Source organism: Leptodactylus fuscus, chromosome 6 (assembly GCF_031893055.1).
Source record: "Leptodactylus fuscus isolate aLepFus1 chromosome 6, aLepFus1.hap2, whole genome shotgun sequence".
Classification (NCBI taxonomy): Eukaryota; Metazoa; Chordata; class Amphibia; order Anura; family Leptodactylidae; genus Leptodactylus; species Leptodactylus fuscus.
Window position 1 is genome coordinate 113,168,984 of NC_134270.1, and position 60,948 is coordinate 113,229,931.

Here is a 60,948-nt window from a genome sequence, read left to right on the forward strand (position 1 = left end):
CATTATAATGTCCTACTCCAGTTACATCCACATTATAATATCCCCCTCCAGTTACATCCACATTATAATATTCCCCTCCAGTTACATCCACATTATAATGTCCCTCTCCAGTTACATCCACATTATAATGTCCCCCTCCAGTTACATCCACATTATAATGTCCCCCTCCAGTTACATCCACATTATAATGTCCCCCTCCAGTTACATCCACATTATAATGTCCCCCTCCAGTTACATCCACATTATAATGTCCCCCTCCAGTTACATCCACATTATAATATCCCCCTCCAGTTACATCCACATTATAATGTCCCCCTCCAGTTACATCCACAGTATAATGTCCCTCTCCAGTTACATCCACATTATAATGTCCTCCTCCAGTTACATCCACAGTATAATGTCCCCCTCCAGTTACATCCACATTATAATGTCCTCCTCCAGTTACATCCACATTATAATGTCTCCCTCCAGTTACATCCACATTATAATGTCCCCCTCCAGTTACATCCACATTATAATATCCCCCTCCAGCTACATCCACATTATAATGTCCTCCTCCAGTTACATCCACATTATAATGTCCCCCTCCAGTTACATCCACATTATAATGTCCTCCTCCAGTTACATCCACAGTATAATGTCCCCCTCCAGTTACATCCACAGTATAATGTCCCCCTCCACAACTTGATGTCCACTTCTTCAGTATATAGCCCTTCTCCAGTTGCCCCCACAGCATAAAGTCCCTTTCTTCTGGTGCCCCCAAAATATATAAAAATAAAAAGGAGACGATTTTTACTCGCTTCTGATCTCCCCTCCCCTGGGCTACAGACCTCCCTTCCTCGCTAAGTGGGAGGCAGATCTGAATCTATCTCTCTCGGATGCACAATGCTCTAGAGCAGGGGTGCTCACACTTTTTCAGCGTGTGAGCTACTTTATTAGCTGACCAAGGCAAAAGATCTACTAGGGCGGGGCCGGGACGGGCTTGTGGGCGGGGCTAGGGTGGGCTTGTGGGTGATGTGGGTGTGTCTGTGGGCGGGGCCGGGCGTGTGGGGGGGCCAGGTGGATCGTGACAGCAGGAGACAGCGGCGTTCTGTGGCTGCCCAGGGATCCCTGCTGTCTGCTTCTTCACAGCGCAGGCTGAGAGTTATCTCTGGACACTGGCAGGCTGGGGCTGCGGCAGCCCCACCTGCCAGTGTCCGGACATGACTCTCAGCCTGCACTGTGAACAAGCAGACACTGGGGATCCCTGCATCCCGCGATCGACCCATACGTCCTTTGCGATCTACCAGTAGATCGCGATCGACATATTAGGCACCCCTGCACTAGAGTCCTTGAGTTTACCCACTCAGTAGCCACTAAGTATCAGGAGGCGGGCTATAAATTATTGACCTGATGGTACCTCGTCCCCTCGAGGCTGCATAAAATTTATCCCGCCTCTTCTCCTGCTTGTTGGCACTGTGGCTCTGGGGAGGGGACCCTCTTACATGTGTTTTGGGATTGTCCTGCTCTCACTGATTTCTGGACTGGAGTTCACAGGGTTCTCTGTCAAGTTTTCCACTCTTCTCTTCCCTTCACCCCGGCCTTCTTTTTGCTCCATTTGTCAGATCTTCCTCTTCGCTCATATCGCAAATCCTCTATGCGCCATATGCTTAATGCAGCTAGGGCGTGTATTCCGGCCCTCTGGAAATTTACTAATCCCCCCTCCCTCCGCCATTGGGTTCATAAAGTGGAAGATATCAGGACCATGGAGGACCTCACTGCTTCTCTCCGTGACATACATGCGGCCTATATGGATGCCTGGATGCCCTGGTTTCTTTTCCAGGGCACTCAATCCTACAGAGATATTGTTGGTTGAGACCCTTGGCGAACAGTTGGTGAGATTTTGATCCCGGAGACCTGGGTCTCTCTCTCTTCTCTTTCTGCTTCCCCCCCCCCCTTTTTTTTTTCTCTCTTTCTCTTCCCCTTCCTCACTGGTTCTCCATACTGTGATTGTAAATTAATTACTGTGTTTTGTCTTGTTCTGATTTTCCCCTTGCTGCTTCCCTAGTTATTCACGTTCATACTGGCCGTGCTTTTTTCTGTTTCAAGTCTGGCTGGGTTGGTCTTTCGGCTTTGCCCTGCCTTTTGTTGTATTTGTTTTGGTTTATATTTAAATAAAGAATTTATAAAATAAATAAATAAATAAATAAAACGGAGACAGTATATATACATACAGTATTGTCCCCTCCTGGTGCCCACAGTATAAAACCATACCTTTGCTCCACCCCCCTCCATTTGCATCCATTTTAATGTCCTTCTTCATCTGCCCCCACAGTTTAATGCCTCCTCTATCTGCCCCCAAAGTTTAATGTCCCCCTTTATCTGTCCCCAAAGATTAAAGTCACCCTCATATACCCCCCAGTTTATTGCCTCCTCTCCATTTGCCCCCACAGTTTAATGTCTATCTTCATCTGCCAAAATTTAACATAAAAAACACTGATACTCACCTTTCCTCACTCCCCTGCTGCGCAGTCTCAGGTCTCTTGTCCTGGAGTGTTCAGAGAGCTGCAGGCACAACAGTGAGTGATGTCATCACATTGCGCCTACAGCTCCCGGAACCGGAGCACTCAGGAGCACAGCGGTGCACATCTACATGTGGATCTCCATTGTTCTGGCCCCAGACCGTGGACAATATAGACTATACTAGGTCCGTCATTTTTATACTGAAACCGGTGGAGAAAAAAGTGCCCCATGCGGTTTCTGGGACACAATGGTGAACCTGGCCTTATTCATTACAACTCATCAAGGGTTTTGTTTTTTTTATTACAAATTTTTACTCCAAAGCATGATGTGCTGCCAAGGCCAATAGAGCAGGGGTACTCAAATACCTTATAGTAAAATTCCATTGATGGGATTCCGCCATAAAGTAAGGGCTCGTTCATACGTGGGCAAAAGGGCGGATTTTGACAGCGGATTTCGCTTCATAATCCGCCCCTTTACAATGGTGGTCTATGCAGACCGCCGGGCTTCTTTTTCTGTTAGCGGCGGGCTGCTGCTAGTGGAGAAAAGAAGCGACATGTCCTATCTTCAGGCGGAAACTGCGGCACGCTGGGCCGCGGCTTCCACCTAGTGACAGCACCCTCCTATGTCGGCTCATTCATTTGAACCAACATAGGAGGGGAAAGCAGCGACCGCAATGCGGCTTGGGAGGTATGCTATGGGCTGTGCTACCATTATCTCTATAGAGCACAGAATGGAAGATTATGTAGATAATCTGTTTTCCCTTAGCCCAAACAGCAGCACAAGATGGGGTATTCCTGCCCCTGTGTACTGTTAGGACAGGTGGAACTTTTAATAAACTAACTAGTTACCCTCCCATAAAAGGTCCAGGAGACCTCCCCCTCCCTGTGTTAGTCTCCAAGTACCATACCGACTATAATAATTTATCCTTTAACAAGAAAGGGAGGGAGCTTTGTGCTGCTGTTTGGGCTAAGGGAAAACAGATTATCTACATAATCTTCCATTCCCCCTACGCCCAAACAGCAGCACAAGATGGGGATTTAACAAGTAATACCCCTTCTAGAGAGGGCGATCCTGACAAGCAGAGGTCAGGATAGAATAACCAAAAGATTTTGCCTTGGAAACATGCCAGTCTAACCTATAGTGTCTGGCGAACGTCAAGTGGGAAGACCAAGATGCAGCCGCACAGATTTGGTCTACTGAGAGGGACTGCCTCTCTGCCCATGATGCAGCCACCGACCTGGTAGCGTGGGCTCGCAAAAATTCCGGAACCTGCAGCCCTTGTGTCTGCAAGGCCACTGAGATGGCTTCTCTGATCCACCTTGACAGAGTAGGTTTGGACGCCTTAACCCCTCTGTTGTGACCAAAAAAATTGATGAGCAGGTTTTCTGACTTACGGAATGGGCCTGTTCGGTCCAGGTATATTTGCAATGTTCGCACAAGATCCAGACTGTGCATCTTCTCCTCCCACTCCGAGGAAGGAGAGGGGAAAAAGGTGGGCAAGGTTATAGTCTGGTTTATATTTTCCACTGACGGAACCTTGGGCAGAAAACCTTGAACAAACCTAAGCTGGACTCTGTCTGGAAAAAAGACTGTGTATGGCTCTGATGCCGCCAAGGCCTGGAGCTCACCCACTCGCTTGGCAGATGTGATTGCCAGCAAAAAGGTCACCTTCCAAGAGAGGTACTTGAAGTCCACTTCAGCTAAAGGTTCAAATGGAGGGCCACATAGCCCTTGCAGGACCGCAGCTAAGTCCCATTGGGGAGCCGGGGGCCGAACCGGGGGTCGGAGCCTGGAGGCCCCTTTCTGGAATTGCCTTATAAGAGGATTCTGAGACAGTCTAGTCCCCAATAGAGCGGATAACGCCGAGACATGTACTCTCAAGGTGGCTGGGGACAATCCCTTGTCCAACCCTTCTTGTAAAAACTCCAGGACTGATTCGATGGATGTTGTATCGCACTGCCTCCTGGCTCCCCAATCGTTAAATACTTGGGCGATCCTCTGGTAACTACGATTGGTTGAGTCCGCTCTAGAGTGGGCCAGTGTTCTTAAAACGGCCTGGGACAATCCTCTGTCTCCGCGTACGGTGCGGTCAACCTCCAGGCAGTGAGGTTGAACCTGTCCAGATCCTGGCAGAGCTGACTGTTTAGAGTTACCAGGTTTTGGACACACGGAAGCCTCCAGTAGGTCCCTCGACTCATTAACATGAGGTGGGTAAACCATGCCCTTTTCGGCCAGAACGGCATGATGACAATGGCCGATGTCTGGTCCTGCCTGAGTTTTGCCAACACCCTGGGAATCATTGGAATGGGAGGAAAAACGTATACTAGTTTGAAGCTCCAGGGTATTGACAGGGCATCGATCGCCAAGGGATTGCCGTCCCGGTACAGGGAGCAAAACCGTCCCACCTTGGCGTTGTGTTGGGTGGCCATCAGATCCACCTCGGGGAGACCCCATATCCTGGTAAGCTGTTGGAAAATTTCCGGGGACAGGGACCATTCGGCTGTTGTCACTAGTCCCCTGCTTAGTTGATCTGCCAGGACGTTGAGGTGGCCTTTGATATGTACCGCTGACAGCCGGGACAAATTCTTCTCCGCCCATGAAAATATCAGGTCGGTCACCCGCATCAAGGAGGGGGACCTGGTGCCCCCTTGTTTGTTGATATATTGGACGGCTGTAGAATTGTCTGTTCTTACTCTGACAGCCTTCCTTTGGAGATGGGGAGTCAGAGTCCGTAGTGCCAGAAAAACTGCCGTAAGTTCTCGCCAATTGGAGGAGCGAGTTCTCTCCTGCGGGATCCATGTTCCCCGTATTAGGGTCTCCCCCAGATGCGCTCCCCAGCCTGTTAGGGAGGCATCTGTGGTCAACAGGGTCCAGGAGGTCTGGACCGTGGACCTCCCGTCTTTGAGTTGGGACCACCATTGTAGTGATCGACGGGCACTGATGGAAAGCTGGATAGGCTTCTGAAGTCCCATGGGACTGTGGTTCCATACTCTCAGGATCTCGAGTTGTAACGGGCGCATATGCCATAGAGCCCAGGGAACTGCCTCGATGGTCGCGGACATGAGACCTAGGACCTTCATCGCTGTCCTGATTGTAACCTTCCTGGTTCGGGATAGGTAGTGAACCGCTCGACCAATCTTCTCCTTTCGAGGAGAGGGCAGGGAGATCATCATACTGAGAGAATCCAGGTTGAACCCTAGGAATTGAATCCGGGTAGATGGAACCACTACTGACTTTTGCCAGTTTACTAGCCAGCCCAGTTCGCTTATAAATGCCACTGTGATGCTCAACTGCGTGGCGAGGAGCTCCCTTGACTGAGCTTTTATTAGCCAATCGTCTAGATATGGGACAATAAATATCCCCTGGAGGTGCAGGGCGGCTATGACCGGGGCCACTACCTTTGTAAAGGTGTGGGGGGCTGAAGTTATACCGAACGGGAGAGCTGTAAACTGGAAGTGATGTAATCTTCCATTTAGATATGTGGCAATCCGTAAATATTTTCTGTGTGGAGGATAGATAGGAATATGGAGGTATGCGTCCCTCAAATCCAAGGTGACGAATAGATCTCCTGGCTGCAGGAAAGGGAGAACCGACCTTATGGTCTCCATCCGGAACCGGACCTTGCGGATAAATTGATTTACATACCTTAGGTCGATAATCATGCGCCACCCTCCGGTCGATTTTGGCACTAGAAACACGGGTGAGTAAACGCCTTGCCCTTGTTCGTTTAGAGGGACGGGTTCCAATGCAGCCTTGTCGATATACTCCAACACAGATCTTTGCAGATGAAGTTGTCTGGTGCCCTGAAGAGGGCGGGTCCTCCTGCATCTGTCTGGAGGAAGGGAAAGGAAGCTTATCTTGTAGCCTTCCCGTATAAGTTGGAGAACCCAAGAATCCTGGATATGATGGTGCCAGGCGGTTAAATGTAAGGAGAGACGACCCCCCAACTTGGCCCTGCAGGCAAGGGGATCGTGACAGTCAGAAGGTGGATCTCTTCTCACCACCACGGGAGGAACCTCGACCGCCTCTTGGGCCCGAGGGGCGCCTACGGAACTGGCCTCTAGACATGTCTCTGGAGGGGGCGTAGCCCCGAAAGGATCGTTGCCTGGATCCTGTGGACTGGGGCAGGTTCTTACCCTTTGAATCGGCCAGACCCTCCATTATCCGGTCGAGTTTGCTGCCAAATAGCCTGCCGGGCTCGAATGGTAAGGCGCATAGATTAAACTTGGAGGCATTATCTGCCCTCCAGGGCTTAAGCCAAAGGGGGCGCCTTGCGGCGGTGGACAATGCCATGGATCTTGCGGCCAGCTTGACCTGGTAGAAGGCCGCCTCCGAGAGATAGTCAGACATGAGGGAAATATTTGTCATGGCCGACAGCAAGTCGTCCCGATGGACCCCGGAGTCAATATCTCTCTCCAGCTTAGAGATGTCTGACCGCAGTTTAGCGACTACCTCGCTAGCCGCAATGCCCACTGAGGCCTGTGCCGAGGAAGAGGCGTATATACGCCTCAGGGACCCCTCCGCCCTGCGATCCATCACATCTTGGAGGTTAGAGCCATCCTCCGCTGGTACTACCGTGCGCTTTGACAGTTTGGAGACGGCTATGTCAACCTTGGGCGGAGGGCCCCAGGAGCTGGATTGTGCCTCGGATAGGGGAAAAAGAGACCTAAAGCGTCTAGACGCAATGAATGGGCGTTCAGGGAACCGCCATTCAGCCTCCAGCCTTCTTACCAAGTCTGGGTCCGCCCTGAAGGCTCTGAGAGAGGTAGATGGAGCCTCCTCAGCCGCCTCCTCCAACTCCTTAGCTCGAACCACTCTTAGCAGTTTGGGCATCCTATCCACCGAGAATACCGGCTTAGATGGGTCCAGGTTGTCCTCTTCCGAGGATACCTCGTCCAAGATCTGGAGACCCTCCATCGGTGGGAGAGAAGGAGGCGAATCCAGGCGTGGTCTCTTGGACAATTGAGAGATTGAGAGTTTCATCTCTTTCATCGACTCCTCGACGAATTCCCTTACCCAACCGACCACGTCACGGACCGAAGTGTCTTCTGAGGGGGGACCCCGACACCCGCGACAACATTGATAAGCGTAGCCATCAGGTAAGGGGACTTCGCATTTGGCGCAGGCAAGGTGGCGATGCTTACTGGAAGCCTTCCTTTTAGGGTTATCCGCCACTGAAGAGGAGGATGACATCTAAGGAAAAACATATTACTCATTATTTTCCTTACCTTTGCAGCCTCTACCCTCAGGGCCCACCAGGGGGCATACATCACCTTTGAAGGAATTCAGAGCACCTGTAGTGTCAGGAAAATTTCTTCTACCTTCTGGTTGCCCAGGGAGAGTAGGAACCTGCAAGCTAAGCAGACATGCAACCTACTCTGGGCAGACCAGGATTAAATAGGGAAAAAACGGGGGCGGGGCGGACCTTAGCTCCGCCCCTTCCATCCCCTCGGCCAGAGCCAGGATAGGGGGCACCATTCTACTCCTAGCCTAAGCTGGCTAGGAGGAAGGAGAGAAGGGGGAACACTATCCCCTTAAATTTAGCCCAAAAGCGTGTGGGAACGCTGCTCAAGCGCTCCCAAAGTCCGGCCGAGCGGGGAGGACGGTCCGCGCATGCGCGAACCGGATTCCCGCGCATGCGCGGGAAGAGCGGAAGTCCGCGGAGCACCGCTAGTAGTGCCCGCGGCGAAACAAGGAACTGCACATACAGTTCCTCCCCCGGCCGCCGGAAAAAACCTCCTCAGGCAGCGGGGAAGCCGGGAGCGTGTGGCGCCGCAGCGCCGAGAACAGAGATGCTGCCTCTCACCACCTCCCCCCCCCCCCCCGGGGGCCGCGCTGTCTGGAAAACAAAGAAAGCCCCAAACCCCAGGTAAGACCCGACAGCAGCAGCACAAGATGGGGGGAGGGGGGGGCTAGAAAAGGGAGATTTCCTCCACAAAAAAGAAAGGAATGTGTGGGAGAGGAGGAGACCTCTCCCTCCACCTGTCCTGGTAACAGGACAGAAAAAAACACAGGGAGGGGGAGGTCTCCTGGACCTTTTATGGGAGGGTAACTAGTTAGTTTATTAAAAGTTCCACCTGTCCTAACAGTACACAGGGGCAGGAATACCCCATCTTGTGCTGCTGTTTGGGCGTAGGGGGAACTGTAATACAAGGCACCCCTTCTTGTGACATTGTACCTACCCGGACCAACTCCATTCTAGACACAACCCTGCGGCTAGATACAAGGTATCAGGGCTTGGGCAGAGTGGGTGAACGTACGTAAGGTTACAGAGGACTTTGCACGGAGGACATTTTTCTCTGCTGGTTGAAGAATAAATACATTGGATACCCGGTGGACCCCATTATAGTCTATGGGGTCCACTGGTAACTGCTGTTCAAACTGTTCAACTACTCACAGACTCACGGCGTAGCTTTCATTATCCAGGAAGGGAATACAAAATGAAAGCCTCACCGATTGGTTGCTATGGATAACTATGCCATGCTTACTTTTAGATTATTTCAATAAGTCTTGTATTAATCAGACTGCATTAAAATAAGTGAAATATATAATGTTTGAGAAAAGTCTCATTATATATATATATATATATATATATATATATATATATATATATATATATATATACTCACCGGCCACTTTATTAGGTACACCATGCTAGTAACGGGTTGGACCCCCTTTTGCCTTCAGAACTGCCTCAATTCTTCGTGGCATAGATTCAACAAGGTGCTGGAGGCATTCCTCAGAGATTTTGGTCCATATTGACATGATGGCATCACACAGTTGCCGCAGATTTGTCGGCTGCACATCCATGATGCGAATCTCCCGTTTCACCACATCCCAAAGATGCTCTATTGGATTGAGATCTGGTGACTGTGGAGCCATTGGAGTACAGTGAACTCATTGTCATGTTCAAGAAACCAGTCTGAGATGATTCCAGCTTTATGACATGGCATTGCATTATCCTGCTGAAAGTAGCCATCAGATGTTGGGTACATTGTGGTCATAAAGGGATGGACACGGTCAGCAACAATACTCAGGTAGGCTTTGGCGTTGCAACGATGCTCAATTGGTACCAAGGGGCCCAAAGAGTGCCAAGAAAATATTCCCCACACCATGACACCACCACCACCAGCCTGAACCGTTGATACAAGGCAGGATGGATCCATGCTTTCATGTTGTTGACGCCAAATTCTGACCCTACCATCCGAATGTCGCAGCAGAAATCGAGACTCATCAGACCAGGCAACGTTTTTCCAATCTTCAATTGTCCAATTTCGATGAGCTTGTGCAAATTGTAGCCTCAGTTTCCTGTTCTTAGCTGAAAGGAGTGGCACCCGGTGTGGTCTTCTGCTGCTGTAGCCCATCTGCCTCAAAGTTCGACGTACTGTGCGTTCAGAGATGCTCTTCTGGCTACCTTGGTTGTAACGGGTGGCTATTTGAGTCACTGTTGCCCTTCTATCAGCTCGAACCAGTCTGGCCATTCTCCTCTGACCTCTGGCATCAACAACGCATTTCCGCCCACAGAACTGCCGCTCACTGGATGTTTTTTCTTTTTCGGACCATTCTCTGTAAACCCTAGAGATGGTTGTGCGTGAAAATCCCAGTAGATCAGCAGTTTCTGAAATACTCAGACCAGCCCTTCTGGCACCAACAACCATGCCACGTTCAAAGGCACTCAAATCACCTTTCTTCCCCATACTGATGCTCGGTTTGAACTGCAGGAGATTGTCTTGACCATGTCTACATGCCTAAATGCACTGAGTTGCCGCCATGTGAATGGCTGATTAGAAATTAAGTGTTAACGAGCAGTTGGACAGGTGTACCTAATAAAGTGGCCGGTGAGTGTGTGTATATATATATATATATATATATATATATATATATATATATATATATATAGTATAAACAGAGAAAAAAGAGACCTGGAAGTGGAATGTTTGTGAGGATCCTAAAAAGAGATTGGAGCTCCTGGAGTCCTGGAAGAGTAGGCATATCTCCTGGGCCCGGACAGGCATAAAAAAAAGGGCACCAACAAAATTTTGGTGAGTAGGGATTATAAATTTGAGTGGCATTAGGATATGTTTACATGGGGGAATTTGGCCCTGATTTTTGATTTGTCCGTCCCATGGGTAGCAGAGACTGAACCAAGATGCTTAAAAAATAAGCATCCTTTTCAATCAAAATCCTCTAGGTCAATTCAATTCACAAATAAATGGCTAAAAATGAATCAATATAAAACCTCAATATGTGACTGTTAAGAATTCACAATGCAAAGAATGTGGAATATATGCTCAATATAGCAAAAATTTCACACATAACAGTCACAAGGTGGTCAAAAAAACATTTAAATTCCTGCACATTTACAGTCCTATGAAAAAGTTTGGGCACCCCTATTAATCTTAATCATTTTTTGTTCTAAATATTTTGGTGTTTGCAACAGCCATTTCAGTTTGATATATCTAATAACTGATGGACACAGTAATATTTCAGGATTGAAATGAGGTTTATTGTACTAACAGAAAATGTGCAATATGCATTAAACCAAAATTTGACCGGTGCAAAAGTATGGGCACCCTTATCATTTTATTGATTTGAATTCCCCTAACTACTTTTTACTGACTTACTGAAGCACAAAATTGGTTTTGTAACCTCAGTGAGCTTTGAACTTCATAGCCAGATGTATCCAATCATAAGAAAAGGTATTTAAGGTGGCCAATTGCAAGTTGTTCTACTATTTGAATCTCCTCTGAAGAGTGGCATCATGGGCTACTCAAAACAACTCTCAAATGATCTGAAAACAAAGATTGTTCAACATAGTTGTTCAGGGGAAGGATACAAAAAGTTGTCTCAGAGATTTAACCTGTCAGTTTCCACTGTGAGGAACATAGTAAGGAAATGGAAGACCACAGGGACAGTTCTTGTTAAGCCCAGAAGTGGCAGGCCAAGAAAAATATCAGAAAGGCAGAGAAGAAGAATGGTGAGAACAGTCAAGGACAATCCACAGACCACCTCCAAAGAGCTGCAGCATCATCTTGCTGCAGATGGTGTCACTGTGCATCGGTCAACTATACAGCGCACTTTGCACAAATAGAAGCTGTATGGGAGAGTGATGAGAAAGAAGCCGTTTCTGCACGTACGCCACAAATAGAGTTGCCTGAGGTATGAAAAAGCACATTTGGACAAGGCAGCTTCATTTTGGAAACAAAAATTGAGTTGTTTGGTTATAAAAAAAAGGCGTTATGCATGGCGTCCAAAAAGAAACAGCATTCCAAGAAAAACACATGCTACCCACTGTAAAATTTGGTGGAGGTTCCATCATGCTTTGGGGCTGTGTGACCAATGCCGGCATCGGGAATCTTGTTAAAGTTGAGAGTCGCATGGATTCCACTCAGTATCAGCAGATTCTTGAGAATAATGTTCAAGAATCAGTGACGAAGTTGAAGTTACGCCGGGGATGGATATTTCAGCAAGACAATGATCCAAAACACCGCTCCAAATCCTCAGGCATTCATGCAGAGGAACAATTACAATGTTCTGGAATGGCCATCCCAGTCCCCAGACCTGAATATCATTGAACATCTGTGGGATGATTTGAAGCGGGCTGTCCATGCTCGGCGACCATCTAACTTAACTGAACTTGAATTGTTTGTCCAAAATACCTTTATCCAGGATCCAGGAACTGATTAAAAGCTACAGGAAGCGACTAGAGGCTGTTATCTTTGCAAAAGGAGGATCTACTAAATATTAATGTCACTTTTCTGTTGAGGTGCCCATACTTTTGCACCGGTCAAATTTTGGTTTAATGCATATTGCACATTTTCTGTTAGTACAATAAACCTCAATTCAATCCTGAAATATTACTGTGTCCATCAGTTATTAGATATATCAAACTGAAATGGCTGTTGCAAACACCAAAATATTTAGAACAAAAAATGATTAAGATTAATAGGGGTGCCCAAACTTTTTCATAGGACTGTACCTCTAAGGGTCTGTTCACACAGAGTTTTTTGGCAGCAGATTTTGACGTGGAATCCGCCTCAAAATCCGCTGCCAAAAACGGCTCCCATTGAAGTTAATTAACTAGTAGCGGAAAAAAGAAGCAAGATGACCCTTCTTATCATGGATTCTGCGGCTGACTCAGCTGCAGCGTTCGCGGCGCGAGTCTCCCTCCCAATTAGGCACTAGCATTGCGTCGCGGCTAGCTGCGCAGTATGTTCACACGAGGAAGCCATTTTCCACCGTATGAACATACCCTAAAACCACATGGCCATGGATAGGCAATATGAACAGTCAACGAGAATGTACAAAATTTCTCTTTTACAAGCTATTATTCAGCTTCATATATTTTTTATTTGTCTGATACAGACTTTAAAAGGACTTTTGGATTAAAAATACAAAAGATAACAATAAAAAGACCTATCCTGTAGATAGTAGTACCCTAAAATCAGATCTGTGGGGGTCTGACACCCACTACCTTCATCAATTAGCTGCTTTCAATAGCTAATACCCAGAGAATGAAGCAGGCAGCATTGCTTCCTGTGCAGCGACAGAATTGAAGTACTGCAACTGATCTGCAGTACCTGGTCTGGCCACTACACAGAGAACAGAGCTGTCTGCTTCCTGCTCTATTGTTTGTGTATCAGCGGCTGAGAACAGCTATTTGATGGGATGGCGCGTGTTAGACTCCCACAGATCTGATATTAGTGAATTATCTTTATGATAGGCCATCAAAATTTTTAGGTCAGAAAATCCCCTTTTAGTTATGGGATGTTTTTTTTTTGTCACAATGATTCACGGCTCGATGCTCCAGTAAAAATGTATATACGTGAAACTGGTTATGCACGGATATAGCCTACTGGGTTTAGGCAAAAGACATAATGCATGAGAAAAAAAATATATCCAGCACAACGATAGATCCAGATAAAACTTAGCATTTAATGAATAGGAACATTTGGTCCCATAAAAAACCCAACACAGACATCGAACAAAAAACAAATTCAGCGTTATTCAAAAAAATTCATGTAGACATACCGGACTAACAATGACGATGCGACATACTGAACCGCTTACGCGTTTCAGAGCCTGAGCTCCTTGCTCCTTACTCGCTATGAGTAAGGAGCTCAGGCTCTGAAACGCGTAAGCGGTTCAGTATGTCGCATCGTCATTGTTAGTCCGGTATGTCTACATGAATTTTTTTGAATAACGCTGAATTTGTTTTTTGTTCGATGTCTGTGTTGGGTTTTTTATGGGACCAAATGTTTCATTAAATTTTATTCATTAAAAGCTAAGTTTTATCTGGATCTATTGTTGTGCTGGATATATCTTTTTTCTCATGCATTATGGGTTTTTTTTGCTGATTACCTCTTCCCTAAGAGTAGTATATTGTGGTATGAAAGGGGTCACCTACGCAGGTTACGTTCACCCAAGAAGTAATAAATCCAGAAAAATCTGCAGCTAATTCACAATAAAACCCACATAAATATATTTGCCATACTTGTTACTATACAAAGAACTGACATGCAATATTATCCACTATTCCACTGCTATAATATGCGGCAGATATTTTGGCTGTAAATCTAGACAGAAAATTCACAGGATTTCTGCTAAATGTGAATATACTGCTTAGCTATTAGTCAGTGGCGTAACTAGGAATAGCGGGGCCCCGTGGCAAATTTTTGGCATGGGCCCCCCCCCCGACCGACACCAAAGACCTCGACCAATCGACCCCCCCCCCGCATTTCTGCGCACACTATTATGCCCCATAGTGGCCCCTGCACACACTATTCTTCGCTATAGTGGCCCCTGCACACAGTATTATGTCCCATAGTGGCCCTTCACACAGTATTATGCCCCATAGTGGCCCCTGCACACAGTATTATGTCCCTTAGTGGCCCCTGCACACAGTATTATGCCCCATAGTGGCCCCTGCACACAATATTATACCCCATAGTGACCACTGCACACACTATTCTGCGCTATAGTGGCCCCTGCACACAGTATTACGCTCCATTGTGGACACCCATAAACAATTATTATACTCTGGGATCTTTTCAGACCCCAGAATATAATTATCTGAGACCCAGGGGGGATAAAAACATTAAAAAAACACTGTTACTTACCTATTCTTGCGCTCCCCTGCACTCTTCGCAGCTGTCGGCCATCTTCAATGACGTCCGGGACGTCATGTGACCAGGGGGCCTGCGTTGCGACGCATATGGATGCAGGTCCCGGTCATGTGACATCAGGGACGTCACGCAAGTAGGCCCAAGGCCTGCCCAGAGAGGTAACTAACACTGTTTGTTATGTTCCGTTACCTCTCTTGGGCCAATGATCATTATACTCATGGGCACGCGGCGTCACTTACCAATGCCGACCCCATATTAATAAAAAACCAAAAACACAGCGGTAGCGGCTGTCGCCAGGCCCCCTGATGTCCCGGGCCCTGTGGCAGCCGCTACCGCAGCTACCCCAGTAGTTACACCCCTGCTATTAGTTCATGTGACTGGCAACATGGTGAAGCTAAACTGCTCTAGGTTATGGGTAACCAGCAGAACATTGAGAGTAGCTTTTAGGCCAGGGCCCCACGGAAAAAATAGCAGCGTTTTATAGTCAGAGCAAAGTGGATGGGACTCTAGAGAATCCCATGCACACTTTGCGGTAAAAACCATGCTGCGGACCTGAGGCGATTTCCAAAACCGGAGCAGTTTTGGAAATTGCAGCTTGTCAATTATATCTGCAAAATCCCCAGCGGTTTCCCCGTAGGTATAATTTCAACATCTATGAACGTTCTCTCTAAAGTTCTGCGAGAAGAACTGCAATACATTGCCGCCTTGTTTTTTTTTAGTCTTATACTAAATCCTTGCAATACGGTACTTAAATTACTCAATGACACCAAGCTTTATGAAAATTACATTTTTCACATGTAAAAACTGAACAGAAAATATATTGGTTTAAAGTTTATGATTACAATATAAAAGGGAATCGGTAAAAACATTGCTGTTTGATTTACATGGCAAATGACCAAGGGAAGATGAGGAAATAATGTGAATAAATAGCACCTGACAAATAGGAGGTTTTATTATGGGAGATATGGCAGTAGCTGATAAGATGGAGGAGCTGTGCACCTGCAGGTCACTTCTACCATCCAATGTGCCATATAACCATATAGTCTACAATCAGACTATTGTACAGAACAATAGCTCATACACAAGGAGATCAGCACATGTAATAGCTGGGCAATGATCTATTCTTCCATACGAGGAACAAGTAAAGACCAGTGGGCAATAAAGAGATCATTTTTTGCATTCTCGCAACTGAAATATGTACTGGAATAAGGTGACCATTTTGTGGCCATTGTTCATGAGGAAAGCACTACAAAATAGATGCCAGTAGGTCCATGTCTCCTTTTTTTTTTTTTATGTAGATTGTGAGCCCCACATAGAGCTCACAATGTACATTTTTCCCTATCAGTATGTCTTTGGAATATGGGATGGAAATACCATGCAAACATGGGGAGAACATACAAACTCCTTGCAGATGGTTTTATGCCCTTGGTGGGATTTGAACACCAGGACTCCAGTGCTGCAAGGCTGCAGTGCTAACCACTGAGCCACCGTGTGGCCCCTATGTCTCCTTTTTGTACTGCAAGCAGCTCTTTTCTCTCCACATGATTCATATGGACACTGCGTGGAAAACACACAGACCCCATTATAGTCTATAAGGTCCATGTAGTTTCTTAGCTAATTGCTTTTTAATGCGTTTGGTATTCTGTTCAGGGGGTCCCCTAGCGGATTCCCCAAAAAGAATACTAAACCAGTAAATTATCATGTATTGGGTCCAATAATTTCCAGATCCACTAGAGGCAATACTAATCCTGCAGCCTCTGTTCATTGATCAATGTGTATGCTGTAGAAGGCACGGGGATACTCCCTACTTCCCATTGACAGGTCATGATATTTAGACTCAGGGAGACTCCTGGCAGAAAGATTTGGGTTATGTTGCAAAGCTGCCATATGTAGTTGTATCTGATCACACTGAACATGTCCTTTCACAGGTGGTCAGATAGCAACATGTATGTGCAGGTCCTGAAGCCAGAGCACAAATCTGAAAGGCATTGTATAATACTAGAGGGTGCAATACTTCAGGAATCCGGTCTAGGGTCTGTCTCAGCTCTGAATTAATTTGGCTACCTGGGGTCTGAATTTGCATTGCTATAAAGGCTTTAGTCTGAATTTATATTAGGGTTTGATCTGAATTTATTTTGAGGTCTGGCCTGTGGTTTAACTTTTTTTTCTGTGTTTTTAGAGAGGCTGGAAATGGCTGTCTGAAGAGAGGGGTCAAAGATGTATTAGCATCAAACACCGCAGTCATCAGGAGAAGCCATCATGGTGGTCTGGGCCGGATGCAGGAGATGAGGAAAAAGAATGTCTATAAGTGAAGGGACTAGTCTGCTCTCCTGACAGGTTTGTATTCTACAAATAGTATTTGTGTATCCCGTGCATAATTGACAACTGAGTATACCATTTCCCTTTCCAATTGGATGAGTCCTTCTGCAGTCTGTACTGTCATAATTTTACAGTAATGGTGTGTAACGTTATAGCCCTTCCATGGAACTGTCACATCCAATTATCAATGCCTGTACAGAATGGTGATGGATGTCTTTAGACATAATGGTGGTAGAGGAAAGGGGGTCCATTCCCTGTGTATATATATGCCTACCTTCAGAAATTGTGTTATACCATCCTGATGAAGAGACCTCTATAGAGTCTCGAAAGCTTGATATGTCATCAAAAAACTTTTTGAGTTAGCCATTAAAAAAGGTATCAACTACTGAGGACTTCTCTCAAAAAATTTCTTTCATTTCATATCCACTGGCTAACACGGTACAAGGATATATATTTTTTCTTTTTCAAATAAACATAGACAGAAAATGTAATAAAAAAATCTACAATCAGAAAATAAAAACATGCGTTATTATTTGGGAATCTGTTTTGTAGCTATTATTAGAGCACAATTGTATGTGTGCTGTATGGCAGTGTATGGTGGCATTATTTATGCTCTCAGGTAGTACTATTAGGGTATAGTACGGTATGTCACTGTTAATTTAGTACTGTAATGCTACATTAGCTGACCACTTTGCCTCTATGATGTCTACAGCATGACATTAAGGTAACACTTGGATTTTGCCGTTCCAGCCAGGTATCGTTCCAGTCCATTCTGTGTCATCCTGGAAAGCAATCTACTGCATTACGACGCACTGGAGAACCTAGTCTGTAGGGGGTGCAGAGATTGCAATTGCTACTGGGCCAAAGAGCCTGAGGTGGCCCAAATGACTCTCTACAACAAAAGAAGATATCAGTATTATAAGTAACAAGGGATTAGTTGGGAGGGGGGGGGGGGGTTATTACAGATTCTGCATCAGTGTACTGTAAAGCTTTGTATATCCAGACCGATAAAGTACAGTGCCAATATATGAGTTGTTGGGTGATTCTTTTCCTCACAACTACACTGCACCACCAATTTGGGTGGATTATACAGTGTTAGAGCCTATTTAGGGGTTCCCCATGGTAGAAAGAACAGGGTGACTGTGATTAATAGTGTAATAGATGATGCTCTGACTGCTCTGCAAATTGCTCCTTAATGTACAGATGGTATTTCTGCTTCCCATGTTCTTATCAAGTAACATCCCATATGTATTGCTGCAAACAGGAAACTCTGGGTATTTCCAGGCAACACACAGTAATAAAAAAAACTGTCAAGAATAACCAATATACATAAAATACTGTCCAAGGATGATGTCACAGCTGTACCTAAAATCAATTATTACCACCAGTACAGAATTGAAGGGGTTCTTCGATAATAGAGCTAACCACATACATATATAATTATGTATCTGTTGATCATTGGTATGTCCAGCTTATCTGATATTCATCTTTTCTGTATGACCACCACAGATATTATATTGACAGCAGATGTCTTTGTCTAGTTTTTCACCAAATCCACTTCAATAGTTCAGTAAAAATTAACAATTTGACAGTTTGCTATTGTGCCATTTCTTATTGCGTTACCCTTCAATACTCCGTGTGCTGCCACATACTGTCTAATAAAGAACATCACTGTGACTTTGATGAACTATTTTCTTCAAATGTTCCTCTGTATGAGATCAGGACTATGGATTGGTAGTATGGTCAAAAGAGTGGAAATATGAATTAATATGAATTTCATATTGACCTGACTAAAAAACTGAGACGTGCCTCGCGGGTTGCAGAACGCCTCTGGAAGAAAAGCCACTCCAAGGAGGATTTCCTCAGGTACAAAGAAGCAGTTCTCTCATTTAAGAACGCACTCACCTCCGCAAAGCAGGTCTACTTCACCACACTCATATCTTCACTCTCTCGCAACCCCAAACAGCTATTCGCCACCTTCAACTCCCTCCTCCGTCCTCCTGCCCCCCCTCCGACATCACTTATCTCAGCTGACGACTTTGCCTCTTACTTTAAAACTAAAATTGACACCATCAGAGACAGTCTCACCCTACTCCCCCGACAACCCCTCTACCCAACTACTTACTGTTTCTCATCCCTGACCTGCTTCTCCTCCATAACTGACGAAAAACTCTCCTCCCTTATCTCCAAATCCCACCTCACCTCCTGCGTGCTCGACCCAATTCAGTCACATTTCATCCCCAAACTCGCTGAAGTCATTACTCCAGCCCTAACCCATCTCTTCAATCTATCCCTAACCAATGGATCCTTCCCCTCAGCCTTCAAACACACCACTGTCACTCCTATACTTAAGAAACCGTCCCTTGACCCGTCCTCTCCTGCCAACTATCGTCCCATCTCTCTGCTCCCGTACGCCTCAAAACTTCTTGAGCAGCATGTCCACTCCGAACTCTCCTCCTATTTCTCATCCAACCTGCTCTTTGACAGACTTCAGTCAGGCTTCAGACCCCGACACTCCACTGAAACTGCCCTAACAAAAGTCACTAACGACCTGCTAACCGCCAAAGCCAAGCGCCATTACTCTGTCCTCCTCCTCCTCGACCTCTCCTCTGCCTTTGACACAGTTGACCACTCCCTCCTGTTAGAAATTCTCTCATCCCTTGGTATTTCAGACCTGGCCCATTCCTGGATCTCCTCATACCTCACCGACCGCAGATTCAGCATCTCCCACTCGCACACCACCTCCTCACCTCGCCCTCTCTCTGTAAGTGTCCCCCAGGGCTCCGTCCTAGGACCCCTCCTGTTCTCCATCTACACCCTTGGCCTGGGCCAACTCATAGAATCTCACGGCTTTCAGTACCACTGCTATGCCGACGACACCCAAATCTACATCTCTGAACCAGACATTACCTCCCTGCTGGCCAGAATTCCAGATTGTTTAGCAGCCGTAGCCTCCTTCCTCTCCTCCCGCTTTCTCAAACTCAACATGGAGAAAACAGAGTTTATCATCTTCAGCCCATCCTGTATGGCCCCTCCACCTGACACATCTATCAAAGTTAATGGAACCACAATTACCCCTGTCCCACAGGCCCGATGCCTTGGGGTAACCCTGGACTCTGAACTATCCTTCAAGCCACATATTCAAGCCCTCAACACCTCCTGCCGCCTCCAACTCAAGAACATCCACCGAATTCGCCCCTTCCTCACCCAGGAAACTACCAAGATGCTCATCCAGGCCCTCACAATCTCCCGCCTAGACTACTGCAACACCCTTCTGCATGGACTCCCAGCTAACACCTTCGCCCCCCTCCAGTCCACCCTAAACTGCGCTGCTCGCTTAATCCACCTCACCCCCCGATCTTCATCAGCTGCTCCCCTCTGCCAGTCCCTCCACTGGCTACCTATAGCCCAGCGAATTGAGTTCAAGCTACTAACGCTAACATACAAAGCCATCCACACCCTGTCCCCTCCATATATCTCTGACCTCATCTCCCGCTACCTGCCCACACGTAACCTCAGATCCTCCAATGACCTCCTACTCCGCTCTGCCCTCATCCGCTCCTCACACAACCGTCTCCAAGATTTCTCTCGTGCATCCCCCATACTCTGGAACTCCTTACCACGACACATAAGACTGACCCCCACAATCACAGGATTCAAGAAGGCGCTGAAGACTCATCTATTCAGGAAGGCCTACAACCTCCAATAACACTATCACCGCACCGCCATCTGTACAGTCTCCCCCTCTCCTTCTGTCTCTACCCCCTTCCCTCATAGATTGTAAGCCCTCGCTGGCAGGGCCCTCTACCCCACTGTGCCAGTCAGTCATTGTTAGTATTATATCTACCTGTATATTCTGTGTATTGTATGTAAACCCCCAAATGTAAAGCACCATGGAATTAATGGTGCTATATAAATAAATAATAATAATAATAATAATAATAATAATAATAATATTGTTAAAAGCAGTGTTGGTTGATATAGGCCCTATTGGTAAATGATCGGCTTTGAAATCCGATGTCAGTGCCTGTACCCATGAGCAGAGGTTCCACTAGTACTTTGGTGGGCCAAAACCTGGTTAAAAATTAGGACTTGTCCTATGTGAGCCTTTGGTAAAATTTTTACAAATCTCTTACATTATATCACCAAATCTAGTAAAAGTAATAATTAGAGATGAGCGAACAGTAAAATGTTCGAGGTTCGATATTCGTTTCGTGTAGCCCCTCAATATTTGACTACTCGAATCGAATATTGAACCCTATTATAGTCTATGGGGGGAAAATGCTCGTTTCAGGGGTAGGCAACGTTCGATCAAATTATACTTACCAAGTCCATGAGTGAGGGCCGGGCTGGATCCTCTGTGCAGTCTTTTCCCTGCAGCGTCCCCGCGGAATCTTCCGGCTCTTCATTCACTCTGCCAGGCATCGGGCCTGGGCAGAGCCGACTGCGCATGTACGCACTACAAGCGGGCATGTGCAGTCGGCTCTGCCCAGGCCGGATGCCTGGCAGAGTGAATGAAGAGCCGGAAGACGCCGCGGGGAAGCTGCACGTAGAAGACTTCTAAAGGTAGGAGAAGAACCAGACTGTATAGCATTCGGCCAATCAATGCTGGTTCTGCATCAAACTTTTACATTCGAACAGCGAGTGGTACTCGATCGTGTACGAGTATTTCGAATACCGTAGTATTCGATCGAATACCTAGTATTCGATCGAATACCTACTCGATCAAGTACTACTTGCTCATCTCTAGTAATGATGTTTTATATTTTTGTCAAGGATCATGAATGCAAAAACTTCATTGGCCACAAAGGTTATAACAAATTCATAGTTTATTTTGAAAGATTTCTCTTTGCTTCAACTTAAATGTCTCAACAATTGGAAATTATATATAATAAGTCATAAAATCATTATTATTATTATTGTTTATTTATATAGCACCATTAATTCCATGGTGCTTTACATTTGGGAATCAAAGTTGTGGCCTAAATTTTTGTATCCACCTTACAGATTATCATTTTTATTCCTATTCATTTTTTTTATTACTATTCAAACATCTAATGATATTTTAAAATGTTTGTAATATGAAATAAACACACACATATAAATGTAGTTGGGAACTCAGTCCTGTATGTGGCGTGCTAAGGGAGAGGGGTCAAATCTATGAGGGGAGAAGTCGGCACAATAACCATTTTAAAAGCTGCCATCTTGAAAACGAAATCGATTCATAAAATAGGAAGGAGTATATTTGACATATGTATCTGAGACATAAGACACAGACACAGATATGGCTGTAAGATTAACACATGTGGAGAAGGCAAGGATTGTGTTGATCTCCGGGGAGCACAGCACAGTCTTTGCAGTGGATTTCACACTTATCAACCTAATAGACCACCCATCCACCATTGCACAGTTGGTTTACCATATATTGACAAATATGTTCTGTGTTGGACCTGCCAAAAAAGTGGGCTTTGCTTTGTCTGTGGCAGTTTTGTTAAATCGACTTTTTTCCAGGTCCAACACAAAACCTATCAAGCAATTAAAAAGAAAATAAAAATAAAGGTATCTTTAAGCAAATATTTGGATCCCTGATCATATTTTCTTTTTTTAATGTAGATTGTGAGCCCCACATAGAGCTCACAATGTACATTTTTCCCTATCAGTATGTCTTTTTTGGAATATGGGATGGAAAGCCATGCAAACATGGGGAGAACATACAAACTCCTTGCAGATGGTTTTATGCCCTTGGTGGGATTTGAACACCAGGACTCCAGCGCTGCAAGGCTGCAGTGCTAACCACTGAGCCACCGTGTGGCCCCTTGATCATATTTTCTATCAGATACATGTGTCACATGCACCCCTTCCCATTTGAAAGCAATCAACTTTGTCCCAAGATAGCTGCTTTCACAATGGCCGCCATGTTGGACACTGCCCCCCACAGAATTGCCTTGTTCACCTTAGCAAAATGTCACACACATAATGTTGATCCCAACCACTATTTCCATTTATTTTGTGTCTCCATATTCTTGAACTACACTGTATGTATATATGTATTAAACCAGTACAGAAGGACATAGCATAAGCTGTAGATTGGGGTGGTCCATCCGCTGGGGTTCCCATCAATCTAAACAACTGTCTTACTTCCATGAGTGGTGGTCAAATAAGCAAGCACCTGCTCCATTCATATCATTGAGGGCCTAAATGGGAAAACACCTTGAAACAAAAACATTCAAACATTTCTGATCTTGTCTTGAGGTAATCTGCTTTACCAAGTGTCTTGTTGATTTAAGAATAAGCTAATAATTCATTCATGTCTCCACCGCTTAACTTGCCATAAAGATCTGTTTGCTAACCTCAGAATTTTATTTGCTTTGGGTCTTTTTTTACATTAAGGTGTGTACTTCCCCTGTTCAATACTTCCCTATTGTTGAAGGATATCGACTATATGAAAAAATGGCAAGTCGGCCTATTTAATAGACATTCTATATGTTAAAAAGTGAAATAATTTACAAATTGTATTACTCATAATAAATTTGACAAAGGCATTACTAAAGTATAATAAAATACTCTTAAATTAAGATTAAGAAGAATAAAATAATATAATTAAATGAGGCTCAAAATGAATACGATTTGGGACACAAAAGCCCAGGTCCATAAGGGCCTGTGGGTGGTTTAGTGACCCAAATCGACCTGACAGGTTCCCTTTAAACTAATTTTATATGGAAGTAAGATTTACTAGGATTTCATGTTTATTAGAATATTTTTATTGTTAAATCCAAGATTGTAAAGAAGAAGCAAACCATAAGAAGCCAACCCAAACATCAGTAATCTCAAAAGTGAGAGATACTATGATAAAATACAATACAATGTCTTCCTCTGTTGATAGCTTTAAAAGAAAAGCGAGATCAAAGATCAAAGTCTATTTTGTGACTGTCTTATCAGGAATTTTGAACACAAAAAGTTTTTGAAATTCAAAATATAAAAATAATAAAAACAATTTACAATAGGAAAAAAGATCTTAGAATACGGTTCACATTGAATAGGATTTTCATTCTTTTGTCTCTATTGAGATATTTTGTTACGGCACTATTTTTTATGGCCATTGAATAAAAAAAACAAAAAACAAAGATAACCCCAAATACTCTACAAATATTATGAATTACGCATTGTTGCCCTCTTACCGTATGCGATTTCCATGGTGGCGTTGAGCTCAGTGTTGACATTGACCATGTCTAATAGCTTTCTTTAGTTTAGAAAATAGTTAACAGCCGACATGGAGAAACAGGTCCAACCAAGTGAGCACTGAGAAGTGAGGTGTTGTAAAACAAGGCTCGGTAGTGTGTCGTGCTGTTATCATATTGATTCTCTTAATCAGGACTAATGTAGAAAGACATGTTAAACAGTAACCAGCTTCTTATGGTGACCAACCTACAAGGTTGTTGTTGTTATAGTAACGGCAATGCCTGAAACTCAAACACCGCTCCTTACTGCGCCTCATCCCACCTTTCCTCAATACATACATGCAAATTTCCAAAAACAAATTGAACATCCTAATCGACACTTTATCTTTTAATTTTTTAATCAGTAAAATATTTTATATTATGTTTTATTTAGAATTACAATGTATAATAATTTAAAAAGCTATACCGGTATATTAAAAGAAATTCTATTATATGAAATATCACACTGACGCCAAAAGCTGAATTGCCATTTCAAGTTATTTGTTATGTTAATGCTCCTCATTTTAGCGATAGTCTTGTTCAGGGTATCTCTTTGTTAGCTAAGGCTGACTCCCATGATCGTTTTGGATTAATCACATGAAAATAAGCAACAGCAAAGCTAAATGCAAGGAATAGTAAATACTGCACAGGAATTGTTCAGCCTAATGGGTTAAGAAGACAAACAGCAATTTCGGTGAACTTAAACGTAGCTTTTAATTATACTAAAAATAGGCATGGCCAAATAAAACTAAAAATACTACAAGTAAAAAAAACTGTAACAGATCCAGAAATGGATGTCTGATACCAGACACACTAGGGTACCACGTAAAGACGTTAGTTCCCATACTCCAGTAGACCGCCAAACTTAACAAACCATAGATCTTACCCGAGTAGGAATGGCCAATTGGATCCACGGATAAAGACCTTATATCAAGATTGCTGATGGAAGGAGCTGGAGTCCCCAACCACTGACAGTAAGAGTCAATGTCCAGTAGACATACACATTGACTCTAGTGTACCCTGTACTACTCTTCTTGTACCCAGTTAGCTCCCACCTTGACAAGGGCAGAACCCAAGCTATGCCTAGGTTGTTTGCCCTACTATAGCTTTTAACCTATTTATTAAGGTGCAGATGCCAGGAGTAATGCAACGCATCCATACTATCCATTCCAGTACATGGACCGCTGTGGATGCCTAGAAAAGCACACTTACGGTCCCTGCCTTTCTGACGTCACAATGCCCAGCATGGGGGTTTGGCCTAATGTTTTCTAGGGAACCATGTAAACATTCCCATTAAAAAAAGATCATCTGCTGGAGTGAAGTCTTCTCAGTACAATGGGCCAGATACAGACTATCCATACTGAATGATACAAGAAGCAAACATATTAGTGCTGTGCAAAACGTATAAATCCCCAAATAAATAAATATAATGCAGAGAAATTTGCACATAATGTTTAGAATAAACTTATTTCAGAGCAAGGTGGGGGGTATAGGGGTTGGCTGTGTTGAGGAGGTTTATCATCTTAGGGACCGAATATTTAGAGGCAAATGAAATAAAGCTGAGAATATTCGTATATAGAGCTAGATGAAACATCTGAGTTGTAGTTGTTCATTTGACCCCTTAGATAAAGCCACATCAATACCCATGAATGAGATGAATTCTACATTGTCTTGATGACAAGTATTAACATGGCAGGCTAGGCAACTAGCACGTCGAAGTAAAACGTCACCTAGATGTCCCCTAGCCCCTCAGTGTGACTCCCTATGCTCCCTTTCACATATATATATATATATATATATATATATATATATATATATATATATTTATATAGATAGATAGATAGATATAAGGCCACATACAGATGATTTTAGAATTAATGAAGTCACGTTTGTGGTGGGTGACACCTATTAAAGGGGTTGGCCACTTTCAAACCAATATTGAGAGAAGAAAGTGAAGAATTGGTACAGGAAGTGTATTGGAAAACTGTACAACTTGTTATTATTAGAGATGAGCGAACACTGTTCGGATCAGCCGATCTGAACGGCACGCTCCCATAGAAATGAATGGAAGCACCTGGCACGCAGACTTTGCCGGCGGCCAGCCGCTTAACCCCCCACGTGCCGGCTGCTTCCATTCATTTCTATGGGAGTGTGCTGTGAGCGTATTGTTCGGAACGGCTGTTCCGAACAGTGTTCGCTCATCTCTAGTTATTATACAAACAATCATATTGGTCTCTTAATATTGGTTTGAAAGTGGACAACCTCTTTAATATTCTTTTGTAGCCAGCAGACTTTCAGGATAACCATGTTCAGAGAACCCGGATCATAAAAAGCCAGGCTCTGCCTTCTATGTCTTTGACGTACTACAGTTTCTCCAAGCACACAGATACTGCCCTTTAGTAATCCCTTTCCTGAGGGGAAAAAGTGCTGACTTTTCCAAACCAGGAGGGAATTTGTGGCAGGATCCCAGAGTCTGAGACTGATTTGGAAATGTGGACAGCCAAAACCAAAAAATCATCAATGTATTGCGCCCACAGTTCTACTGTCCCGGCCCCAGAATAGGTGTGTCCCCAGATACCATAGTCTACTCCCAACAGCCTGGGAACAGGTTGGCAAAGGTGATGTCACTGAGCTGGTAGAAGAACTTATATTTAGACAATGGGCAGAGCTGCTGAATTGATCCTACTACATGACTAGGAACAGCCTGCACACATTTGAGGCTGTAAATCCCCTTTAAGATGTAATAGACTATATTTTTGCAGTGACTTTCTACATTGATATACTGTAACACTTATCTTGTCTATCTATCTCAATTATCTAGGGACTCATTTATTATTTTAATATAATATTTTAAGGCTATCAAACATGTTTACTATATAGGGGAGATGTACAAATCCTGTCTAAAATTTAGATGGTGTGGCCTACATAAATCAATGTCTTTTTGTTGTTGATTTTACTCCACAATAGTGTCTTATCTGCTGTGAGGCACATTTATGTGCAACTGAAATAAGAGCCATTCGCCCCAAGCACGTCAGTTTGTGAAGGAATTCAGATATATTTGTGAATTGCAACTACATAAACGGCTTCAAAACTTTTACTCTCACTCTGGGAAATGGGTGGTGTAAAAATTGAACTGATACAGGTATTGTGGACCTGTCCCCCCATCTATGTTCGAAAAAAATTTCCTTACATACCCTTGTCTCCTTCATGTTAAAATAAAAAACAAAAAACCTCAGATAGACATGTAGTTTCCTTTATGACGGCTCTGTCTAAAGCGATACTTTACCTTCAACAGATTGCCTTTGCAATCCCTCCTTTGGTATGCTATGGTAAGAAAAAGAATATGTAAATAAGTCCTCCTTAGAGGAAAAAGGAAACCTGGCTCAAAAGTAACTATCCATAGATCAATGCCTGCCTTTCTAGTAATCTAGTGCTGTAACCTGGGATTACACCCAAACCAGAATTTCACCTCCAAAAAGATCCATCCACGACAGCTGTACCCACCAATGAAAAGCTAGGTACTCGCTGGCTAGGTGAGAGATCATACCATAACTTTATTGTATGATAGATGTCCTTTATCTGCTGCTTTTTACTTTTGTCTAAGATATATTTTTTGAATGTCTCAATAAAAATACAGTTGTATAGAAATTGAAGAAACGCTGCCAAGTTATGCCCCTTCTATGCTACATGCGCCCTTTTTAAGACACATGTATAGCAAGTTTTTTCTCACCAACTAAGCCATAATTCTGGTGCATTAGCTTAGTAATTATATTTTATTTTCCTTAAAGAGGAAGTGCAGCATTTATCTTTTGCTATGTTTACACTGACAATCCCAGAAACATTTGCTGCCAAGGCTTTGCTGCCTGCACTATACCTCCTGTTAAAACAATAAAACCTGACAGACCCCATTCCTAGTCCTCAGCATGGTATGCCTTTAAATTGTGGTCCTTAGCATGTGTTCCCTCTCTTTCCTGGTTTACAGCGTAGTATACCTTTAAACTGTGGTCCTTAGCATGGGTCCCCTCTCATTCCTGGTCTTCTGAATGGTATACCTTTAAATTGAGGTCCTCAGCATGAGTCCATTCTAATTCCTAGTCCCTAGAATGCTATCCCTATAAATGATGGTCCTTAGTTTCATTCTTACTCCTCAGCATGGTATCCCATTAAATGATGATCCTTAGCATGGTCCTTCTCTCATTTCTAGCCTCCAGAATGATATCCCTTTAAATCATGGTCTTCCTCCTAGACCCCAGCATGGTTACCTCTCTCATTCCTCATCCTGGCATGGCTCCTTTCTCATTCCTTTACTTGTACCCCCTTTATGATACTTACTGGCATTTCTGAAATCTGAACTTTAATGCCCACCTGCGAACACTCCATTTTTTGTTTGGGGTATAGATAAAACATGTCCCATTTGTGACCCAGTTTTCAAGATTGTCCTGCCTTAATTAGAACTGTTGGTGTGGTCGGAAGTACAGTTCTCTAAAAAATGTGAAAAACAGGACCATGTGGGTCCCAATGACTCCATATATATACAACACATTTATAAATCAATTATTTATTATTTTATTTTTCATATAACAATCAAATTTGTAGACACATTCATTATAATTCATTTCACAAGGTTGGTATACAGAAGTGCTATGTATAAAACAATAAGGAATGTAACAGTACATTGGTACTTCAGTACTTAAGCTGTACATCAGGCTTGGATACATTTTTATGTATATCTGGCAAGTCTGGGTTTGGTGAATGCCAGGAAAACTTACCTATCTGACTGCATTATGCTGTGAAGTTGGTGGAGGAGCGATAATGCTAAGACGTTGTTTTATAGGGTTTGACGTAGGCTACTAATGGTAATCTCAAAGAAACATGAAATACGGCTAAAATTCAATTCGTTCCTACAGGCCTCTTCCTATGTCCGGTATTTTGAGGGTTCTGTGATAACAGGTGCTACATGGATGCATCATGGTTGTGTGAATAATGCCTTAGTTTCAGTGAGGGTAAGTTTTAAATGGGATGTCAAGGAATATGGATTCTATAGCCTATCCTTAGAATCCACAGCTCAGCTGTACCAGGCTGCTTCAATGGGAGCTGTGCTGATGTAGCGTAGTGCGACCACTACATAGGAACCAAATCTGTTGTGTATAGAACGGTCACCAAAACTACCCAGTGTAGCTGATCATTGAGGGGCTTCTGGGCAGCCCTCCACTATTCTGATATTTATGGCCTACCCTAAAGATTGGTCATAAAAACCATATTCCTGGACAACCCATTTGATTTTTTAGAATAAAAAGACATTTTGGACAATTTTATGCTCCCAAATTTATGGTAACAGTTGGGAACAGTCATCCAACATAAGAGTCTAACCTCACAATTGCTCTTCTGGCAAGGATTCTCACTGAGGCACACTCTCAAATCTTATAGAAATCCTTCCCAAAAGAATGGAATCTGCGCTAAGGCTAAGTCACAAGTTGCACAAATGCAACCCAACAAAACACTGTACTTACATTACCAGCAAAGTGAATGAGATTTTATATATTTTAATTCCCACATTGGGAAAAAAAAAAATCTTATCTGCGTAAATTCAGCATTATTCTCATGGGAAGGGGAAGGTAAATATGACAAACATTTTTTTGCAGCATATTTTTCCGCAGCTTTTTTCCTATTGTTGCAAAATGATAGGATGTTTTTTAATCATGAATATTTGCAGATTTGCGTGAGTTGACATGATGTACAAATGATGTTCTAGAACGGATACTTCACCACCAATGAGCTGTATTTACACATAACCAACTATAAGATCCTTGTTGGATAATTGTCATTAAAATATAATTCATTGTACATACAAAACAATAAAAAAAAGAATAAAAAGATGTAAATGATCAATAAAATGGTAAGCATGACCTTACTAATGAGATTACTACTTACAACCAAGAAGATTCTGGACTACAAACTGGACATTGCATGGGAATATTGTAGCTGACACATAATTTAAACATATAAGTGCTTTAATATCATATTTGAATAATGAGAAATAGAAATTCACAGTTTCATAAACGGTCAGAAATGCCAGAAATTGTCACAAAAGGACAGATTTCAGAAAATTAAAAAGCAGCCAATCAATTAACATGGAATCTATGACATCACTGACAATACAACAAATTAATTTACATGGAAAAACTAACATAACACTGAGTAAGTGCAAGGTAAAGCTTCTAGACCCCCCAAAAAAATCTGAGGCAGGGGCCTCCATGGAGTACGTGCTATTCTTAATGCTGTTGTCTTCACGGGTGGCTGACGGAGGCCTACCTCAATGATAACCTTTTACATCCCCTACACCTATGCATCTGCCACCAATGAAAATACAAGTTACTTTATCACTGATAATACAGCCAATTGATTGAAAAGGCAGTGACATCACACAATACAACCCTTTGATGTATATAGAAGTGACATCATTGATACAATAATCAATTAAATAGAAGCAGTGACATCACCGACCGTACAATAGTTAATTTACATGGAAGAGCTGATATTATACAATTATTATCTATTTACAAGGCAGAGATATTACTGACTATGCAACAAATTGATTTATAAAGCAGTGACATCGCTGATAAACCAGGAGTGACATCACTGACAAACCAGCAGTGACATCACTGACAAGCCAGGAGTGACATCACTGACAAACCAGGAGTGACATCACTGACAAACCAGGAGTGACATCACTGACAACTAAAACAACTGATATATAAAAAGGCAGCACATCTAATAATATAGCCAATCATTTTGCACAGAACAAGTTGTATTATGTATAACATATACAACTAATATTTTACAGGACCGATGACATTACATGTGTTTGCCAATTAACATAGACTCAATGACATCACTTATGCCATCAAATTGGTCTAATCCTTGATCTACCCATGCTCTGATTCACCCACAGACCTCACAAGTCAAAAGTACAACTAGGGGCAACACGGTGGCTCAGTGGTTAGCACTACCGCCTTGCAGCACTGGAGTCCTGGGTTCGAATCCTGCCAGGAACAATTTCTGCAAAGAGTTTTCATGTTCTCCCTGTGTTTGTGTGTATTTCCTCCCGTTCTACAAAGACATACTGATAGGAATAAAAATGTACATTGTGATCCCTATAAGGGGCTCACAATCTACATTAAAAAAAAGTCAAAAGTACAACTGCTAACATCACACTGAAAATGGGGTACATACATAAATAAGTCCTAAATTATCATTTCCAATGTTCACCTTAATTCATTGTAAAAATGTCCATCTATATGACCATCAGTGTATGCAAATTTAGCTAGGTTTAACATGACTTTTACTATACATCTATATATTTAAGTGGGACTCCCCTTTATGCACTATAGGTCAATATTTTTTAAAAAAAATCTACTGAATAAGTTGGTTTTAGGTTTTCTCTGGGTACTCCACAATTATATTGTAAGTCTCATTTGCAACAGAAAATAATGTGAATGGTAGAAATCTGTCTATGTTGTTGCAGAATATATTGGTTCTATACAAGCTGGGGGAAATAAATTAAAAAAAATGTTGTAATACAAGGCAGGGCCACAAACAAGAGTGGTGCTATTTTGGGGGAAAAAATTACAGGTAAAAAAAAACAAACAAAAACGGAATGGATAGCAACTATAAATTCCTCCCTTTGGAGACTTTAGATTAATTTGCCGTACCTTTAATGCCTGACTAAAATAACATTATTGCATCTCTACAGGCATTGACCTCTTATCTATTGTTCTATACAGTTACATGGCTACTGATGATATCACAGCATTGCAAGCAGTCATCTGGAAGTGTATAGGTTGAGTATTCATGGTAATAATGTACTGTACAAGGTGACCTTATACTCAAATATGTATGGACCTGTCCCAGTGAGTGACTGGCGAAGCAGCTGATGTGTAGAACATAAGCCCATCCCAGTATATGGCATAGCACAGACAAATTACTATGTATGGAATAAACATGTTTGGCCATCTGTAGGGTAAAGCCAAATAACTTCCCCTATAAAATACAGTGAACACCTAAAATTACAATGAAAATTTGGTCTTCTAGGAGGGTGGTCTTCTGAAACAAGATGGGTATAATGCATATTATATGGTGGAACTAAAAATCTGTCACAGAAAAGCTCATCTGTAAAAGGAGGAGGTCTTCATAAAGAGGTGGGTTTTTTTTGAAGATGTTTCACTGTATAACATATTCATCATTGTATAAAGAACAGCTTTGGAGTTTCGGCAGTCGCAAACCTAAAACCAGTTGAGCTTATTAGACTTCACACCGGAAAAGCACATGTTATTGCTGCACATGCCCCCATAACTGGGGGGACAAGCCGAGCACGGTCTTCCCAGTTTGTAAGGAGCTTCTCCTATCCAATTACCCCTAGAAACAGAAAATTAGGTTATTATTAGTCTAAATAAAAAGCATATTCATTTAAGGCCTCGTTCACATCTGCGTCAGTAATCCATTCAAGGGAGTCTGCATAGTGACCCCCCTGAACGGACTACTGAATGCATTGGCAAGCGGTTTGCAGTGAAAGCACATGGACCCCATAGATTATAATGGGGTCCATGTGCTTTCTGCACGGTCTCCGCACGGAACATACGGACAGAAAAGTACTTCACAATCTACTTTCCTGTCCGCATGACTCCTGCGGACACCTCACGGAAAGCACACAGACCCCATTATAGTCCATGGGGTCCGTGTGCTTTCACTGCACACCGCTTGCCAATGTGTTCGGTAGTCCATTCAGGGGGGCTCCCCATGTGGACTCCCCCGAACAGATTACCGATGCAGATGTAAACGAGACCTAAGAGCAATTACCACAGGGCGTCTACAAGATAACAATGAATGGTTAAACTGTGTGCGAAGCACTGAACAGCTTACCATTGAAAACTACTAAATAGTGCCCCTATAAGCAAGGTATAATGTCACCATATAAACAAGAATATAAATCATGTAAAACTGCTTATAAAGTACAAGAATACAAATGCTATAATACTTTCCCCTATGTACATGAATATAGCTATTACCAACTATGTAAAGAAATAAAACTGCTATAATACGACCCATTTTACAAGAATTCATTAATTTTAATATTAACCACACACGGATAATAATATACATCTGACCAATTTTTATATGACATAGAAGATCTTGGAACCCTGGATGCCTCTTTTCTGAATGACAGTAATGAATAAATGAAGAGGTCCTTGTTAGGTCCTTGTTATGATGAACTTTTCATTTCCTTCAGATGAAATGGAAAAATGCCAAACCTAGGAGAAATTTCCACTTACTTTATGGAATAATTGCAGACCAGAAGGACAGCTTGTCTCCACGTACTTCCCCACACGTTGATGTTATTACAAGTGTTGATGGCACAGCCTATTTTATTGGAGGATGCCCACACCATCTGCAAAAGAGGGGACTTAATTTTTAGTGGTTTCAAAAACAAACTTGTATCAAACTTGTAGTACTATCCATATAAATTTTATGAATTTAAGCATATCACAACAGGGAGATATTGATATTTGGGCCTTGGAAGACATGCTTGCTGGGCATCACAAGCAGGTTGGTGCTGGATTCTTAGCAAAGTTTTGGTAAGGAGTCTCACCCCCGTTTCTGCCACATATAGGAAGGTTATTCATGTGTGCACACATCCCTATCCACTAAAGTCAATGGGAGCTTTGGAGACAGGTGCCAAAAGACCCTCTGCCGCATATGACACCAGTATTATAAATGGAACGTGGTAGGTGGGGGGCCTTGGTATAGATTATAAATTGTGGTCCAAAAGCTTCAAGTTACACGTCTGCCCTGACAAATTCTCTTTCAAATTGTACTGGATGTGATATAAGCAGATATCCCTCACTTGGACTCTAACCACTGTGGTCGGTTTCCTACAAAATATCCAAATTAAACAAAACCCGATCTCCACTGACGTTAACGAGTCCATGGAGACTAATGGTCGGTGTGTCATCATTGAGCACAAGTTCAGTTTGAAGAGCAGCTCTGGAGAAGTGGAGCAGTTAATCAAGGGATACGAGGCAGAAGACTCAGTTGCGTGCTGGAGGACTAGGTCCAACACAAACATTGCAATAGATACGTCTATATGAAACTCACCGCAGATCCTCAGCCCAAGACTTGTGCGTCAAGAACTACACTTGCTGATTTCATGTTCCTGCCATTTGGCCAAAAACATGTTGTAATGGTTTATTTTTGACCTAATGTTATAATATCTGAGCCTCGGGAAGGAAGAAAAAAAAATAGCAGATCTAAGGGCTCAAAAATAATACAAGTTTTATAATTCCTACAAGACGATTTATTTCCAGGAGCCAAACCAAATGTTTTCTATTCCTTTTAAGGTTCACAGGGAGGATTGCTGAAAAATTAGCTGCTCAAAGTGAAGCTTGATGACCTTTAAGAGGGTGAGAAGCCAACCTTAACAAAAAATATTTCAAGCTGTAGTTAAACGAACCTGTCAGTAAGCAGGAAAATGGACATCTCTAATATGCCCTAACTAATGAACCCTGAAACTGAAGTTGTGTATGACAATGTGTGAGATAGTCCAACAATAGGTCCTTTCAGCTAGCAAATGTATCAAGAAGGTTCATATAACACCTTTAGGTTCAGGCTACATGTTGCAGAAAAAACTGCTTGATTTTTTTTGTATTGCGTCAAAGCCAAGAATGGCTTCAACAGAAATGGGAATTATATAAGAAATTCTTATATTTCATCCTATTGCTAAATTGACTCCAGGCTTCTAATTATCAGGAATACACGTTCCTAGGAATGTCCATTCCTCATTATTACCGTACGGCCGGGTTCACATGGGGTTTTTAGGTCCAGAACCTGAGGCGGAGGCCGCTTCGGGTTCCGGTCCACAATATGGGTGCAGTGCATCGGCATCCAGTCACGCACTCCACTGTGGGTTAGGCCCAAATGAATGGGCCTAGTCAGGAGAAGAGAGTGTCTTCAGGCGGATTCGCGAGGTGACTCCGCCTGAAGAATGAGCATGTCCGTTCTTTTTCTAGGAGCCAGAACAAACTGCTCCCGGAAAAAAAATCTGACTGGCTTCCACTGATTTCAATGGGAGCCCTCTTTTTGGTCAGATATGGCCTGAAAATCCTGAGCAAAATACCCAGTGTGAACTCAGACTAATTCTACAGCTAGTCATCTGACCAAGGAGCAAACTCATTGGTCTGCTGCTTGCATCTTTTATGTAGTATAGACACCCTGCCCTTTGTTAACATGGATGTGCAGCCGAATGAGGGTGGAACGATTGCAGTAGAGATCTTTCCATCCTTGTTCATTTCGCACTCTGTGTTACTAGGCTAATGCAAATGAGCACCGATCAACATATTTCTCATTGATCGGCACTTGTATTGGTCCAGGATCAACTATTATAAAAGCACCTCATATGATGACCGCTTTCAATTTTTAACCCCTTCCCACAGGTGATATTTTTTGTTTTTTGTATTTGACTCCCTGCCTCCTAAACCCCATAACTTTTACATTTTTCTTCTCTCAGAGCCATAGGAGGGCTTAATGTTTGACAAATTGTTCTTCATAAAGATACCATTTATTATTCTGTAAAATGTAATGGGAAGCTGGAAAAAATTTTAGAGTTGGATGGAATCGTAGAAAAAAAGTCTTGTGACTTTCTTACGGGCTTCTTTTTAATACCATTCACTGTGCAGCCAAAATAACAAGTCACCTGTATTCTATGTTTCCCTAAAATTCTGGGGGCAACAAACTTATATGGTTTTATTTACATTTTAACACCTTAACAAACATCTAAAACTTTGCAAAAAAATGTTTTTTTTCTTAAAGTCTCCATATTCTGACACCCGTAACTTTTTTATATTTCTGTGCACAGGGATGCATAGAGGGTCATTTTTTGCGGGGCCGGGTGTACTTTTTAGTTATACTATTTTGGGAAATGTCTATTTCTTTGATCACCTTTTATTAAATTTTTTATTTCAGGCAAAAATAGCAAAAAAAAAAACCCCGTCAGTTTTGATTTTTTTTCCTGCTACAGCTCTCACCGTATGGGAAAAATATTTTTATAGATTTGTAGACCTGGCATTTTTGGACACAGAGATACCTAATGTGTAGGTTTTTCACAGTATTTACCGTAAGCACTTTTCTATGTGCTTTAGTGAAAGGGGGTGATTTGAATTTTCAATATATATATTTTTTTCTTGCATTTATTAGACCCAGGGGTGAACCTGCCCCTTTCGCTGCCCGAGGCGAACTACAGAAAGCTGCCCCCTGGGAGGAGGGGGCGGAGCGGAGAGCGAAGGGGATGGGGCGAAGCAAAGGGAATGGGGCTTAGCAGTGTTCGCAGGCAGGGAGAGGACCTGCTCTCTGCCTGAGCGTGCTCGGTGCTAAGCCAGTCCAGGACAGCTTGTCCTGGACTGGCTTAGGTAATCAAGAATGCCGCCCTCCCTGGGGCCCTGACATAGCGCCGCCTGAAGCGGTCGCTTCAGGTCGCCTCATGGGAGGTGCAGCACTGATTAGACCCCCTAGGGCTCTTGAACCCCAGGGGGTCTGACCATTAAAAGCATTACAATGCTAATGTATTGCAAAACATCAGCACTTCTATTGCAGGCTATCAGTCAGGATTTGGTCCAGAAGTTGATTGAGAGCATGCCAGGGAGAATTGCAGAGGTCCTGAAGAAGAAGGGTCAACACTGCAAATATTGACTTGCTGCATTAACTCATTCTAACTGTCAATATAAGCTTTTGTTACTCATAATATGATTGCAATTATATTTCTGTATGTGATAAAAACATCTGACAAACACACATAAAATCCAGAGGGCAGCAGATCATGTGAAAATATAAGATTTGTGTCATTCTCAAAACTTTTGGCCATGACTGTATGCTAATTATGTTCCCTATTGTCAGGTGGGTGGTCCTGAGGTCTCTGCTCCAGCCATGTACTGCCCACCTGACACTAGACAGCCTAAATAACATATTGGATGGTGAAACTACCGTAACATCACCAATTGCTCAGGAACAGTGGGGGCTAGAGAAAAAATTTAAGCAATGTTGGAATTAGCGGAGCAGCACCTATTCCATGATGGAGAGAGCTGGTAGAGGTGGTGAAAGGTCCTCTAGTAAACAAGTGACAAAATGGGAGTCCTTTTTGTGCTTCTGAATGGCACAAAATGGCTTTTTCACCTCTCTACCCTCTATGCTAAAGCATTACATACACAGCTATAAATTAATAAAATCCAAGTTTTAATGAATATTTTACCATACACTATGTTATCACTTTGCTCAGCTGCTCTTGCTCTATAACATGCCACTGTTACATCAGACTGCTTTTTCAGATTCTTTTTAAGATTGGGGCCCCATGCAGTGTAAACCACTGCGTTTTACAGTGTTCTTTGGATGCGGCATTTCAGCAGTGGTCTTTTCCTCAGCGCTTTTTCATTCCAGCTTGTTACGTCGGGCTTTAGGCTGGAGCTTCAATACCAAATCAGGGCTTGTCCCCGAGTGAAACTATGCAAAGTCCAGTTTAGGCAAAGGATCACAGCCTCTTCACAATAGGAATTGGTGAAAGCCTTATTAGCATTTGTATTTGCAGTTGTATAAGATGTGAGCCAGAGAGCAAAGCAGGACATCTAAAAAATAACTGTCCTGATCGATCTTAATATGGATTCCACAGCTGATTCCACTGCAGAATCCATGTCTTGATACATTTCACTCATTTAGGCTCATTCATCTGCATCTGAAAGTCATGGGAATAGAACATGCCTGGACTGTATATTAATGGTTTATGTTAGAAATTGATATGATTGCCTCTAAAAAATAATTAGAGTAATTATCAATTTAGGCATTTGGAGAATATTTTACTCAGCACCTCATGTGCCTATCCTGGAAAACCCTATTAATAGTGTAATTCAGAATCAGCAAAGACGTGTGTTTTCTACATCTCCAACTCCACCATCTGCAAACTTCTTCAGCAGAAGCACAGGACTCATTGAGACCCTGGGCTGATCATGAAGAAACATCTGTATTCCTGCAGAAATTGCCAGCTGTCACTTAACACTTCTCTGGTGAAGGGAAAGTGAAATGTGAGAGGAAGCCGTTCTTCCCTAGAAAATAAATATCTGACTGTACGATCGGACGCAGGAAAACCGTTTATGGAAAAATATTTAACTGCCTGCAGATGGATGGTGAGGTGCCAGGGCCGGGGGCGAGGAGGCCGGTGAGCAGTGATGTTACTAGAAAGTAGTGGCAGGGGAAATAGAGTCATTAACATTCTTTAAAGGGATCCTATCATTCACACACTATTTTTTCTAGGTACCACGTCAGATTAGCCTTAAGAAAGGCTATTCGTCTCCTACCTTTTATCATCTTCTCTGTGCTGACGTATGTCTACAATCCCGATTTTTGTCGATATGCAAATTAGCTCTCACAGCACTGGGGATGGGCCTCAGCGCTCAAACAGCACTGGGGGCGTCTCCAATGCTGCAAGAGAACTCTCTCCAGCGCCGCCTCCATCTTCGTCAGGAGCATCCTCTTCAGCCTCTTCTTCCGGCGGTGGCTTGTAAGTTCTAGGCCTTGACCCTTGGGCAGAGCAGACTGCGCATGCCCACAGGCCACAGGAAAATGGCCACTTGCACAGTATTGTAAGCGGACATTTTCTCGTGGCCTGTGGGCATGTGCAGCCTGCTCTGCCCAAGGCCCGAGGCCTAGAAGTTACATACCACCGCCGGAAGAAGAGTGCCAAAAAGCAAAACAGGAACAACTGTGGTGGAAACGCATTGCAAATTTTCCGCTTCTATTATACTTATATGGAAACCGCCAGCGTTTCCATAGGTATAATTCATATGCTGCGATTTTCAAAAATGTAATGATTTTGGAAATCACAGCATTTCTACAGTGGGTATTTTTATGCAATGTTTGGCTGGGATTGGCTTCCCATCCTATTCACTTTGCAGGGACTGTAAAATGCTGCAGTTTTATTGCCACACCCAGACCATGGCATTGATTCCACGTGGGGCTTGAGCCTTATTTACATTTCTGCATTTTAAGTATGTATATCATTTTATGGTTTTTTTCACTGAATACAGACCTGTGAAAAAAAGGACATGTTTGTTTTTCTCTCTGATGCTAATGCATCGTGGACGTATCACACTAACAAAAATCTATGGGTCCATAAAAAAGAATGGATGGCATCCATGTGTTATCCATTGTACATTTTACCCATGTTACAAGAATTAAAAAATTAGGCCCATCTGTGCCCCCATAACTGCAGTCATCAGATTATTTATTTTTCGTAGAGACCTCTCAGTTTACATACATACACCAGCTAACAGTCTCATTTACCATGGGACTGTCCCACACATCAGGTGACAATAGGGGTGGAATTTTGTATTTAGAGCAAATGACTTTAAAGAGACTGGTGCGTGAGTGGAACATACCTGTGTATAGTGGCTGCAGACCGAGCCGCTGCATTTACTGGGGCAGCTGGGATTACATTCTCGTGGGTAAGGAAAAGAGTAATGCTGCCGCTCGTCATACCATGACTTCACCAGGTCTACTATAGCTCTATACCTGCAAGACAAATCCATACAAGATGGACATGGTATCACTTCATGCTCCTTGTCCCAATACAAAACAGAGTCCCCAACATACCATTTATTAAATCAAAACCCCTATATGATGGAAATACACAACTATTGTGAAACTAAAACTCCCAACATGTTGAGAGTTCTAGGTTTTTGTAATTATTTCATTATATATTTTCATGGGACAACACTGAAGATATGACACTTTGATACAATGCGCAAGAAATTGACACTATTAAAGGGGCTCTATCATCAAAATTCAGCCCTATGATCGCCACATATGTGTGAATAGCCTTTAAAAAGGCTATTCAGGCACTGCTAATGTATTTTAAAAGCCCCCCCCATTTGAAACTAAGACCGTAAAAACATATATGCAAATCATACTTAACGTGCGCGGTGGGCAGTTTGTGCACTGGTGGACGTCATCTTCGGTCCTGCCCTCCTCTGGTGTCTTCTTCCAGTGACGTCCTCCTGGGCTCTTTCTTCCACGCCTTCATCTTCGTTTCTTCCAGCGGGTTGTGTTGAAATCCCATGCATGCTCAGTATCACTCCCTCCGGAGCGCTACTGCGCAGGCTCCGGCACCATTTTTGTGGTACTTCTAAGGGGAACTGAGCATACTGAGCATGCACATTATGCTCAGTTCCCCTTAGAACTACGTGAGCATACTGCGCATGCGCAGTACGGTCGTGAACTTCCATTGACAAAAATGGCGCCGGAGCGTGCGCAGTAGCGCTCCGGAGGGAGCAATACTGCGCATGCACGTGATTTGGATGAAACCAGCCGGAAGAAAAGAAGATGGAGGCGGGGAAGCAAGAGCCCAGGAGGACGTCACTGGAAGAAGACACCAGAGGAAGACGGGAAGATGACGTCCACCAGTACACAAACCGCTCACCGTGCACAGTAAGTATAATTTGTATATATGTTTTTACGGTCGTAGTTTAAAACGGGGGGGGGGGGGGGCTTTTAAAATTCCATTAGTAGTGCCTGAATAGCCTTTTCAAAGTCTAATATCTGAGGCTCATAGGGCTGAATTTTGATGATAGAGCCCCTTTATATGTGGGCACCGGACTGAACTTCAAGGAGGATGCCCTGGAGTGGTTGGGATGTGCTATTAACAAGTTTAACCCTTTTTCCCTTCCCTTTCACTCATTCTCCTGTCAGCTTACCTGGCCTGGTCTTCTATACATGAGTCCCCCTGCGAACTTCCGGTTGGCACATGCGCAATGGAAGGGCGGCAAGAAGACTTCCTGTTCCTTAGTGAATTAACCAGGGCTGGGTATGTACTTCAGGGTATGGTCCTCGGGTTACGACGAGCCTGCTGCAGAACCTCATTTTCTGAATGCTATACAGTGTATAGCATTCGGCAAATGAAGGCTGATTGTGTAGCAGGCTCGTCCTTGCTACGAGCAGGTAAGTATGCTGTTACCAGTTGACTTTTTCTCATTGAAATGAATAGACCAGCGTTGATTGGCCAGTTGCCAGTGATTTGGCCAATCAACGCTGGTTCTGCCAGAGGCTCGTCTGAGGAGGCGGAGTCTAACATCGGACTATTCATTCCAATGAGAAAAACTCTTGCCTGCCCGTGGCAAGGACGTGCCTGCTGCAGAATCAGTGTTCATTTGCCGAATGCTATACATATATATAGCATTCGGCAAATAAATATATATACTGTATAGCATTTAGCAAATGAGGTTCTGCAGCAGGTTCGTCGTAACCACGAAACAGTATGCCTATACCCCTGCTAGACATGGCAAACTCTCAAAACCGGAAAGAGATCTTCGACCGGAAATAGGAAGGGCGGGACTTAATCCTTTGTTATTGTTGTCAAAGGGGGACTCATGTATTTAGTAAGTACAGGCTATTGTTAATGAACAATAAAGTTTGCTGGAGAGTTGGTATGCCCCATGTTGCATCAGAGCTCCCCCTATTCTTAGTGGGCGTGTCTTTGAATGGTACAGCCCCGGCCGGGAAAAGGGGCTTTCCCGGCACACATCTTCATTCGGCTGCCATCAGAACCAGCTTTTCATAGACGCAAGAACAAGAAGTCTGCTCAGGCACAGCCCAGAGAACCTCCTTCCCAAGGGGCTTCGCAACCCAGCGCCGTCGTGGTATCGCCAGTGTCAGTTCCTATTTCTGATGTTCCACAACCATCTGTCTTGTCCGGTGAGTTTGATTTTGCAGGGTCTTGGGGGGGTAGTTCTAGCAAAGAATCTGAGCTGCTTTTGGCAAAGTCTGATGTTGAATCCGTGTTTCGGTTGCTTCCCGTTCACCCCGATTGTCACCATTTGTTGGGTTTTAAAGTCGACGGTTTTTACTATTATGACATGTGTCTGCCGATGGGTTGTTCCATATCGTGCCACTACTTTGAACTTTTTAGCTCCTTTCTGGAGTGGGTGGTGCGTTATGAAACAGGCCTTTGTTCAGTCACGCATTATTTAGATGATTTTCTCTTTGTCGCTCCGGCTGGTAGCCAGCAGTGTGAGTTTTTGTTGTCGACGTTTCGTTTTTTCATGGGTAAGTTCGAGGTTCCCCTATCCGATGACAAGACTGAAGGCCCGACTACGTGCCTTTCTTTTCTTGGCATTGAATTTGATACAGTGGCGATGGTCTATCGCTTACTGGCTGATAAGCTTGAGAAGTTGCGTGGGCTAATCAACGTTTTTTTTGGTGTTCCGAAGGTGTCTCTTAAACAGATGCAGTCCCTACTGGGCATGCTTGTATTCGCGTGCAGGATCATGCCCATGGGGAGGGTTTTTTCCAGACGGTTATCACTAGCAACAAAAGGCGTTGTTGCACCACATCACAAAATCAGGCTTACTAAGGTTTTAAAAGCGGATTTGAGGGTTTGGCAATCCTTCCTTGAGAGGTACAATGGGCGCACATGTTGGCAGGAGGCGGAGGTCTCCAATGGTGAGCTGTCTCTCCATACTGATGCGGCCGGGAGCTTGGGTTACGGTGCCATTTTTGGCTCCAGATGGAGTTCCGGGAGTTGGCCTGAGATTTGGAAGGAGTCTGGCTTGTGCCGTAATCTGACGCTGCTGGAAATTTTTCCAGTGGTCCTGGCAATAGAAGTATGGGGTGATTTATTGGCAAACAGGAAAGTAGTTTTTTGGGTGGATAACATGAGCGTGGTACATTGTCTTAACACATTGTCATCTTCATCCCTTCCGGTCTTGGCGCTATTGCGTCGCATGGTGCTTAGATGCTTGGAGCATAACATATGTGTAAGGGCCCGGCATGTACCGGGAATAGAGAATCAAATGGCTGATGCACTGTCGCGTTTTAATTGGCAGGAATTCCGCTCTCTTTGTCCGGAGGCTGCACCGGAGGGTGTACCATGCCCTCCCATCCTATGGGAATTAGTGACCCTCGACTGATGCCACTTCTCCACTCCTCTGTTACTCCTGCTACTTGGTCCAGCCACGGTAAGGCATGGGATGCTTGGCTAGCTATGTCAGAGGGAGTTTTTTGTATTTATAGCATCAGGGATACGTTGTCAGTTACTTCTGCTTACCTGGGTTATTTACGGGATTTGGGTGTATCTGCGGTAGTTGCTCAGAAGCGGTTAGCTGGGGTGGGTTTTCATCTTCGATTACGGGGTGCGCCTGATGTCACTAGTCATTTTGCTGTTCGCCAGGTATTAAAAGGCTGGCGAAAAGAATACGTGCGGAAGGAGTCTAGGAGGCCTATCACGCATTCGCTGTTAGTCAGATTGTTGGAAGTTTTGTCGTTAGTTTGCACTAAAGAATATGAGGTGATTTTGTGGTCTGCCGCGTTTTGTTTGGCATTTTTTGCGGCGCTACGCATTGGGGAATTGTGCTCGGTTAGTAAGACTAAGGTGGGTGGGCTTCAGGAAGCCAATGTGGTGGTTGCCAATGGGATTTTGAGGGTCAAAATCAGTAGGTCCAAGACTGACCAATACGGAAAAGGTGTATGGCTCACGCTGAGACCGGTTGGAGGTCCTGCCTGCCCGGTGGTCAGTGTGTCACGCTACATGGCTTGCCGTCCATCTGTACCACTTTTTCTGGTTCATGAGGATTTGTCCCCTGTCACTAGATATCAGTTCACTGGTATGCTGAAGCTTTGTTTGCGTAGGCTTGGGGTTGATGGTTCGCAGTTTGGTTCCCATTCCTTTCGTATTGGGGCCGCTACGGATGCTTTTAGGGCGGGTTTGGTAGAGGAGGAGGTAAAACGTATTGGGAGGTGGAAATCTAGCGCTTACACGGGTTATGTCCGTCCAGAATTGGTTTTGTAATAGGCTGTTTATGGTATGTTTTTCTTTCAGACGAAGTTGATCCGGTGGTGATTCTCTTAGGACATTCTTTCATTTATTGGGCGCATCAGCGCGCTGAGTTCCGGCCCGGTGGACGAAGCTTTGGCTTGCAAAGGATCCAAGTGTTGTGGAGGGGATATCGCGGTTTGAAATGGGCGCAAGTTTTGCCTGAAGTGGTTTCTGTCAGTCAATCAATACGTGCTCCGGTTATACTGCTCCTGCATGCAGGTGGTAATGATCTCTGTTCTGTTAGGATGGTCGATTTGCTCGCGGTTATGAGGTCTGACCTGGATAGGATTCCTGAGTTTTTTCAGTCATTAGTGATCATTTGGTCTGAGATAATTCCAAGACTGGTGTGGCGCGGTGCTAGGAATGCTGAGGCCATTGAGAGGGTTAGGCGTTCTATTAACGCACGTATGGCCAGGTTCGTCAGAGCCAAGGGTGGGGTAGTGATTAGACATAGAAGGCTCGAAGGTGACAATAGTGAGTTTATGCGACCAGATGGAGTGCACTTAAATGACTTTGGGAATGACGTGTTCCTTGATGATGTGGAAGCAGGCATTGAGCAGGCGTTGTTTCTCTTAAGTGGCGGTCGTAGACCGGTGTAGGGTTACACCGGTCTCTCCATGGCGGTGGTTCAGAGAAAATGAAGGGGCGGACCGGAAGCCGGACGAGCCCCCCGGATATCCGGGGCGGGGCTTACTCCTCCAGTTCCAAATGTTAATTACAGTTATGCAAATGAGTTAGAAAAAAAAGGTTAAAGGTTATGACGTTAATAAGAGTTAATAAAGCTGTGGCCGAACTACCGCCCATCAAAAGGTGAAACTGTCTCTATAGTCTTATTTAATGAGGGTCAAAAATGAAAGGGGGAGGGATAGTTTGTATGTTGGTGCTGTTAATCTCCAACCAGTCATGTGGGCACCGGACTGAACTTCAAGGAGGATGCCCTGGACTGGTTGGGATGTGCTATTAACAAGTTTACCCCTTTTTCCCTTCCCTTTCACTCATTCTCCTGTCAGCTTACCTGGCCTGGTCTTCTATTTAGTAAGTACAGGCTATTGTTAATGAACAATAAAGTTTGCTGGAGAGTTGGTATGCCCCATGTTGCATCAGAGCTCCCCCTATGCTTAGTGGGCGTGTCTTTGAATGGTACAGCCCCGGCCGGGAAAAGGGGCTTTCCCGGCACACATCTTCATTCGGCTGCCATCAGAACCAGCTTTCCCACCCTCCCTCCCTTTAACTGGTTTAAAAAAAAATAAATAAAATTATATATATATATATATATATATATATATATATATATAAAAAGGATTTGAAGTGTTGATTCCGTGCCAAGGGTTATCCCATCTCATGATTGGCTGATTTTGGTATATGTCTCGCTAAGCGAGTGGCTGATATGTTTTAATTTCTGGTTTGTTTTTTCAGTGAATCCTCGCCTGTTTATGGCAAGTCACAGCTGGCGTGCGGTGGTTCAGAGAAAATGAAGGGGCGGACCGGAAGCCGGACGAGCCCCCGGATATCCGGGGCGGGGCTTACTCCTCCAGTTCCAAATGTTAATTACAGTTATGCAAATGAGTTAGAAAAAAAGGTTAAAGGTTATGACGTTAATAAGAGTTAATAAAGCTGTGGCCGAACTACCGCCCATCAAAAGGTGAAACTGTCTCTATAGTCTTATTTAATGGGGTCAATGAGGGTCAAAAATGAAAGGGGGAGGGATAGTTTGTATGTTGGTGCTGTTAATCTCCAACCAGTCATAAGCTGTACACTGACTACTTTACATTGTCTCAAAGTGTCATATCTTCAGTGTTGTCCCATGAAAATATATAATAAAATAACTACTAAATATGAGAGGTGCACTCACTTTTGTGAGATACTGTGGCTTGGCTTCATAGGAAAGCAGTGTGTGGTGAAGTGACCCTCACAAAAGACTAGAAACACAGTTCATGTGCCAGCTCCACAGTCTATGGATAGCTGCAGAGTCCTGGTCTGATATCTGCCACTCTGCACAGATCACTGTTTGCTTATCTCTATTTACTTATACAGGGAGGACAGGCAGGAATACTGATTATGTCACAGATGTTATCTGATGGGAGATTTAAAGAGCATTTCTCCATAAAATTAAACATTTTATTTATAGTTATACCTGTGTCTGGGAAAGTTGGGTGACAACCAACAAAGCCTCTATCACAACAACCACAGCTTTCCCACAAATGTAATTGACAGCCTTACTAGGTATAAAGTGATAGTTTCCCTGCTCTGTCAGTGACTGTAATGGCAACAATATATGTTCACACTAAGCTTTTAGCATCCCACGTAGCATCCCACAGCAAAAAAGTGCTGCAGGAAAAGCCTTGACGGCGACACATTGTGGATTTTCGTGCAGCACTTTTCAAAGCAAGTTCGTAGAGGTTTCCTCTGTGGATCTTCGGGTTCAATTATATCTATAGGGAAACCGATGGCGTTTCTGCATGTATATAATTGACATGCTGCAATTTCCAAAACTGCACTGTGGGGATGGAATTTGCCTCAGCCTGGAGATGTGGTGCATCTTTGGCACAAGAAACAATCATACACCAAAGATGCGCCACATTATCTCTCATCTATGCCACAAAACTGGCACAGATATGTAGATATGTGTCTGTTCACATGTTTTTTTGGTCAGTTTGTCAGGTATCGCAGCTCTCATTCATTTGTTGGAATGAGTCTAAGATATAATACCAAGACAGTCAAAGGGTGGCACTGTACCAGGAAAGTAAACAGTTTTTTTTAAAACTCTCTAAGGGTTGGTTCACATTTGCTTTTGTATTCCATCCATGGAGAGTCCACATGGAGATACCCCGAACGGAATACAAGGGCAATTGCAAGCGCTGTGCTGTCAAAGTGCACGGAACCCATAGACTTTAGTGGGGTTCGTGTGCTTGCTGCGGACCGCACATAGCCGTGTGGAGCACACATTGTGGGGTCCCTGTTCTTGTCAATCACTGCCCGCACAAATCATTCATGTGGGCAGTGCGCAGCAAGCACACGGACCCCATTATAATCTATGGGGTCCGTGCGCTTTGACAGCACAGTGCTTGCAATTGTGCTTGTATTCTGTTCGGGCGGGTCTCCATGCGGACTCCTTCCGGACAGAATACAAACGCTAATGTGAACCAGGGGTCAGGCTATGTTCATATCTGCATCGGGCTTCGTATTGTTCTGGCCCATGCCTGATACAGTTCAGACTAATTTTATAATCTCTTTTAAATTTTTTTGATGACTTGCATGGACCAGAGCTGCAATACCAGATACAACCTGTGAGGAGGCGCTGTTTTTGAAGTCATGTTTTTCTAACCTCATACAATGCTCCATATCCTTCTGTCTGGTTATGGGTACATTCAAGAAAATTTTAATTTTAGAGACGAGGCTCTTTAAGAAAAAAAAACTCTTGCAGTAAATCTTTACAAATCTATCATGGTCACTTTGAAATTCATACAAAACAATGCCAATATACATGGAGCCCTTGTCACTTTTCCTGACACCTATATCAGAATAACTAGGTGAGGATTCACAGACATACTTTGTATGGCATATTTATCAAAGCCAAATAGCTAATCGCAACCAATTTAACATAATGCAATCCAAATTATGATCGGTTGTTTTGAGCTTCAAGACCATTTTTTGAGAAATAAAACCTGCCTCCTGACTAGATGAGAGATGGGGAATGATGACATGGATAGTCACAGTCAGAGGTGTAACTTGATGCTTCTGGGCTGCGATGCAAAATATATAATGGGCCCCACTCATCTTGTGTTATCTATAAAACTGGTCTTGAGAAGCGTCTAGGCCCCCTGAGTCTCCGAGACCCAGTAGTTATTGCTACCATTGCACCCCCTATAGCTATGCCGCTGGTCATCACAAGTCACTGGGTGTTATGGATTCCCATAATACCCTAACTTTCTATGTAAACTTGTATTGCAAATCAAGGCACTTCCTCTTTCATAGATTAATGGGTAGGGCAACATCATAATTTTAAGAGGGAAGTAATCTATTATCACCAGTCCAGGCATCTATTCAGGATCTATAAATGGCCTTGAATGTTTGTTAACCTCTGTATTCAGGGTCATCACTTGTGGTCTTATATCAGGTATTAACCAGCATTTATATGTTTGGTACTATGTCTGGTTTATCATGACTATAGGGGTTAATTGTATTATTTCCAGAGTCTTAGGGGTTTAGTGGGTGAAGGAATAGCTATCTTATACCCCTAGCGAATCCCATCACTGCTTTGCGGTAAAATACAAAAATACACACAATGGACATGCTGCGATTCCCAAAACCATTGCGATTTTGGAAATCGCAGTATGTCAATTATACTTGCGGAAACACTTACGGTTGCCATACAGGTATAATTGAAGTAGAAACCTCTGCGAAATTTCTGTGAAAAGCGCTGCAGGAAAAAAACACAATGCGTTGCCGCTATGGTTTTTCCCACAGTGCTTTTTTTGCTGCGGGATACCACGTGGAGCCTTAGCATTAGTTCTGTCTCTGACTGTGAGTGTTTCTAAAAAGTACCTGTACCTCTGTGGATTAATTCTGGTGAATGAATTACCTTCCAGAATGGATGGAGAGATTCTGACCCACATAACGCATGAGCTGGTTAGGTCCATGGTCCCATTTGCACTGGTTGGCCCATGCCTCTGCAGATTTAGCAAGGCGTTCGTCCCACACCTTTATGAAGGAAAGAAATTACCATAGACATTGGTTAAAAGGCGTTATAGCAGACAGAAATAAATGAATAGTTCCATTACACCTTTCCTTACAACTGATGGGTTGACCAGCTGACTGCTGCTGATCCAACCACCGAATCCCCCAGTAAACAGAAGCTGGTGTTTGCTGCTCATTCCCACTACATTACATGTCGTTCTTGCAGGCTGTGAATGGCTCTATCGCAAGAATGAGTGGCTCATAGCTAGTGGTCCCAAGAGGAAGACCCCCTCTATATATGCCATAATAGATCAGACAGACAGGGATCATAACGGTCCACTTTGCTAATCCTAGAATTATGGTCAACTCAAAAATCATTTCTAGTATATGAAGTCATAGCACATCACTATTCTAGTATCACAAGTACGAAGTACCAGCAACTCATTGCCCTTTAACACTAATATCAGTATGTAGGTATCATTGCGCTAATAATCGAGGAGTCTCAGAAGCCTCAGTATATCATTATTCTAGTGTCAAAGTTATAGAGTTCCAAGTGTCTGTTACAAGTCTAGTGATCTCAGAGTCTCAAGCTTAATCTTTCTAGAAATCAAAGCATCAGTGTATCTGTGCTCTAGAACAGAGGTCCTCAATGACTGGCCCCCAGACCAGGGGTCATTGGAAAAATAGGCTACTAGGTGTCAGATGATGCTCCTATGCTGTGTGTAATACGCTGCAATACACTCAGCATACAGGCATCATTTGACACCTGGTAAGTGTCTAGAGGACCCATTTTTGGGAGTATTACTTGTGGGGTGCACTACTACAGTAACAGTGCCCCCTGAGTGATGGTCCCTCTATCCTACCTAAACTTTGTTAACGGAGAGCTCTCCTTATCACCCCTAATTGAGTGAGGGCCCGTGCCCTACCCATGCTTTTACTAAGCCTCCCTCATAGATTGTAAGCCCTCGCGGGCAGGGTCCTCTACCCCACTGTGCCAGCCGATCACTATTAGTATGATATGTACCTGTATATTTTGTGTATTGTATGTAACCCCCAAATGTAAAGCACCATGGGATTAATGGTGCTATATACAGTCCTATGAAAAAGTTTGGGCACCCCTATTAATCTTAAGCATTTTTAGTTCTAAATATTTTGGTGTTTGCAACAGCCATTTCAGTTTGATATATCTAATAACTGATGGACACAGTAATATTTCTGGATTGAAATGAGGTTTATTGTACTAACAGAAAATGCGCAATATGCATTAAACCAAAATTTGACCGGTGCAAAAATATGGGCACCTCAACAGAAAAGTGACATTAATATTTAGTACATCCTCCTTTTGCAAAGATAACAGCCTCTAGTCGCTTCCTGTAGCTTTTAATCAGTTCCTGGATCCTGGATGAAGGTATTTTGGACCATTTCTTTCTACAAAACAATTCAAGTTCAGTTAAGTTTGATGGTCGCCGAACATGGACAGCCCGCTCTCAAATGATCTGAAAACAAAGATTGTTCAACATAGTTGTTCAGGGGAAGGATACAAAACGTTGTCTCAGAGATTTAACCTGTCAGTTTCCACTGTGAGGAACATAGTAAGGAAATGGAAGACCACAGGGACAGTTCTTGTTAAGCCCAGAAGTGGCAGGCCAAGAAAAATATCAGAAGGGCAGAGAAGAAGAATGGTGAGAAGAGTCAAGGACAATCCACAGACCACCTCCAAAGAGCTGCAGCATCATCTTACTGCAGATGGTGTCACTGTGCATCGGTCAACTATACAGCGCACTTTGCACAAATAGAAGCTGTATGGGAGAGTGATGAGAAATTAGCCGTTTCTGCACGTACGCCACAAATAGAGTTGCCTGAGGTATGAAAAAGCACATTTGGACAAGGCAGCTTCATTTTGGAAACAAAAATTGAGTTGTTTGGTTATAAAAAAAGGCGTTATGCATGGCGTCCAAAAAGAAACAGCATTCCAAGAAAAACACTTGCTACCCACTGTAAAATTTGGTGGAGGTTCCATCATGCTTTGGGGCTGTGTGGCCAATGCCGGCATCGGGAATCTTGTTAAAGTTGAGGGTCGCATGGATTCCACTCAGTATCAGCAGATTCTTGAGAATAATGTTCAAGAATCAGTGACGAAGTTGAAGTTACGCCGGGGATGGATATTTCAGCAAGACAATGATCCAAAACACCGCTCCAAATCCTCAGGCATTCATGCAGAGGAACAATTACAATGTTCTGGAATGGCCATCCCAGTCCCCAGACCTGAATATCATTGAACATCTGTGGGATGATTTGAAGCGGGCTGTCCATGCTCGGCGACCATCTAACTTAACTGAACTTGAATTGTTTGTCCAAAATACCTTTATCCAGAATCCAGGAACTGATTAAAAGCTACAGGAAGCGACTAGAGGCTGTTATCTTTGCAAAAGGAGGATCTACTAAATATTAATGTCACTTTTCTGTTGAGGTGCCCATACTTTTGCACCGGTCAAATTTTGGTTTAATGCATATTGCACATTTTCTGTTAGTACAATAAACCTCATTTCAATCCTGAAATATTATTGTGTCCATCAGTTATTAGATATATCAAACTGAAATGGCTGTTGCAAATACCAAAATATTTAGAACTAAAAATGATTAAGATTAATAGGGGTGCCCAAACTTTTTCATAGGACTGTAAATAAATAATAATAATAATAATAATAATAATGGAGCTGTCCTTACCAACAATAAGTTATGCATGATATGGAGAGAGATCTCTCTTAATAAAGTATAGGTAAATGCATAAATATAATAGTTAAATATGCACTTTGTGTTTTCTTATGAGTTGCCCAATTGTCCCAATACTGCTGTGCCCCTAACCCTGCCGGACCATGGAAAAGTTAGTACAAAAAAGGTTGGGGACCGCTGGTCTGGAATCACTATAAGTTTTTTGGGGATTTATTATGCCTTTCTTTATAATCTCTTCACTGCCAGAAGGCACACCTCATCCCTAAATCAGGTGCATCCTCCAGTTGGGTCATGCAACAACAGTCACCAAAATCTACTCCATTTTATAGCTGGCTTAGATTTCAGATATCATTTACACACTGATAAAAATTATCATAGATCTGGCAAGGCCCTAGTAAGTGGTAAGGGTAGTCCAAAAACACCACTTTAAAAAAAACACCAATTTAAAAAGGCAGAAACCTGAGGCCTGTAACTTTTTTACGCAACAAATGTGGCATAGAATAATAATAAATGTGCCCAATTGTGTATTAGAATTCTCAGAAAAAAATTGATTCTCCGCTGCCTCAATGTTAAGGTTTCACTGTTATTAAACCTTAAATCAATGTCTGTTTCATTAGAAGATCGATAAACATTGGTACAAGTGATCTTTTACTATACATAAATTGCTTGCTCGTTTATTGTCTTGTCCTAGTAAGGACTCGTTCACATCTGGACCCGGTCTCCGTTTTGCAGGTTTCCGTTTCCTGCCCGAAACTGGACAGGAGACTGAAACCTGCAGTCATTTTTCAAACCCATTCATGTTTGGAAAGTGTCCAGCCGTGAGCACCGGTGAGCGTTTTTTGCTCTTCGCGGCGAAACCGGTATTTTTTAACCGGACACAAAGTCGGACATGCAGGACTTTGTGTCTGGTTAAAAAAAACGGTTTTGCTGCAGAGAGCACAAACCGCTCACAGGCGCTCACGGCTGGACACTGTTGACAGAAGACAGAAACCTGAAAACGGGGAGCGGGCGTTGGTGTGAACCCAGCGTAACCACTGTGTACACTGCCAGTTATTTGAAAGCTTTTTAAAAAAATGTGTTCATGATGAAGTGTGTAATGAGATCTATCTAATAATATACAGGAAAGCTAATATCATAATGTCATTGATGATTCTAAAAACTTTTGACTGAATTAGACCCTGTACATACTTCAGCTCTGCCAAAAATTTGATTTTTAATGCAACATTTTCCAAGTCAAAGGTCTGAATCCCTTGTAGACACATCTTGAGTACAATTTATATGGCCTATGACCTTAGGTTCCAAGCACATAACGGAGTGTACCACCCAAGGAGGGCTCCAATAATCCATTTCTGATCCGATAATTATAGAGCAGGACCTACCAGGTAGGAATGGGATGGAACTCCACATAAAATGAATAAAGCATGGAAGCACTTAGGTGACACTCAGATGTTATCTGACTGTGATCCCAGTGTCTTCTTTTAATAAACTGGCACCACTCTTCCTGTAGGGTTTTTATACTGACTTGCAGATTGGAGTCGGAAAGGATTTTTTTTCCCCTGAAATGGGGCAATTGGCATAAGCCTCAATAGAATTTCTTGCCTTCCTCTGGATCAACACTGTAGGGGATTGTAGGGTTATAGGTTGGACTTGATGGACTAATGTCTTCATGTGCATAATGTGCACAAGGCCTCATTCAATGGGCCAATTAAAGTGTATCAAATATTGTCAACTAGAACAACGCACATGACCTATCCACAGTATTAGATTGGTACAGGCCTAGGCTGCTGGAATCTAACCAATCAACTGATGCAGCTGCTGGAAGCCATATACTAAGTATATGGCCATAAGTAGTCCTGCTTCTATTCAAGTAAAGGTTTGTTCACATTTGTGCTCGGTGTCCAGTGTGTGCAAAACTGGACATGGGACGGAAACCCGGAGGTCAGCTTTAAAACCCATTCACTTGAATGGGTATGTAAAGGTGACCTCCAAAGTCCACGGGGAAACCGTTTTTATAGCCAGACACAAAGTCGGACATGCAGGACTTTGTGTCCAGCTAGAATAAATGGTTTCCCCGCGAACAGGCCACAGGTGGACACTGGAGGTCACCTTTGCAAACCCATTCAAGTGAATGGTTTTTAAAACTGACCGTTTTTTCCATCCCCTGTCCACTTTCGCCAAGGCTGAAAACGGCAATGCGTTGTAATGCACAAACCGGACACGGGCGCAAGTGTGAACGCCCCGTAAAAGGGATCAGTGCTGTTTTTCAAGATGCCACCTCTACAGCGTACAGAGCTCCATGCACTGTACGGAGCTTCTAGTGCATATGGTATAGCAGTGGCGCCTGGAACTGCATCCCCAATCCCTTTCACTTTAATAGGAGCAGGACTGCTTATGGCCGTACACTTAGTATATGGCTTCTGGCGGCCACATCTGCTCATCGGTTTGGAGTTCAGATGTCAGATCCCGACCAATCTGATACCAATTACCTATCCTATGGCTTGGTCATCAGTATCACAAATCTTCAAATCTTGAACAACCCCTATAAGTTACATCAAAGGGCAAGACAAAGATTCATGGGAAATGTCACATGGTACAGAAACTGAACCGGTGATCTCCTTTGATGCCCATCTTTAGTAACTTTTTGATGGCTCATATATTTATGGTAGGATTAACACATCTGGTCCATGGACCATAAGTTGGACTTTCCAATATTTGATCTGTCTTGCTCTGACAGCAAGAAAAGTTTGAAATTTTTAATGTTCAAATATAGCGAAGGAACAAAAAAACATTTCACAAACTTGGCTCTGTCCAGCAGAAACATACATCACATCTGTACAGAGAAATCTACACAGACATCTTATATGCCTAAAAGTCATGAAATGTAAATATTAGAATGTTCCAAAGTGGGTCTGTGGTAAGGAATTTGTTTCATAGACAGGTTGTGGAACTAGGAACACCTGCACAAACCTGAATAGTCAAAGTAAAGCTTCCACAGTGTTACAGGGGCTCTATCATTCAGAAAATGGATTTTGAACTAAGAATATGTCTGAATACCCTTTAAAAAGGCTATTCAGGTGCTGCCTCCAGTTCTTCCAAAGACCCCTTGTTTTTAGTAAAAATCGATAAAAACTATATGCTGCTGAGGCTCACCGAGCACCCTGGGCGTTCCCCAAGGCCAGCGAGCACCACCCTCGTCTTATCTCAGTAACACCCCTCCGTGGCTTGTGCTCTATTATGCCCTCCTCCTCCGCACTTGCTGTACCACCTACATCCTCTGTTGTCTTGCTCCTGACGCTTCAAATCCCGCGTATGTACAGTAACACTCCGTTCTAAGCGCTATTGCGCATGCCCGAGCGCCATTTTCTTGTAGCTACCTATAGAACTAAGCATACTGCTCAGTATGCTGTTCTATAGTGAGCTACAACAAAATGGCGCTCGGGCATGCGCAGTAATGCACGTCCAAGCGCATTTTGTTGTAGCTCGCAATAGAACAGTATACTGAGCAAAAGGTATTTAAAGAAGCAAAGGGTATTTAAAGAAGACCACATCTCCTGACATGTCTGTTTTAGTATATACTTGTATTTCCTATTAAATAACAATCCTACAGCATTTTTCATTGTGAAATCCTTTTGTTAATACTCCTAAAAAATTTTGAATGAGGACAACTGGGTGTTTTTAGATGGGGACATGTCAGGGTAAGTTCACAGGGGTTTTTTTGGTCAGGATTTTCAGGCCATATCTGCCTCAAAATCCTGACCAAAAAAACGGCTCCCATTAAAATCAATGGGAGACGGTCAGTTCTTTTTTTCCAGGAGCCATTTGTTCCGGCTCCTGGAAAAAGAAGCAACATACTCATTCTTTCAGGCGGATTCGCCTCACAACATCTGCCTGAAGACACTCCCTCTTGACTAGGCTCATTCATTTGGGCCTAATCCGGAGCAGAGTACGCGACTGGATGCCTTTGCACTGCACCGACATCCAGTCCCGTGTGAACTTACCCTCTATCAGTACTTGGCAGTCCCAGACAATGTCAAGACACACCCATTTGACAAGAAGAATGGTAGCACAATTTCTAGAGGAATAACAGGAAATAGCACAAATTAGTTTTAAAGGGAGTCTATCATTAAGAAACTAAAGTTTCAAAATTCTTTTATTCTTATGCAAGGATATTGATACTAAATGTATGCCTGGAATAGCCTTTATAAAGCCGAGTTCACTATGTGATTTGTTTAACATTGAGTTTCTTAATGATAGACTCCCTTTAAGAAAATATAGTGTAAAACTTTTATTTTCTGGAGAACACATGTATGTATTAAAATAGACAACTTTGGAGAGGTGACAGATGATCAATTGTTCAAATACTGTAGCTTTTGTATTTAAATAAAAATTGGGCATCACCACCACCTGCTGGTCAGAAAGGGTACAACAGAGTTCTAAGGTGTTCGCGCTGTATAGACAAAAGGTTATTTGAATTGTATGTAAACCTGGTTTTTTTTTTTTCAGAAACAGTAGCCCTGTTTCCAAAAGAGCAAACAAATAAAAAACATTTTTTTTCTAACCGTTGACAATGTAGGGATATAGTTTGAAACCCTTTATAGCCAGTATACTAGATTAATTAAATATTGCAGAAATAGCTGAGCTGCGTTTTTCATAAATCGGTCTATAGATTCTATGTTTAGCTATATTCCCATGTGAGGCTGTATACACAGAGAGCTTCTTTGCATGAAGAACAGCATGCAGCTTTTAATTGCCGAGCGCATGCTACTATAAATTTCACCTGTAGGCTAACAGCTAGTTCACCAGAGCTTTTCAGTTTAATGTGACGTCATGTGTGCCCGGAGAATGAATGAGCGTGAGGGGTTGGATAGCAGACAAGTAAGTACCGCCACTCCATAGCATCTTGTAGGGGCGCAGGTCTAAAGTGATCTGAGGTATACAAGTAGAAGTGTGGTAGAGCTTTAGCACACAGGGGGCACTAGGTTCACTCTAGCGTTAAAGTTTCCGTTCTTGGGGACCCCCAAAAAAGAAACCCTATGTGCTTAAAAAGCAGTTACCTGCGTAGAGTATAATGGGGTCCGCCGGGTTTTCACCTGAAATCGGCGCACAGGACTTTTTTTCTCCGCATATTTTAAACAGAAAGCGGGATGGAGTCCCCAAACAGTCACCCAAGCAGGTGTAATCGTAGCCTGAAATTTATAGCAATATCTACAAGGCATTGCTACAATTAAAACTACATATACTTCTTCAGCAAAACCCAGATATTAAAAAATAAGATAAAGACACCTGGTGGTACTACAATAAGATTTGTCAAAAGATAATTCAGCTCTGCTGCCGGCCAAACTCAGCCTGCTACCTTGGTATATATATATATATATATATATATATATATATATATATATTTATTTATTTATTTAGCCTATCCAATACCGTTACTTACCATGTATTCCATGTTAGCAGCTGGAGGGAAGACCTTGGAGCGCACCTGGTTATGATAGTCCAACAAGGCACTCATGTCTCTGGGAGATATGTAACGTTTCCTCCTGTTTCTAGGAATCCCGAAGCCAAACATGAGGTCAGCGTCAGTGCTGTTGGAAGGATGCATCAGTTCAGTAGCAGTGGCCAGCACAAAAGAACTGGAGAGCTGTATAATCCACAGGAGCAAGCCAGGGAGGAAGGGATGGACGTGTATCAATGTCATATCTATGCTCTGTAGGACGCAGCAGCTACTGATAATTCCTTACTTCTCTCCTTCCAAGACCTTTTCCTAGAAATGAGAAATGTGTTACTCTACAAAGTTAATCGGGTGACTGTTCTATTGTACTGTACTTTATAACTCATTTTTATAGCCACACATAAACGTGGAAATCCTGCGCTTCAAAGTAAAATTTGTAACAGTCCACATTTACCATGTGCCATTTATAAAAAAAAGAAGTTTTCTTATGTGGCAGAGGGGCCCCTCTTGTGCCAGGGCCCATACACATTCTATATCTATATCCCTGCCTATATAGCAAATGAATGGCCTGCCTATGGGGAAGTCACATATATACAGACAACTCAGGGAAGGAGGTAGCTGGTGTGATTTGCACCAATTTATGTAAAGAAGCACACCACGGAATATTGTTATACCAACCTGAAAATACAACATACACCTAAAGAAGTGACCAATACATTTTGCTTAGAGTACGCCATTCTGAAGACCACACCCACTTTTCTTCTCACTTTTTATGTTAGATCATTGACAAGCAAACTCATACAAAATGCATAACAAATGTGCATACAATTTTCTTTTTCCTATATGTTATCATAGAAGCCAATACTTTTGCATAAAATTCTATAGAAATGTGACAATTGCAACAGCTTGCATCAATGTGAATAATCTAGAATATATTTGTTATTATTACCTCTACAGTCTCTACATTATATATTAATTTTCTTATACGCTGATGTGTTTGTATAATAAAACAATTTTTTTTAAACTATAGTGTAATGTACACTTATTGGTGTTATTATTAAAAATTACACTATATTACATATCAATTTTGCATTTTTACAATCACATGTATCATCTACATTTTAACACAGGATTCACAATAAAAGTAAAAAGCAAATTTAAAGTAAAAAGCAAAAACAAAGTCATTAAAATGCACCTTTCAATTACACCATGAAATAAAAACTACAGGAGGAAAATATAACAAAATAAAAAATAAATATATATATATATATATATATATATATATATATATATATGAAATATTATCATATATAATGAAAAATTACACGTTTTCATTTATTTTAACCAGGTTATTGCCAGTAAATGAATTGACATAGTATAGTATAAGAATTCTATAGAATCTCAGGAGCTGTAGCAGGCACGGTATAGCAAAGTCATCTACATACCTGAATCTGTGAGTCAGGAACAGCTGAGAAATGTTAGCAGTAGCAGAATAACTGGAGGATTGACCTTAGCAAGTAACCTGCTCATGCACTAGGAGCACAGAGAACTTTAACTGGGGAAAATCCTACAAGCCTTTGATGGCATCTGCAACTGAATCTGCATCTTAACTCTTCCCCCTGGGGAATGTCTTGTAGTTGGAGAGGAGATGGGGTGGGTGATTTAGTGCCTGCTCAGTGTTAGCAAACAGTGACACACATCTATACACACAGATCCCGAGCACACGCCTGCTGCTGTAGTAACCCCAGTGTGTAGAGCGCAGACTGGGATTCATTAGAAATTCAGTAATATTCCACCAGAATGAAGTTAAATCCTTTGTTGTACGGCTTTCAACTTTTTTTTTTTGATATGACGCTTGTATTTCCCCTTAAATGACCCTAACATCGTTGTAAATATCCAAATATCCCCTAAATGGAAACAGAAGGATTTGTAAATACGTGAGAGAAGCCTTGGCAGATCCGGCCAGCCCAGGCTCAACATTTTACATAATTTTTAAAGGAAAGGACACTATAATTTGTATTTTTTTTTTTTGGTATTTTTTTTTGGAGGGGGTACTCAAAATTTCCTCAAAATACAACATTTTACCAGAAGTACTCTTGTCCTGTGTCCAAGATGACAAATCACATCTGCAGATATGTACGAATGACAGTAGCTCCAGTAAGGTCCAAATGAAATTCACTAAATATATGATGTCTTGACAAGCCAAATAACAGCCTTCACACCAGACCATCAACAGTTTTTTTTTAACTAAAAGACCTCAGGCGGTCTTGGCGGAGGTTCTTAAGATGTTGAGTTGCCTGGAATATGATGGATATTTCACATTAGAATATAATGGATTGATTTTGGAATCTCTGAAGCCTCCTCAACCAACAAAAGTGATGGAGCAGTTTTTGGAAGCAAGTCTTTGGTCAGAAAGTCAGATTGATATTGTCCCCTTTGGATTTGAATGTGGCCAGTTTCATGACTGGGCAATACTTCCATCTTCTAGACTCCTGGAAGCAATCTTTCATCTGGCGCATGCTTTTGCCAGTTTATACACTCATATTTCAGTTCTTCTTTAGCTGCTAAATTCATTAATTTGCTATAGTCTATATATTAGATTTGGGGCTTAGAACGCTACTGTTCCAAAAATGACCAAAAAGTGGCGCTACACTGGCCTTCCTATCATAACAAATTTTTTTAGAAAATAATATATTGAATATATTGAATTAGAACAATTATGTTAGATATGCCACTAACTAATGGGGTGTACCTAGTTAAGAATTGTAAGTTTGTGAACTCTGCTGTATTTTTTGCATAAATATGATCTAAAACAACAACAGAGATTTCATAAAAGTTATAGTAGATAAAGAGAATTGAATCAAACAAATAAGTCAAAAATATTAGACTTGTCATTTCTTTATAGAAGAAAATTATCCAATATCACATATACATGAGGGCAAAAGTATATGAACATTTGCTTTCAGTATTGTGTGGCAATAACTACATCGAAACATTTCTGGTAATTGTTGATAAGTCAATTCATAGGATTTTTAACCCATTATTCCATACAAAAATGATTCAACTCTGATGCACATGAACAACTCTGCTTCTGGGGTCCTCAGAAATCTCTTTTGTTCATGCCATGATTTACTTCCACAAACATGTTGTTAGGGAATAGCCAGATGATAATTCCCCAGAAGCTGCTGGTGAACCCTGGAGGGAGGGGCACAAGGGACAGTGAGCCCTAAACTGAAGCCCCCCGTTTGCCCTTCCTATTGCCAGACCCTATCCTAAGTAATAGGCGACAACCACAAAGACAATCCCTCCCTGAATACGTGAAACACAAAACGCAGACAAGACGAACAACAACAAAGGGAGGTCAGGTAGCCAGGGTTCGGTAACAAGAGAGCGATGCAGTGCCAAATCGGAGTCAAGAGAATAGTCAGTAGGAAAGCCAGAGGTCAAGGATTAGAGTACAAGTAATATAACAGCAAGAAAAACCAGAAAGCTAGGGCAATAACCGGCACCAGTGTGACTGTGAGCCAAGACTAAATAGGGAAGGAAGAACCCGCCCAGAACCTGACAGGAAGAAAAGCTGTCAATCACAGGCAAGACAGATTAACCACTTAATGAACAGAGGCAACCTTGGCAGAAGACGGGTGTGGTGCAAATCCAATTAAGGACTAGAGCCGTGTTCACACAGTGCAACTAAAAACCTTAAGCAGATTGTCAAACTGCACACGCCTCCGGCGCCGCAGCATGCAAGCAGAGGGTGGCGCAGAGGCCCGAACAGGCAGAGATGTTACACATGTGTTGTGAGATCAGACTTTGATAGATATTATTCTGCTCTTTAACTAGAGACAAGTCACTCATCTCATGTGGTTGTCATTCTCACTGATATTAACATTTAATTTTAAAGGTTCACATACTTTTGCTATTGTCAGATATGTGAAATTTATTATCTAAAATGATTTAAAAGTCTAATATTTTTGATTTATCTGTTTGAGTTGCTTCTCTTTCTCTACATTTAGGACCTGTGTA

The 60,948-nt window shown here is 42.8% G+C and overlaps 1 protein-coding gene across 1 annotated transcript; it reads right to left on the minus strand.

Moving 5' to 3' along the window:
• Window positions 1–32,284: 32,284 nt before the first annotated feature.
• Window positions 32,285–57,233, minus strand: R3HDML (R3H domain containing like). The gene is made up of 5 exons (XM_075278644.1): window positions 56,911–57,233; window positions 48,646–48,764; window positions 39,634–39,766; window positions 33,493–33,608; window positions 32,285–32,578 (listed from the first exon to the last, which is right to left on the minus strand). Exons 1-5 carry the CDS (start codon window positions 57,169–57,171, stop codon window positions 32,446–32,448), a joined length of 762 nt encoding a protein of 253 aa, XP_075134745.1. The 5' UTR covers window positions 57,172–57,233; the 3' UTR covers window positions 32,285–32,445.
• Window positions 57,234–60,948: the final 3,715 nt, after the last annotated feature.

Coding starts and splice junctions, on each gene's coding strand:
- R3HDML (XM_075278644.1), bottom strand. CDS start 57,171: ATGACATTGATACACGTCCATCCCTTCCTCCCTGGCTTGCTCCTGTGG. Junction 48,765..56,910: donor CTGCTAACATGGAATACATG/GTAAGTAACGGT, acceptor TCCTTCATAAAG/GTGTGGGACGAACGCCTTGC. Junction 39,767..48,645: donor CTCTCCATCCATTCTGGAAG/GTAATTCATTCA, acceptor TTTGTCTTGCAG/GTATAGAGCTATAGTAGACC.